The sequence below is a fragment of the Gymnoscopelus microlampas genome (genome assembly GCF_963454915.1).
Source record: "Gymnoscopelus microlampas genome assembly, chromosome: 6".
In the NCBI taxonomy this organism is placed as follows: Eukaryota; Metazoa; Chordata; class Actinopteri; order Myctophiformes; family Myctophidae; genus Gymnoscopelus; species Gymnoscopelus microlampas.
Genome location: NC_139943.1, coordinates 19057178 through 19128409, shown reverse-complemented (window position 1 = coordinate 19128409; position 71232 = coordinate 19057178). Strand labels below are relative to the sequence as shown.

Sequence of the window (71232 nt, the reverse complement as noted above, 5' to 3'; positions counted from 1 at the left end):
AACCATATAAAAAGAAAACACAATTCATACATGGTGGGATGATTGTACAATGAGCATAAACACTGAATTCATATCAGACATGTATTATTTAATGCTTGCTCATAGATCTTGCTCATAGATCTATGGTGGCCGTAGCGGAATGGGTAGAGAGGCCGTCTGGTAATCCGAAGTTCGCTGAGTCTAGTGTCGAGAAGTGTACCAGAGCAAGACACTTAACCCCTAACTGCTCCCCGGGCGCTGTATTAATGGCACTTTTCCACTGCTCGGTAAGATGGGTTAAAGGCAGAGGACAATTTTCACATACTGTGTGTGCAAATGTACAGTGACAAATACCCCAAAACAACCAAAGGTGACAAAATGATGTTTTATGTTTTTATTGATAGAAAATGCATACCGGTATACATGACCAGGGGTTTTTGCTGACATTCCCTTTTCTTTTCTTTTTTCCCCCGACTTAAGGTAGCCCATTCCCAAGAGAAAAGTCTCTTGTAAGAGTTCAAGTAAATTCTTGTTATTTTGAATAACACAGACTGTACAGTAAATGTAAAAAGGTAATGAATGAATGAGAGGGTGGAATCGAATATGACACAGAGGTTACGGACGTGGGTGGAGGTTGTCACAGTGGAGCCTGAAGTTTTGGGTGGAGCGGGTGAGGGAGTCTGGGCCAATGATTAAGATTTCCAATTTATTGAGTAATGAGTGGGTGACCAGAGAACAGAGTGGAGGGCAGGGTTGGGATCAGGGGAGGTGGTAGAAGAGTAGGTGGCCAGTTCAGAATGAATAGTATCGATTTTAGATTGAAAAAAATGATAAAAATCACATTAACTGGTGGTGAAAGAGGAGGTGGTGGTGTCCACGGGTTTGAGGAGGTTACTGACGGTGGAGAAGAGTGTCTATGATCGCAAATTGTGTGTTTATTAACATTCTCTCAAAAGTTATTAACCTGAATAATTGACTCATTGTTGGCTAAAACTCGCAAGTTGATTTTTATGCTACTGTATTCTGAAATTAATGGAATCCAATCCATTAAACCACTTGAGGCGCGCTTGAACTTGTGTACTTTATCCACACAACTAAGATAATAAGATAATTGACGGCGAGGTGGTCATTGTTTAGAAATAAACCCCTTTTAGATGATTAAAGCCCTCGGCTTTGCCTCTGGGTTTAATCATCCTGTCGGGGTTTATTTCTCAACAATGACCGCCTCGCCGTCAATTATCCCTTGCATAATGCACTTATAATGCTCCATAACACTTGTTATAAATGTTTATAATTATGCATAACAACTTATAACAAAGACACTTTATAACTAACTAAGTTACGGTAGTTATAATGTGTTGTTCCACTGAGCTTATATTATTATGACCAGCACTTATAATACGTTATAAAAATTGTTATAAGTTGTCATACATGATTATAAACATTGAAAACGCATTATAATTCATTATAAATGCGATTATAATGCATTATAGACCCGACCTTTATATAAAGTGTTACCGAATATTTTATTGGCAACAATTAAAAGCACAATATCAGCATTTAAAAGCGCCAAAATGGATTAATCACAAAAAAAGCAGAGGCTTGTTTCCATTTCGGTCCACATGACAAGATATGTTTGAAAGTTGAAATCTGCCTACAGCTTATAATTATTAAGAAGAAGAGATAAGAAGAGAATGTTTGACCATTTGCTGCTTATGAGATTCTAATAATAGTAGGACAGTCACAGTTGTAAAAGAAAAAACAACAGTATAAAAATGTTAACTTTACATTAGAAGCTAATTCCTCACTAACTAATCTTGGAGCAGGCACCACATGTCTTTACTTTTTACGTTTACTATTTAGACTTTGTCTGATGTATAGTGATAGATTGTAAGTAATACCTAAAGAATATAAGTTCTTGCCATGGTGCTTTTTAGTTTAGGTATATTACACATGACCTGATACTAACAAGCAAAAGGATTATACTGGATACGAATCATGTCTACATGGCCATTTAGATACCTGGGTCCATTTCCTCTATAATATCAAATGTGTCAGCTTCAGCTAACACAGCAGGCTATAGCTTTCCTGAAATTTCTGGAGCCCCTATGTGAGTTCTAGGTGGTAAGTTAAATACATATCTAACTATGTGGTCTTGCGTCACCTGCAATTAGTTCTTCAGATATTTAGGTACTGTAATCATTATACCACGCTGAGAGTCAAAATTACACTGTAATAACACAGAAACCATAGTATTTGAGTTCTGGTATTAAAATAGCTGGTGTAGCAACACTGGAACCTGAACTTAGCTGCAGTTTAATTTATTAGCAGTGGCAGAAATAGTAGTCGTAGGCCTAATAATTTCACTAATATTAATAGTAGGAATTGTAGCAGTACTACAATAGGTGTAGGCCTAGTAATAGTAGTAAGCTTGTAGGCTAGTAGTTGTAGCACTAGTTAGTAGTAGTAAAGTAGTAGTAGTAGTAGGCCTACTCGTAGTAGTAGTTACAGCCCATCTAAGTGTTAATAGGAGGTGTGTGTTTAAGTTTGGCTCAGAGAACCAAGGCTGGCATGACTCTACTGCTGACCAGCACAACTGCTGCCTCCATGCACATAATATTAACATCGGTCACACAGCTCAGCCAACACAGGCTGAGCAAGCACAATAGTAGCTCTGAAACTGATGGAGGGGTGGACACTTTTAATCATAGTGGGATAAGCTTCAACTCTCACATCATCAAATCATCATCAACATTACAAGAAACCAGGAGTAGGCTACAGGAGTACAAGAGATTCATTGGGCAAATGCCATTAATGTTTTCTAATTGCCAATGGGTTTCTGTGGCTTGTTGTTTTCAATCCAAGCAGGTCAAATCACACACAGCACACAAACAAACAAACACACGAGTGCATGCTTTGAAGAAACAAATGCAGACACGTGTAGCCTAGCTATAGGCCTATAGTCTAACTTCTCTATAATATAAAACCAAGTGTGTTGTGAACTCGATGACCTCGACCACCCTATACACGTCCAATGCGGCAAAACTCTCTCCTCAGATAACCCCGCGGTGTTTCAAATCCACGTTACTTTGGTAAGACTTCCTACTTCAATAGCGCTCAATACATCTTAAAACCATTGCGAAAAACGTTTTATCGTTAAAAAATAAAAAGTTATGCTGTTGTCTGTTAACCACTTAAACCCCAGCATCCATAATGTGGTGGGGAAACCTGCAGAAAATAGCAGATCGAAAAGCTCACAACTCATGAGCTTGTAGATCGGCTATTTTCAGCAAAAGCTTTCTCCACAATAGTAGAAAACAGAAAAGACACTATAGAGTTTACTAGTTTAGTGGTTAACTCGCCATAGTCGCCACACACAACACGCAGTTCTGTCCGGTGCCCTTCTCCAGCAGTCAGCTGTGTTCGGCAGTCAGTCACCAAAATCACCAATAAAAGAAGGGGAGTTTTGTTCGGTATAACGGTCAGTTTTGTTCGGTGAGTCCGGTGAAAGTCACTCACTCACTCACCCCTCTCTATGTGCTCTCTGGCGGCGTGCAGCTGGTGCTCTGTGGCGATCTCTCCGATCACTATGAGCATGTAGCAGCTCTGCTGGTTGAACGGCGGCGGCGGCCCGTGGCTTGTCCTGCAGGGCCGGCGGGGTGACGGGAGCTCTCCGCGGTTCTGAAGGAACGGGAGCTCTCCGCGGTGCTGAAGGAACTCTTCTTCCGACCCCTCGTCCTCCGCCACCACCGCCAGCGCACCGCGGACGGGCATCTCCATTTCCATGGCAACAGTCCCGGCACGGGCTCGAGCGAACGACGTCGGGGGTGATGATGATGATTTCAGCATCGCCATGACAACTCCAGGTGTGTGTGCGCGAGGTGGGGGTACGGTGTTGGGGAAGGGGGTGGTACCAGTATACCACTATGCCATGGAGGTATGGGGTGGCACGGTGGAGGGGGTGAGGGGGGCAGCACTGAGCGAGACTCTCGAGAATTCTTTCCGGCTTGTTTCTCTTGGATGTCATTGGTCCCGGACTGGAGCCCCCCTCCTGCTGCAGCAGAGGTGATGTCACGTCATGTATCGGTCGGTTGGAGGTCTGGCTCTGCATCTGAGGTTCTGGAAATTGTGCCCAATGAATCCAACTGTTCTAAAAAGTAACTACTTTAAGTGTTTGTACTCAATATATTAACCTTTAAGTATTTTTATCCACTTTATTTACATTGAAGTATTTTTTACTTATTTTAAAAACCTCTAAGTAGGCTACTTTTACTAATTGTCAGTACGTTTGAGTATTTTTACTCATTTTAAGTACTTTTAAGTATTTTTACTCACTTTATTTACTTCAAAGTAGTCACATTAGTTATTTTTAAGTACTTAAAGTACTTTTACTCGAAAATGTGTGTGTGGGTGCATGACAGTGGCATATGTGTTGCACTGTCTCCTGTTGGTATTTAATTAGTGTAACTGGTTGCATATTTGTGTTGCAATTAGCTGCAGCTGTTGATGCTGTACAGACATACTTATGGACAAACACGCTCATCACTTGTTGACATTTTTTTATATTGTATTTTGTCTACCACAGAGAAGCCAAACGCAATGTGTGTGCACTCACTGTGCACCAAAGTTTTATATAACTTAAATAACTTTTAACATTACTGTTATATAGCATTCAGACTATGTAGGCTATAGTATACTCTCTCTCAACCCTGTTGCTTATCTGTAATGTAATGTATTGTTATGCCTATAATTTTAAACAACAAGATTTGTGTCTTGGATATCATATCCAAGGATTCGTGTCAAATATGTTTTTTGAGTGGTGACAGGGTTGGTTTACTTAGCCTAATCTAATCTAATTCATGATTTATGGCCCCCATCAGCCAAGAGAACACATTTTAATTGCATTACAAACTAATGTTTTAATTCCAACATATGCTCCCTAAAATCCACACAAATGTGCCGTTTATTATCAAGCGTCCCCCTCAGCCCGACAGTGGACTATTCCATTTTACTGCGCAACAGCAAGTGAAGCAGTTTGATCCTGTGTGTAAACAACACTGTTGAAGAGGCACACTCGTGGACAGTCAAATATAATAAATGAAATGAAGCTATTCCAGTTGGGCAGAAAAAAAGCAAAAAAGGAGGGAGGAAAGTAATAATCTCACAAAAGCAATGTTGTGTGTGTGTGTGTGTGTGTGTGTGTGTGTGTGTGTGTGTGTGTGTGTGTGTGTGTGTGTGTGTGTGTGTGTGTGTGTGTGTGTGTGTTAGTAATAGTTTTGGCTTTAGACTTGGTTAAAATGGCACCAACAAAAATGTAAAAAGTGGCATTCATAGCCAGCCTGTACCTCTCTGCAATGTCACCAAGACAAATTACATTAGCTCTTCTGTTGCTGTTCCTTTATTATACTCAAACAGTGTGTGTGTGTGTGTGTGTGTGTGTGTGTGTGTGTGTGTGTGTGTGTGTGTGTGTGTGTGTGTGTGTGTGTGTGTGTGTGTGTGTGTGTGTGTGTGTCTGTGTGCATTTGATGTAATTCATTTCAAACCAACCCAGAACTATATATTGAAGTTCACATCATTATATGGAGGAGGTACCTATAAATTGAACCAGGGACCTCTTCATCTGCATTCAAATGTGCTGCCACTGAGATACACCCCTTCTTGTCAAAATTGACATTACAAAAGTGATCTTTACATAAGTAGGATTTGACTCTTATGGGGAATCCAGGTCAGGCAAACTAAATATTAAAGACAATGGACAGATCACACTAGTATTTTATTCATTGTGTTTACTGACAGTGGATGGTGCCCTTATGTTGTCTTTGTTAAACTGAGTACGAGTACCGAGTACTGTGAGATAAAAATAGAGGATCACTCAATTGTAAAAGGGAGGAAACAGCCTTTATTAAAAGAAGGCAGACGCCAATATGTTGCGACCTCAAGCGGTCTTCATCGGGGAGAAATGAATACAAACAGACATACTCTCATTATAGTGCTAGAACACGTAAGAACAGCTAAGTAATTAAACAAGGCTGTTTCCTCCCTTTTGCAGTTGAGTGCCTGGATCCTCCGTTTTTATCTCATGGTTTATCCCGTCTGATCCAAGAGCACCTTTGATACTTTTAACTATTTTGAACCACTTGTGTCTCCGGTGAGCACCTGGTTGTGTGCATACTATTCCTATTCTTACATAAAATACATCATTGTTCTATTCAGCAGTGTAGAGTACAATGAAATTATGATTTGCAAGTAGTTCTGATTGATTGGATACAAGGATAAAAAGGGTGAGAATTGGGGTGAGTATAGGCCCCATTCCTGTGTTTGCCTTAGGCCACCAAATAACCCCACCCCTGAGTAGACCGTATTTGTAGTTAAGCTAACTACAGGTAGATGTTGTAATTGGAAGTTATTGGAAGTGTGCTATTCTTGGCTGCCAAGAAAACCTTACATTGACTACCTAAATATGGAATTATCCATAGTGGCTGAAATTAATTCATGCTAATGTGACCCCCAAACATAGCCTGGCTCCAGACCATCAACTCTGCCCACTCCACTGAGTGGACAATTCTCTGGTCTGGCATTGTGTTTTGATGCAGTTTGTGCCAGTTGAAAAAGCGATTGTCCAATAAGGCGGGATTGGATTTAACGATTAGCCAATCAGCGCCAGAAAATGCATTCAGAGGATTTGCTTTTCAAAAACAAAACAGACTTAATGGAAAGGACCATTGTTTTCTTTTTTCAGATGTCAATGTGCGACCCACCCACCCGTCACCTTCCGGCGACCCCACTCGGGTTCCCAACCCATAGTATGAGAACCTCAGCTGCTTTAAAACGATATGAGTTTAGAAAAGAGGGATTTTTTCTGTAGAGAACAGTCTCAAATAGACTGGTGCATGGGACTCAGGCTAAGCACGCTTTTGCAGCTAAACAGCCCTGTTGTCTTACATTTACAAGTCAGCTGGTGTCGGAGGTGAGTCAGACCTATACAGTGACTCATTCACATTATCTCGGGGAAATTGAAGAGCAATTCTCCTTGGGGGAAAGAGAGAGGTACAGAGAAGGGAATGAGGGGGAACGAGGGGAACTACACAGGGAGAGAGAACACAGGGGTCGTTGACAGAAGAAAAGAGCAAGTCTGAGAGTCGTCCTTTGAGAACTCAGATTTCCTGCCGGTTAACCTTGAGGTTTGGCACATTTCACACTATAACAGAAAGTCTCTCAGCACCAGCCATCAGACTCACACAGGGAGGATAATGAGAGGTTCCATGCACAGAATAGTCCTCAGTGTCAATATATCTCAGATTGACGTAAATGGACCATAATGAGTCCATTTTTAAACTCAGAGTTAAATAGGTTCTATGCACCGCAGCCATATTGGAAAGAAATTGGGCCGCTTCCTTACTTCCTTCACAGGTGTTACCATTGATGCTTAATATTAAGGTCGCGTTCCATTCTTGTCAAACAAAGTCAGGGTGCTGATATTGTGCATGTTGGCTCACTGGAAACACTCCAGTTGGTGCACCAGTGGGTCTCAAATTAGGGTCCAGGGACCCTCATGGTTCCTTGAGGGGGTTCCAAATGGGCCCTTATGGGTGTGTAACTCTGAAAGTGTACAAATTGTTCCATTTGAGTTATGGAGGTCCTTGAAATTAAAAAGTTTGAGAACCACTTTGCTACACTAAATGGAACAGAGCCTTCATTAGAATCATAACACCTGTGAAGAAAGTAAGGAAGTGGTCCAATTTCTTTCCAACATGGCTGTTGCATAGAGCCATGTTGCTGTGGGCCCAGTTCAGATCAACTACATATAGCTTTGGAGTCAAAACTGCTTCTGACAAGATTTGGACATACAGTTGTAACTTATTATAGCCTATTTGTATACATCAGCATCAGCAAGATACAGGAGAGAAAGCCAAAAAGGCAGAGAGAAGCAGAAAATAGAGAGAGCAAGGGGAAGTAGAGAGAAAGTGATACAAAATTAAAGAGGACATTATTCAATACTAAATAACTGTCTCATTTAGTGGGTGGGGATATTGTATTTTGTGTGTGTGTGTGTGTGTGTGTGTGTGTGTGTGTGTGTGTGTGTGTGTGTGTGTGTGTGTGTGTGTGTGTGTGTGTGTGCTAGTCTAGCAGTGTTATTGTGCTGCAGGGCTCATTCAACACAGCAGTGAGTCAGCACTTCAACTGCTATTACTGCCATTATGCCCTCTAGTGGTGCTTATGTAACTCTGCAAAATAGAAGTCATAAGGGTGCCAATCTGGGAACCCACCGTCAAAAAAAGGGAAAAACAGTGCCCTCTGCTGTTTCTTTCATTTGAATTTGACTAGCGCGGCTCGGAATCTGTTCTTGTGAGATTACAAGGGTGCAACAGTTAATCAATCAAATTAATCGATTTAATCAAATGTAAAAAAAAAAATCTATAATTGATCATTTAATAAAATAATCGATGAATAATCTATCTCTATATTGGGCATATCATTATAGGATAAAATCTTCAAAATAAATTGCCAATTTACAAGCTCACAAGGCATGGCATCAGCCTTAAGTATAAGTATACAATTATGTTGTGTGGTTAATTGATTTGTTGACTTCATGATTACTTCATGATTATTCAATTAATCAAAAAAGGAATCGATAGAATAATCTCTAAGAAAATAATCGATAGTTGCAGCCCTACATTGTTTAGATGTTTTTTTTTCATACATAAGACTATAGAAAAATATCTGCAATATCTGTATGTATTCAGAATCGTCGTGACTGTCTAATTTGCACAGCATCAGCAGGGTCTCAGCCTTTGGCCTTCCTGTGGACATGTTTCTGTATATTTTTTTATTAGCATCTGATCAAGTTTGAGTGGAGGACGCTTGTCTAACAAAATGATTACTTTACATGCCTTTCACGGTGTTTATCATTGGACAAACCTTTTGTGTGCGTGTGCCTGTGTGAAAGTCGCTGTTCATTCTCTATGGTGCTGAATTGCATGCATTTGGCTACTTCCAACAAGTCATGTATAGGCTAATGGTTATTGCAGGTTTATGGTGGGGGAGTGGCACTCAACTGTTCTGAGCACCCACCAGCAGACCTGTTATGTATTATGAATGTCATACTGTCATTGAGGTGAGAGAAAAGTAAAGTAAAAGTAAAAATAGACCTTAGATTTTCAAATTGTGCGTTTTTCAATTTACTGTCTTTGCAGTAACTATAATCATCTTCAATTAAACATAAAAATATAGCTGCAAGCAGCGATAATACAGGGCCAGACATGGAAACTAGAGAGAGAGAGAGAGAGAGAGAGAGAGAGAGAGCCATGGAAACGGAATAGATTGAGATTGTAGATCGGCTATTTTCAGAATGAAGTATGTCATACGTTGAAAAACGTACTCTAAAATATGCATTTCAGGTTATCTTTACCATTTGCACATGTATTCATTGATACAGTCATGTTGTTTGCAATTCAACTTAAATGAAGTCTGCAAGTGAGGCTTGAACTGACGACCTTGAGATTGTGAGGCACTCATTTAAGGGAGACGCCATTGGACCAACAGACAAGGAACTGTGAAAAAGGAGATCACACAGATGATACAGTTTCACGCAAATAGCTGAAAAATCCTGGGTTTAAGTGTTTTTCAAACTGCTCAAAATTGCGGACAATCTAAGGGCGGAGCTTACTGGTCAAAGCGATAGATGTGTTCCTCATGAGTCAAGGCACAAGTGTAAGCAAGTTTCACGACTTTCGGCCAAACGAGGCATGACTTTTGCCTGTTTAAAGTTTGCATTTTCAAAAAATTGCTATAGCGCCCCCCTTTGGCCAATTGGAGTGAGATTGGTTTCAGTGATATTTGGAATGACTCGACATTTCTGCAACGTTTCAAAGAAATGTGAGTCTTGCATGTATGTGTTAGGGGCAGATGAATAATTTTCATAAAACTGCAATAGTTAAAATCTATGGAATCCTGGGATTTTGGAGCAATCTGCACGAAACGTTTAACACTTGAACTTTGGACCTCTGCCGACAACTTCTAGGCGGCGGAATTTCCATAAGTGAAAAAATGCAGAAGTTAGGAGCCAATGGCTGTTTTTCATGTAATTCAAAATGGTGGGCGATCTAAAGGTCAGAGGTCAAAAGTCAGACCACAAAAGTTGTCGGGCATGAAGAGACGCATGTGTGTATCGAAGTTTCATGGTTGTAGGTCAAACAGGGCATGAGTTGTACCTGTTCAAAGTTGGCACTTTCAATTGAGTGCTATAGCGCCACCCTTTGACGAATGAGTGTGAGAATTATTTCTTGGTAGTTTTTCATGAGCATCTACCATATGGCCGAGTTTCGTAAAAAGCGTATGCACGGTTAAGCCAGAACTGTCAAAAACAAGTATTTTTCAAACTGCTCAAAATTGCGGAAAATCTAAGGGCGGAGCTTAATGGTCAAATCGATACGCGTGTTCCTCATGAGTCAAGGCACATATATAAGCAAGTTTCACGACTTTCGGCCAAACGAGGCATGACTTATGCCTGTTTAAAGTCTGCATTTTCAAAAAATTGCTATAGCGCCCCCCTTTGGCCAATTGGAGTATGATTGGTTTCAGTGATATATGGAATGACCCTGTACATTTCTGCAAAGTTTCAAAGAAATGTGAGTCTGCATGTATGTTTTAGGCGCAGATGAATAATTTTCATAAAACTGCAATAGTTAAAATCTATGGAATCCTAGGATTTTGGAGCAATCTGCACGAAACGTTTAACACTTGAACTTTGGACCTCTGCCGACAACTTCTAGGCGGCGGAATTTGAAAAAATGCAGAAGTTAGGAGCCAATGACTGTTTTTCATATAATTCAAAATGGTGGGAGATCTAAAGGTCAGAGGGCAAAAGTCAGAGTGTGAAAGTTGTTCAGCATGAGGAGACGCATATGTGTATCCAAGTTTCATGGCTGTAGGTCAAACAGGGCATGAGTTGTACCTGTTCAAAGTTGCCATTTTCAATTGAGTGCTATAGCGCCACCTTTGGACGAAAGATTGTGAGAATTCTTTTTTGATCGTTTTTCATGACCATCTACCATATGGCCGAGTTTCGTAAAAAGCGACTGCACGGTTCAGCCAGAACTGCGAAAAGTGGCAGAAGAAGAAGAAGAAGAAGTGACAGAATACTGCCAATAACAAAACAGGTCCAGAGCTGAGCTCTGGCCCTGTAATAAAACTAAAGTTGTAGGCTACCATTAACTCTTTCATCCTATAGTAATCCCCACTGCTAGAAGTAGTAGCCTATTAAATATTTAATGTTATGCATCACACTAAGAGAGGACAAATATACCTAAAGAATGAGTTGTCTGTGAGGGCCAATTGGCTTACTATTTAACTGTCACTTATCTCTCAAGACAGATTCTGCAACTGTTCTTTTTAATAGAATGGGTTCTCAGATTGACTGTCGCTCAATAAAAATGCTATAGCTGTCTGAAGTTGCACCATAGACTGTAAAAAATGGTCTGAACTAAGTAAACCTCAGCTGGACAACAGTGCCACCTAGCTGCTCTGCAGTGGAAACACAAGACACTGTCTTGCAAAACACTGCTTTACACAAACAAAAAGAACTTCTTAAACTAAATATAATAATTAATAATTATTATTAAGCCAGTATAAAAGCACCGCGAGTGTTATTTAATGATTGTATTAGTCAATGAAAGCAAACCAGTTTTATTAGATGCTATATTAAATTTTGAAATATAAAAGGCACTAAATTATGTTCTCCAAATACAAAACATAAACAAATGCGTGAATTAAGACAAATCTTAAAAAATAAAAACATAAATATGATTTAACTGAATTTGACATTAAACCATCATTTGTAGTTATGTTACATGCATCATTACAGTACAGCAATTTTTTGTTACATTCTAACTAAACAGATGTTTTAGAAATCAACACATACTGTACATCTGCATGTCTGTCAATAGAAGAAAGCACAGGGCAAAAGCCAAAGCCAGGCTTTTGCCCTGATGAAGGTCGTTTGACCAAAAGCTTGGCATTTTTATTAAAGAAACTTGCATTGATCCAAGTGCGCAGAACTATCTCCTTTTATTTTATATATTGTTTAGTGTTCTAGCACCTTGGCCAATTTCTAAAGTCTTGAGTGCAGTGATTATTTTTGACTGCTAAAGAACAAAAATGTCATCATATGCAAACTGTTATTGTAGAAACCCCACATCAAAAACACAACTGGGAACCTTGGATTAGAGGTGCTTGTATATCCACAAGAACCTGTGATTTCTGAAAATGTTGTGTTGAAACTGTATTGATCTCCAGGGCAAAAGTACTATAGCCAATCAAAGTATGAACTCATTTATTTTCAGAATTCATAGATTCTAGTGAATAAACAAATAATTTTCATTCCAAAGCCTGTAACACAGCCTAAATTCACATATACACAATAATAAACACTTGTATTGATCTATTGTTACATCTATGGCAAATCAACAGAAAGCATTGACTGTACTGTCACCAAATTATTTATTTTTTCACAAGTTTAAATGGCATTTGCTAATCTCCTCTGAGTAATAGTTTTTTTCAATCTTCTATACCGTGTTGGTTACCTTAGGAACCAATGACCACGGTCGGATACATAAGAACAAACTCAAGGCACTTTTCAAAGTTTTGGTCAAAGCTGCATCATCAGCAACACTAGATTTACTGCTGATTCAATAAAACCTCCACCGTTGAGCTTTAGTCATAAACATAGATGTGAAGAGAATCTAAATCCATGTTCTACAAACTTCCTTCTGAATTGAGACCTTTACAGCATTTATATACAGTATATTATAGTTATTAGACCTTTCCAGAACACAAAGCGTGCTCAACTCAACTCACTAATAAATGTGTATTCTTTTAGTATATGGGAATATACAAAAAAAGAAAGCGCACTCGGCACACACCAGGACTCTTTAATATCTGTAATGCAGCGGCCCCTGATATAGTGGACACGTCGCTTTGTTTGTCTGAGTGCTACAGAAGGCCGTCTTGGCTGAAAGTGCATCCACTATATCAAGGACTCGTGGCAATCTATATCTAGCTTCAATCTATTGAAGCTTCCTTCCTGTGCGTGTTGGCCATTTGAAGTTGTATTTAGACCTTTACATACAGTACATGAGAATGACTGATCGTGATAATGATGATGATAATAATAAAAGGTTAACATTTGAGATTTTCTTTGCAAACAGAGATAGACCAATGTTTGAAAATTGGCTATTTGACAACTTTACACTAGGGGGTCATGTTTCTCTTGATTGAATAACACAAATTATGCAGGCTGGAGATTCACTTTATAACATTCTACTAAATCCATCAACACGTCTTTGTTTTGTTTTTCCAAACTAGAAATAAGAGCATACTGTAAAAAAAACAAAAAAAACAACAACTAAACAATACTTGCTTGTGACAGGAAAACAATACAAAATTCAATAAATGTGGCATCTTTGATTTTCCTTTGTGAATAAGCTGAAGCCTACATGACATCAAATCTTCTACTTAATAATCACAGTAACACTAGTATAGAGACTGTGATTAACTCTGAAGTCAGGGTCTTTCCATTCCATTCATGCAATTGCACACGCTGCTCTACTTATAAACTTTGAACTCCCTGAGCCAACAGATTGCTTCAGAGCACCACCATGGATGCTGAAGGAAACTTCAGGTGTTAAGCACAATATCTGATCTCCTTACTGAGAAGCTGAAAAGTCATGCTTAATTTAGACTTTGGCGCACGACACCGACATGCAACAGAGTATAAATGAGCCTTTACTCTGCTTGCCATGCAGTGGCGCAGGTTCATAAGTAGAGGAGCAACTTCTCCTCTTCTGCACATTGAAATTAAAGGAAGACAAAGGCTGTGAAACGGTTTAGAACAAGACAAACACCATAGAGGACTGAGAGGAAGAACAAACACTTCATCTTATTTATATTATACGATCGCACACACACAGGCACACTTAAAAAGACAGGAACGCCTTGGAGAAAGTCCCCAAAGGTGCATCATACTGTAGAGCTTAGCCAAAAGTGCACACAGAATACACCAAGCGAAGACACTTTAAAATGGCAATCAGTCAACTTTGTTCATGCTTTCCTTCCCAGAATGCATTTGATGGGAGAACTTCCCCTTAACTGCCTCATAAACTGATGTTAGAGCTGAATTCAGCAGAGCCAGGAGACCTTGCCGTCTCTGTGGGAGACAGACTAAAAGGAAACCACACTTAACATGGAGGTATTCCTGGAAGGGGAGATGCATTGACGTTGGGGGTGAAATGAGGGAGCATAGTTTAACAAGGTTGAGCTGAGCTTGGGTTAGCTGAACAAGATGTCTTTTAGCTTAGCCAAAAGTCTATAAATTAAAAGGTTGAGATATGTGTCTTTACTGAAATGTGTTGTAAAGTTAACATTCTCTTGCCCTCGTTATCTAGAGACGTTGACATAGTCAAGCATCACCAAGTTTAGTCTAGCCTCACTTTGACAAGACTAGGCTTATATACTAGCGAGCCCTGGATATGCCAAATCAGACTTGCCTTGATCTGTGAAACCAGACTAGCCAAGTTCAGCTGAGCTCAGCCTTGCCTAGCCTAGCATTAGTTGTTGTTGCCCTGGAAGGCTCCCTGGGCAGCAGTGGAGGCTGCGGTGGTAGCAGCAGTCTGGAAGGTCTTGTTAGTGAGAACGCCCTGGGAGAACTCCTGCTGAGCCTTTTGGAAACTGGCTCCAGTCCGCCGATAAAGACTGTGAACCTGTAGAGGGACAGACAGTGGTCAGCTAAAGATAAGCAGATGGCATCTCCAGCACGAAACACAAGAGGTGACGGAGTGAAGAGAGGTTGGGTATATTTCGGTTATAGTTCTCCGATTCAAATAGTGCATGTACTTTTCTGTAATTGTATTCTTGCTCTGTAAAGCACTTTGGGCTGCATTTCATGTCATGAAGGGTGCTATACAATTAAAGTTCATTATTATTATTATCAACAAATGTGTTTTCCACCCTCAGAAGTTAGTCTCGCGTTACCAGACTGTTGCCTCCCACAATTTACAAATGTTTCCGGCATACATTCTGGGACTCGGAAGCTCTGATAATGTGTAAGGGGAAAGCGGATGCCCCTCCCCTACCCACTTCCGTTTTAGCATTGTGCAGTGACGCAAAGGAGTCCGACTGGAATCAACGAATCTCATAAACATCGTTTATGTCTACTAGTGTCTTCTTTCACAGTTTTTTCTGCGTTAATTCCATGATACCTTTCTCAGTTGTCTGTGATAAACAATCCTCGCACAAATAACATGAATCTACCGCTCCTATGACTATGCTTCCGCCTCGGTTCCGTTTCCACTGGGACTACAGGTCCGCGGGCACCGCGTCGTGATTGGTCGAATGTCTTTCCGGTCTGAACAACTTCCGTTAAACAGCTTTCGGGAAGTGGAGTTCCAGACTCTATATAGCATTCAGAGATTGTGGAATAGTTGTCTGGTGACGCGAGACTACTCAGAAGTCAATACATTGGAGGGAAAGCGAGAGCTAGAGAGATAGGTATCAAGACAAGAGAGAGACAGGGACAGAAAGAGACAAATAGACAGAGACCAGACAATTCCTCACCATTTTCAGCAGGATGACAGAGAGCACAGCACAGATGGTGAAGAAACAGGCGACCAGCATCATGATGGCTCCCACCGCCGTGTTAGTGCTAATGGCAGTGAATGCGGAAATCCAGCCGCTGGATCAGAGCAGAGAGAATACAAAGCGGGACAGTGTTCATGTAACACTTGTCTTGAGGCCGAAATAAAACCCACAACATGTAGTTATTACGGTTGGGTATTGAAATTCAGTCCGAAGTAGGAGCCAAAACCAAATTGCCAGGTACCCCCCAAAAAATGGAGTTAGGGTTACGATGGACCTGTGGACCTCTTCCAGGCAAAAAACTCTGCACATGGGCAATAGATTACCGAGGCTATCTTTGTATGCAAGATTATTTCACAGATGTTTCATTGCACATTACACTATCGTCACCAAACTACATACAAGGCTTTGGTTTGAAATCGCTATGGCAACAACAAGGCTGACTAGTAGGTCCATTCTCACGGCCGTTTCAAAGTTAGTATTTCAACAGGGTAATGGAGGAGCTTTAACAAATGCAGATGCAATGCAATGCAGAATTCCCGCAACACTCCAGATTAAATACAGTCTTAAGGTGCACGTCTCAACAATATAATGAAACTGAGAAAACAGCCAGCAACGTTGCTCTGTCCGTGGAGAGGACAGGGCTATGGGAATAGGACATTTACTGTGTACTGGCTGTTTTCTCAGTTTCGTAATGGAGCAGCTTGAAATATTGAACTACACACTTAAAATTTCACTGAATGAAAAACATGGTCTATGGAGCTTCTGGAATCAACGTATAGAACTATAAGTTGGCATGGAAAAAGAGTCTTGAAGTTTCCAGTATTTTTTTGTGTTTTTCAGCTGACCTGGCAGAGCAAGGAGGTGACATGCAATACATGTTATGATCATTGCAGGCGAATCTGTTCTTAAGTGACATACAGAGTAACTGAGGTTGAGAACCAGTGGTAAGAGATCATTCTGATCAAGAAATCTTTTGATAAGCAGCCAGGGAAGATGTTCATGTCAACTATAAGACATGAGGAATAAAATCATATTTTTTATTACGTAAGACCTCTGTGGTGAACTTGGTTGGCAAAGACCAGATGTCTGTGATCTTGACAACATCCATAAATTATCATCATTGATGTAGCCTCAACAATTAAGACTGTTAGAAATGCACACAAGCAGGCCCCTTTGGCTGAACTTTGGTAAAATGGTCAATGATCTGCATTTCTATTGTGCCTTTATCCCATGTATGTTACATTCACCCATTCAGACACATTCACACACAGATGGTGGAAGCAGCCATGCAATGTACCACCCTCATTGGGAGCAATTAGGGATTCAGTGTCTCGCTCAAGAACCCTTTGGCATAAAGCCAGGAAGAGCTGGAGATCAAACCGGAAACTCCATGGTTCTCCCATGGCCACTCCATCTCCATCATACATGTAGCTTCCACATGATCTAAGACCATTCAGAGGTATGATTAAGACCCAAGGAGACTGCACCTTCAGGCTCAGCTGAGACTCCATTCAAATTTTAAATCTTTCATGTTTTCTTTTTTCAGACAGGTTATTATTATTTATTATCTTAATAGTTCTTCATTTACATTTTTGAGATGTCATTTCTTAATAAGGTTTGCAGTCAAAACAAGCAGAGGCTCTATGGCAGCCAGAGGATAGTTTTAAAAAAAACATTTAAAAACAACATCCTCAGTTTGCCACAGAGCCTACAGTTTTTAGACTGAGGATGTTTTCTTTTTTTACCAAAACATTTCCATTTTGTACCAGTACACTTTTTCATTCTTTTTTTCACACTATGGATCATTAAAAAGCAGTTTTTTTTTTGCATCTGATCTAACCTCTGGACATTTCCTTTTTTAATGTGTTGGTGTGCAAGCTTCCCTTTTGCTCTTCTTGTATCATGTTTAGCTTACTCTCCTGACTGCAAAACCTGTTGATTTGGACAACTTAACGAGAGTTTCAAACTTTCATGCTTGGATTTCCTTAATGTGCCTCATCCTCATTTTCTTATTTTATGGTCTATAATGCAAGTATGGTTTGAAAAGTGACATAGAATTAAAGGTTTAGTACTGCCATGCATAAAAGGCAAATAGAGAGTTAGTGTGGTCAGGGTAAGCAGAGACTTACAGAAGTCATCAGGAAGCAGAGACAGGCAGTGAAGCATTGAAGGATGGAAGATAATACAAATGGAGGCAAGACAAAGATGGAGGAGAGAGTAGTAGAGTAGTTTACAGGACGGAAACACAGGACATACAGCAGGATCATGCTACATTGTGTGCATGCAGATGCAATTTAAGTGAATCTGTCACCGGTATCATTATAGAGGCTCCCTGTCATCAGACCAGACTCTACATGTAGGTGTTTTGTTTGGCTAATTAAAACAATGTTTTTTAATTCATTTCTTTCTTTCTTTTTATTCACAGTATGTTATGCTTTATTTCAGATAGTAGACACAGGAAACCAAGGCCAGAGAGAGGAGAGACATGCAAGACAAGACGTAAGTCGGATTCAAACTCTGGTCCTCACGCTCAAAAGGAGGCTGAACCACCAGGCAACCCAAATTAAATCAATGTTAAAACCTACTTATATAACTTCTGCAGCTGACATAAACATCTTCCAATTCTTGTTATTATCACACCGTTTTTGTCGATTTTTAAGTATTTTTTGTATTAATCTGTTGGTTACCCCTTTGTCAGACTGGGTGTAACTCACCTGTTGCCCCACTTGGGGATTCCCACCGACTGGATGATCAAGAAGACCACTTGGCAGAAGAACACGAAGAAGAAAAAGAAGAAGCTGAATGAGCTGTCAGACCTGGAGATGAGACAGACAACTGCATCAGTCAACACCAATATCATCAATTCCACACAATACACTCTACAGAAGTTAGCCAATCACAACTCATGCCACCACATACTGTACATGTGTCAAGGCTGGTGTAACTCACTGTAGCAGATAACAGAAATAGACCCCACAAAACAGCACTGAAGCTGAGGATTTGTTGAATCGAAGGAACATAGAGACTCACTTGAAGGCCTTGTAGACCGGCCTGTACCAGCAGAGGAAGGAGCAGGGAGCAAACAGAATGAGCCACAGGATGGAGAGGCCAAAGTCGACGCCATATGACGAATCAGTTGTGAAGAAGGCCAGACACGCCAACAGGTTGAGGAACAGAGTCACACAATAAACTGGGGGGACACAAGGGACAGATACCATTATGAATCAACTCAGCAGGAATAGAGATGCAGAATGGATTGACACAGTTCAACAATGACCAGGAGAGACAAGGAGGACAGAATTACAGAGAGAAGTAAACAGAGACCGAAACAAACGATGGAGTGCTGAAAGAGCACCAATAACACTTAATGTCTGTATTGACTGTTATGATGTCTTCTTGGACATGAAATGAGTAGGAGTGACATGTTTTACCATACATGGTGGCATAATAATAAAATAACATGATTTAGCGTTTCTTTATTCTTTAAAGCTTATTCTTTGAAGGTAAATAAAGTATCAAAATTCTACACATCAAAAAGTACTGTAATGATACGAGTACTGATACTAATGAGTACAAGCAGTATTATGGTTTGTATTGTACTGTACTTACACATCCAGAGGTAGTATATCATCTTGCATACTCTCTGGTATTCCAGGGGAATCTCCTCAGAGAAGTCCTGGTAGAAGCAAGGCTTGATGGGAAAGCTCTTAGGGAGAGGAGGCCAGTTGTTCGCTTTACCTTCCAAAGTAAACAACAGAAACATCAAGTTGGTACATATACTTACAACATACAAAAGATTGAGAAGATAATACAGATCTGTGAAGTAACAGCAGTAGTAGAGGTCAGAATAGTAGTAGTCTAGTGGTAGATGTCAGTATAGTTGTACTGTTTGTACCTGTGGGTCCTCTGTTCTGTAACTCTTGTTCTCTGCGATCAAGCTCTGCTGCCTTCCGCTCCAGTTCTTCCTGCTGTCGCAGCAGGTTAGCCTGGGCTGCAACTGCTGTTGCCTACACAACACAACACAACACGACATGAGATCACACAGTGCAACATGACATGAAACAACAAGGAACATGGCATGACACACACACACACACACACACACACACACACACACACACACACACACACACACACACACACACACACACACACACACACACACACACACACACACACACACACACACACACACACACACACACACACACAGGTAGTCTCCCTGCTCGTCTACTGAGACATTTAGATCATGTGGTCAGGTAGGACAACTGGCTGATAAGACGCATTGTGTGAAATTCAAATGGGAAAAAATGTGCCTTTCCACATGTGCTTTCTGTTATAGCTCAACAGTACATTTTGGAGCTTGCACCGGGGAACCGGGTAGGACATGAAAGTTATGTCAAAGTCAGTGGTGTGCTCTAGTTTTTTTCGGAGGGTATACGATAATCGTTCCCTACACGACATGCGTGATACGCTATCGCGTTTTCAATGGATGAAATGGTTATTAGACTGTATACGCTTTTTCCCCAAAACATCTGCACTGTATACGGCGTATACAGCGTAACACGGTATAACACACCAGTGGTCAAAGTGACACTAAAACACGATTATAACATTACCTCAAAATAATATTATTGTACAAGAGGGAGTCCATGAATGCTGATATATTAATACAGCAGTCAGGGCTGACAGTCGATATGTTGCATTGCTGCATTTGCATTTGTTGGGAATACTAAAATAAAAAACTATATTTGTTAGTGATGCGCGGGTCGGGTTTTTTCATGACCCGCCCCGCCCCGCCCCGCCCCGCAACGGAACCCAACCCGCCTCAACCCGCCCCGCGAACCCATATATAAATCTATGGCTCAACCCGCCCCGCGACCCACGATTTTTTTTTATTCTGTAAAATCATGGTTAGAAAACAATCCCCAAGTGTATTCAAACGGTTTTATTGTTATTATTCTTATTCTTATTAGGAATAAAGACAAAACAAGAGCATGTGATTTTGTATTTATTTTTTGCGTGTGAGAGCGGCTGACCCGCTCACCCGCAGCCCGCATAATTGCCACTGAAATTCTGACTCGACCCACCCGCGTTACGGGTCAACCCGCGCATCACTAATATTTGTTGCAGAGCCGAATAAATGAAAAACTCAACTGTGGTCTCCCATAACTGTACTTGATAAACAGCAGGTAGTAGTTTAGTAGAGCTGTTCATTTGTCACAAACTACATGGAAACTAAATGAATGCAGTATTCATGGCATGCACCAACAATCTGTTCAGCATGTCTTGGATGCTTTGAATTAAGCAATATCATATAACAGGGAGTGCTGTTACTGACTGGAATTATATTCAGAAATGGGCCTGTAGCCTTGTAGCTAAGACCCCATTACAGCTGTGCTGATATACGTACATTATAACATTACAAACAGTGACAGCACTCCCTCTATTGTGATATTGTTTGTGACACATGTACAAGTCAAACTGTATTTATTTAGTAGGGAGGAGCTGCAGAGATATATGACTGTGTGAACGGAATACATGGGGAAAGCAGGTCCTAGGTCAGTTACAGTACTGTGTGGAGGTGACTGACCTGAGGGCTAGGTTCTATGGAGGGCTGCAGGACAGCTGGCTGGTAAGGAGTGGTGGAGGCAGGAGTGGTGTTGATGGTTACATCATCCTGAGGGAAGGAAGGAAGGAAGAAAACAGAATAAAAATAAGAGCATTCATAAAGTTCTTGACGTACTGTAAGAATATAACTGAATTCAGAAAGAGCAAAAACAATCACGGAAACAACACTGTTACTGCTACTATTACTCATATTACTCTTACAACCAGAGTATCAATGCTGATATTACTTATACTACTCTTATAACCACTAGAGTAACACAACTGATAGTTCTCTACTACTGCTATAACCAGAGTATCAACACTGACAGTACTTCTACTACTCCTATAACCAGAGTATCAATACTGGTGCTACTTCTATTATACCTATAACCAGAGTAACAACAGTGATACTACTTCTATGACTCCTGTTACTCATATAACAAGAGCAGCAATTCTTGTGTCTTACAGTGGGATGTGAAGGAAAAGGGTTGAACTGGTCGACAGGTTCTACAGTGGAGTTGGTCACCTGTGTGACTGATGGGTCCTGAAACACAAATAAAGCATCACAGTCAACATTTCAATACTTAACTGAAAATGTATCGAACTTTATAAGAACCAATAACAGACTTAATCTGCTCATGTAGGTTAATCGATTAATCAAGACGCATTTTAAAAAATATATATCAATGAACCGTCTTGAAAGAATTCTAATAGATTTTTTTATAATTGATAATTGATGATTAATTGATTTATAATCTCCCTCTCTCTCTCTCAACTAGGAGGCAGCCAGAGTTCATTTCACAGCTGTGTAACAAGCAGCACAGAGTGACCTTCAGACATTGTTTTGATAACCTCTTTCAATCATTACCTATACAGACATCACTACTACACAGGACAGGGTGAAGAAAGCAACATCTGATAGCTTTTATTTAGTTATTTTGATTGCAAACTTAGAATTTTGTTAACCGTACAAGAGGATGTACTCTTAAAGGGGAATTTTGGACCACATTTTTCTTACCTTTTCAATGATGTTATGATATCTTAGGATGAATGGTACAGCAGTAGAACAATTTCAACTCCATCCCGGGTCCGCCACAGCGTAAAACGTGCGCCAATAGGCCTTGCGTCAGATCGCGTATTTTAATAGCTTTTTTTTGATGAGATCTGACGTTCATAGTGACAGAACACTATGCAAAAAAAAGGGAAGTCTCGCTAGACGAGATTGAAATCTCGAGATTTCAATCTCATCTAGCGAGACTTCCGTTTTTTTGTTCTCGTTTTTTTTTAAGCTATTAAAATATGCAATCTAGCGCAAGGCCTATTGGCGCACGTTTTAAGCTGTGGCGGACCCGGGATGGAGTTGAAATTGTTCTACTGTACCATTCAACCTAAGATATCATAACATCATAGAAAAGGTAAGAAGACTGTGGTCCAAAATTCCCCTTTAACCCTGATTTAAACGTCAGCCTGTGTCTCTGTCATAGAACGTATAAATTAAGCAGTAGTATTTATTTTCTCTTGAATTATGCCTCTTTTCAATATTGCTTTATAATTTCTACATCCTTTGTGTGTTTGAGTGTTCATCTACTTTACTGTGTTCTGTTTTTGTTTGTAAACTATTAATCGTTTTGCATGGTATTATAGTTCATACATGACATCATTCAAAAAGAATCATGTGAACAGATCTCAGCTTGTCTCTCCAGACTAACTGTAGAATCCAGGCAAAGTCAACTCAGCTGATCTTAGAACAGTGTATAGCCGATAGAGGAGGCCAGTGTCTGTGCTACATGTATAGTCAGAAAAACAATCACAGTTTGGTATTAACTGGCCTACAAACCCAGTCCCCCCAGATGACTAGGGAGCAGGTCAAAACTCAACACAAAATCAAATTTGGACCGTTTTATTTCCTTTCTAAACTCAATTTATCCACAATAAAAATGTTACTCTGTTGTGTAAAGATCATTATTATTGTGCACATTCACTGTAGCATCAGCCACATATCTTTATTGTGGAGACATCCACAGTTTAAGTCTATATGTTGGCTTTTTTGTTCCATGTCTCTGCCATGGTGCATTTATATAGGCCTAATTTGTGTTTATGCAAGGCAAGTTTCACTCCAGTGAAAAAAAGTGACAAAATCTATTGATATAAAAGAAAGTATTTCGCGTTGGTGTCTCTACTCGAGACACATCAACGCGTTGTGAGCTTATAGATGCTATCTTCAAAAACATAATAATTTCTAAGATTTGCCCAAAATAGAGACATGGTGATATTGGTGATATTGCGCAACTGAATTCTAAGGACCCACTCTATTTTCTTGAAGGACCTGGTACCTGGTCTCCACTTTGAGACACTTAATACTGTATATCTACAGTGAGTTCCACTGAGCAAGCAGGTAGAGTGTTAGCATAATGTCGCTTAAGGAAACATTGATGAAGTAGGGATTGAACTTGTGACCTTAAGTTGGACCTCAAGGAAACCTCAAGTAGGGATTGAACTTGTGACCTTAAGTTGGACGGACCTCAAGGAAACCTCAAGTAGGGATTGAACTTGTGACCTGGACCTCACATGAACAAACCCACCATATGATGTCACTCACTTAACCCAGATATGTGATTCACTGCAACTGTAAATCAGTCAGCTGTGCTGAACACACCTGCAGGCTTTCACACAAAAGTTAAAGATATGGCCTCCACTCACACAGACGAATAGGAAAGATAGAATGCTGAAGCCACTGTGAAAAGGTGTAACATTAATAAAAGTTGTAAAGGTGAAATTAATAACAGAAGTATCAGATAAATTATTTGATTACACAGCAGAATTAAAACATTCTTCTTACATACTGGTACGTAAAGAAAAACATTTTTTATCTCAATACTGAATCATGTCTCTAATTTATGAGACATGATTCAGTATTGAGATTAATGGTCATAACTCATGACACAACCTTTGATTGTATCAGGAAACTACTCACTTTGATGATCAGTAATCAGGTCTTGTGCCACTTCCTTAACATTAGCTGTATTCTGACTGAATAGACTAATGAGCCCATATACCCTTCTAGACTTCTGTTAGTCTGTGTTATTAAATGAGAAACTGTGTTAAATGAGAAACTTGAATTTGTATTTATATTTTAGGCAACTGATACCCTCATTCTGTCTTACACTGAATGACAGGGGGAAATTAGACATACCACTTTAGTTAACATTTAGGGGGGAACATTAGCCACAAATAGCAGATCTACAAGCTGAAAACGCATCCTGACGCATTGTGAGCTTGTTTTTGGTGAAGAGATTTGGTGTAGATGAAAAAAGCAGTCCAAGTACAGAGCTTTTTATCGCGATAATGATTATCGTCCCATCCCTAACCATCAATGCTGGGCCTGGTAGGGCAGAAAACCAACAGTACTAGAGAGGTCCCGTTAGAATAGAAAACCAACAGTACTAGAGGTCCTGGCTGGTAGGATATAGAAAACTAGCAGTACTAGAGGTTCTGGTAGGATAGAAAACCAACAACCGACATGATCAGTGAGTGAATTCACATAGAATGGGGACAGTCAGGTGGACTCTCATTCTAACACTGTTTCCTGGCTCTTAGAGTATTAAGATGGCTGTACATTAGCCAGAATTTCCACACCTAGTAAGACATTAAACATAACCAGTGTGTTTACTTAATCTATTGCCTAGATTGCAGTAGAGTCTGAAGGGCCCTTCCCAAGGATCACAGAGAGTCCTCCGGCTCATATGGGATTGCTTTAAAACAGGACCAGGTTCAGTAAAACCTTTGCCAAATCACCCTTAGTCAAGAGCCTCACTCTATAGGGCAGTTAGAAAGAAAGGGCTGGTCAGGCCCCATGTTCCAGCTGCTAGCTGAAGGCTATTTAATGTATTCAGCCACACCCAGGAGACAAACAGTGGTCAATGATGTCAGCTTATTGTGCACCTGACAGGTCTAGTGACTGTAACACTGTAAACAAATGACTGACGCATTGTAAAAGTGGCCATACAAGGACATAATGGCAAGTTGGATAACTTGCAATATGATACATATTGAAAATTGACTAGGGGCGCTACGATTTAAATCAGCCTATTTTCACTCCAAATGACTCAAAATACTGCTTTAAAAAAAGGTGTTATTTTCAAAACATCCTTGAATGTAGTTTAAGTTGTTTTTCAACACAACTTTATGAACATTAAAAACAACACATTTTAATGAATGTAGGTCCTGTGATGCAGTAACACACGTAGTCTCAATATACACACAGACACAGATGTATTCAAAATCACTGTTTAAAAAAACATACAGTATTACGGTTTAGAAGTACTATTCTTCTTTGGTTGAGTAAAAAAATCTAAACCTTCAACATGATAGATACTAGGACTGGGCGATATGACTTCAAATCACAATTATTACAAACGTTTGCCTCGATTACGATTAATAAACGATTAACAAAAATTGTGAGTTAAGTGGTTAATCAGACTAATTGATTTAGTCGATTTCATGTCGATTCACTGATATATTACAAAAACATATATATTTAAAAAAGGGCTTCTTGGTTATTCGGTTATAAGTTGGTTATTGGTTCTAAATATTGGTTTTGATATATTTCGGTTAATTGCCCAGCACTAATAGATACAACATCTTGATGAACGATTCATAAAAGGTCAGTATAAAAAGTTATTCTCATTGTCGTCTTTGTTGCTTCTCCTGTGTATCCTGTGTTATTCACAAGTCTGATTTCAGGAAATAGAGAATAAAACATGGAGCTACATTGTTAAATTGTGTCATTAAGGAAGTTTTGAAAAAAGCTGTCCTCCCAGATCTTAATCTGCACTTGTGCACTTTAATACATGCTGGGATCCTGTTATATTTGCACTGTTTTGTATATTGTAACATTTGCATTATGTGTATTTACTTGTTGTCTTAAAAGAGTCAGCCAAGACACATTCCTATATCAACTCTGCTGAAATGACAGTTAACTACTGAACTTGAACAGCACTGAGCCACACTTCTAAAAGAATGATACACATTTGTGTGTCTACTTTCAGTAACTTTCACATACAGCAACACAGCACATTGCCACAACCTATATGTTGTCCTATAAGATGGTAATACAAATTAAAATACATGTGCCATCTCTAATAGAGTCACCGATGTGTTCATATTAATGACATCTGTATTAAAGGCTAATTTATACTACATTGCAATTAGCTTTCGACATGTATCGTCATGTGAGAAAGTATTAGCCGTTATCACAGCTTGGATTTGGATGAGCCAATGCTTATTATAATCCATCATGCATGTTGCACAATGCATTTAGCCTGGCTGTCTGCTTCCTTTCCAACTTCCCCCCTGACACATGCTACAAGATATCTCACATAGGTCATTATTTGAACAGTAGACCACAGTAGAGTCTAACTGTCTAATGTGGCTACTATGTAGACAGCAGAGAAATGGGGTTAGATAGCCTGCTTCTGAACATTTCACCACTAACCATGTGTTTAATGTGTAGGGGATATTTGATGTCTCTGGGGTCAGTGAGTTGTGAGGTCCACAGCTACGAAGTTAAGCCTACAGTACCTCTTTCCATGATATTATAGGGAATAGGGATGTGTTATTTAAACCTGGTGGTTTCATAATGACACCAGAGGTTGTTTTTTTGTTTTTGTTTAGTTCTTTTGTTACAATTAACTCAGGGCCTAATACATTGAATGAGATATCTTTTGTCCACAACACTATTGAAATACCATCTGGTTAATGGTTTACACAGGGCTGAAAAGCTAACCACTAGCAGCAACAAAAAATATGAGTTACAATGAGCAGTGGTGTAAAGTATAATGAGTACTTTATACTTTTTGTATTTTTAATCTTTAATTTATCTTTAAGGACATTTTGATACCAATACTTTTGTACTTTTACTCAAGTCAATTTTGAATTCCAGACTTCTACTTGTAACAGAGTATTTCTACATTGCAGTATTGATACTTTTACTTAAATCAAAAATGTGAGTACTTTTCCCACCACACCTCTTTTCAAACCGTCAACGTCAAGTGTGACCCTGCGGTAGTTTGATTCTAAAAGTTTGATACATTGTAACTTCCTGTGAAATCAAAGACCTGGGTAACCCCTCCCGTAACCAGTGTTGCCAGGTTTTGAGAGAGAAACAAGCAACCAGGTCTATGAAAACAATCCCAAAAGAAGAGAACCCTTCGCCCTTTAAAACATATACATTCATTGGCTATTTGATCTTGGCTATCTTGAAAATTTGAAAAATGTAGAATATTTTAGAAACATTTTAACACAAATCTTGTATGGGGGTCCCTGGCATAAAACATTTTCAGCTGGGGGTTATAGGGACAAATACATATTAATGTGGGGTCCATGATATGAAGATGTTTGAGAACCACTGGTTTAAATAAATAAATTGTAAACAAGCCCAAATAAGCAACTACACTTTCGAAACAAGCCCAAAAAAACGCAACCTCCACTATTTACAAGCAACTTTACAGGAAAAAGAAGCCCAAAATCGCTTATAATAAGCCCACATGGCAACACTGCCCGTAACACAGATAGGGCTCGTCGACTGGCTTACGGTCATGTCAATCACTTCGGATTAGCCAATGACAGTCAAGAGACCACGCTGGTCCCGCCCAGCACATTTCCTGGCATGCAACATCATTATTACGAATGATAAGCCAGTCATCAACATTTTGAGAGGGACCTTCAACTTGCTAGTTAATACTAGTAATGTAATAAAAAGTGATTCTTTACGACACGCTTACTTGAAAAGGGTTGTCATTCGCCGGGTCTGCGAACGGGTTGTTGTCAAATCCAGACATTTTGGACGCTGTTTTTGTCTTCGCCAACTTGGAGGAAATCAACAATACTTTGATGTGCCTCTCTCTCTCTCCTCCTCCTCCTCCTCTCAGTCTACCACTTCCTTGAATCGTTTAAAGCGCATGCGCAGACACATCCTACCAAATGGACTACAACAAGTGTAGTCCAAAAAGCTGATTGGCTGGTAAGTTATAACATTAGTTTCTCAATAAACGAATTATATTGGAATTGTATCGTTTTCTTCCCGTATTGTTCACTGTTCACTTTTTTTTCAAACTATTCTCAGTGGAGAAGTAACTAAGTACATTTACTCAAGTACTGTACTTAAGTACAATTTTGAGGTATTCTTTATTTACTGGAGTATTTCCAATTTTCTGTACTAATACTAAAAATATTGTACTTTTTACTCCAATACAATTATATTAAAACTTGAGTTACTAGTTACTTTGTAGATTTTGATTATTATTATATTTCGGCCATTTGACAATAGCCAATCTACAAGCTCACATCTGTTTTTTTCAAAAGATTTGAAAACTTGTGAAATGGGACATTCTGCATAATGAGAACTTTCAACTTTTAGTACATTTTGATGCCAATACTTTTGTACTTTTACTCAAGTCAATGTTGTTTTCTGGACGTTTACTTGTAACAGAGTATTTCTACATTGCAGTATTGATACTTTTAATTAAGTAAAAATGCGAGCAGTTTTTCCATCACTGAAAATAATATAGAATGTTTTGTCCAATCTCCATTTTATTCTTTGCTAAACATGTTTACAAACATGTACATTTCAGAGTCGTTTAAGACATTTGGGTGAATAATAGTGACTCAACTACTTTATGGCCTCACTTTAGCCTACTAAAGAGATTTATCATCGTACGTCACGTACGCTGTGACCATACACAGTGTTGCCATGTCCGCTTATTATAAGCGACCTTGGGCTTGTTTTTCTGTGAAATCGCTTGTAAATATTGGTAGTTGAGGGTGCGGGTTTTTGGACTTGTTTCCAAAGTGTAGTTGCTTATTTTGGGCTTGTTTCCTAATGTTGTTTAAACCATTGGTTCTCAAATATTTTCATGTCAAGGACCCCCAAATGTAATTGTCCATGGAACTGCCCCCCCCCCCCCCCCCAATCTAAAAGTATTATGTGACCCTTGTACCAGATTTGTGTTTGAAATATTTTTCAATATAAAAAATATTCAAAACACTTAACTTAACAAAAATCCGATAGTAGGTTAAGGTTTATTTAATTAAAGTGATTTTCTTCTGGGCTTGTTTTCACAAACGTAGTTGCTTATTTCTCTCGCAAAACCTGGCAACGCTGCCAATGACCATACACAGAAAGACAGAACAGCCATGGAGGAAGTAAGAGGTGGGTGAGAGAATCCTGTATCCTTTTATTTTATTTCATCTATCTTATTGGTGCATTACTTGCCAAAAAAGAGTACATTATGGTTAGAATTCTGTCTAGGATTGCAATAATGTCCATCTCTTTATATACATGACTTAAGAGTCATTGATCATTTTAATTGCGATTGTAACGTCACTTGGAAAGGATAAATGCATATATTCAGTCATCACTGTTCCTTGATTAATTGTCATAACGTCGTTATCTAGACTAGATAAATTAAAGCACGTTCAGTGGTTGTAATTAAAGTAGCTGATGTTTTGCTTTCAATGAACGACGCAGAATCAGCTGGCGAGAGTTAAGGGACCGTCGCAAAAGTGTGTTTTATTCAGTGGTGTGAAAAGTACTCAAATGTTTTACTTCAGTAAAAGCAGCAATACTGCAATGTAGAAATACAATACTGTTAAGTAAAAGTCCGGAATTCAAAATGTACTAAAAGTACAAAAGTATTGGCATCAAAATGTACCTAAGGTACCAAAAGTAAAGGTACTCATTGTGCAGAATGTCCCATTTCGCAAGTTTTCAAATGTATAAAGATCTTCTGAGAATAGCAGATCTACAAGCTCACAATGCATTGCGCTCATAGATCCGTTATTTTCAAATGGCCAAAATGTATATATAGAGCTGAAGTGGTTACTGTATGTTGTTTTTATATAATAAAAAAAAATCTACAAAGTAACTAACTAGTAACTAACATTTTCAAATAATTGTAGTGGAATAAAAGAGTATGGAGTAAAAGAGTTTAATATTTGCCTCTAGTGGAGTAGAAGTCAAAGTACTGAAAATTGGAAACACTCCAGTAAAGTAAAAAAAAATACCTCAAAATTGTACTTACTCATTGTACTTAGTACAGTACTTGAGTTAAATGTACTTAGTTACTTTAAACACCACAGGTTTTATTGCTGTGTACTGTAAAGATGCTGGGACCGTCGTCACCTTAATATAAAGTTTGATCTTGTCTTCTGTAAATAATACTGTAAGTATGTCTGGTGTGTGATGAGGTATCTATTTCTGAACTGAAAATAGATCTGTGTATTTTGTGATTTTTTTCCTGCACAGTATTTCCACTGACCTGTGCTGTGCAGAACTATGCATGGGGGAAGGTGGGTCTCAGCAGTGAAGTAGCCAAACTGGTTGTTGGTGGAGACCCTCTGGCTGTAATCGAAGATGGCAAACCATATGCAGAGGTACCCTTGATTGTCACCATAAATGCCCTTGAGCAAGACGTCTAACCCTAGTTGTAACTACTTATTGGAGCTGTGTTATGGCCAGTTCTTAGCTGTGAATAATAATAATAATAATAATAATAATATCTTGATTTTATATAACACTTTTCTGAGTACCCAAAGACGCTTTACATGGGGGCATGAGAAAACAACAAATAAAAACAATGAATGCAGTGTAGGAATGTGAAAGATGGTACTGAAAAAGGTAACCGGAACGGTGGGTCTGAAAAACGGTGTACATACCCAGTGAAATCATCCCTGGATAGAGAAAGCTTAAATGCAGGCTTGATGCCTGAATTTATACTCTATGGTGTATTTACAGTATATAGCGCCTTTTATCCAAAGCGCTTTACAATGTGCCCATTCACACAACGACAACAGCAGCACCAACCTGCTCATCGGGAGCATTTAGGGTTTCAGTGCTTTGCTCTCGGACACTCCGACACTAACACAAGTAGAGATCGAACCGGGAATATTCAGTTTCCCAAGTGGCCGCACACCTCCTGAGCCACTGCTGCCGACTAGATATTCGACCACTGAATTGCCGCAACAACAGAGATTCCCAAAGCTCAAACTTGTAGGACTATTTGAAAAGCCCATTACATGTATAGATTAGCTATCTTCACGCAAACGTTACGTCAAGATCTTGACAGCTATGCTCTTGACCCGTCATGCCAGTCATGCATCCATCTATTCTTAGCCTCAAGGCAGCCTCTGGAGGCTTTGTCATAAAGGTCAACAGCCCTAGTTTTGGCAGTGTGACCTTATCACGTACATTAACAGCGGAATCACAGTTGAGTAACGTGCTGTGGTTGGTGCTATTGATTTGCATTATTTCTTATCTGCTGGGGTTGTGTTGGCACAATGGCAGAGCGAGTTATCTGGATATGGCAGCATAAGCATTTATTGTTAGAATGCCTTCTCTGTGTCAACTGACCAAAATATATTTTTTGTAACCTTTATTAAACAGTTACTAAACATTATTTACTCACATTCACACTTGGGAGCTGTCCTCTAATCGGGCCATTGGTTTCTTACCAGCTACACCGAAGCAAATTACACAGTGCCTTGCTCAAGGATACTTTTTCAAGTGGAGTGGAGAGCATTACTCATTAACTTTACCGACCCAGATTTTCCCAGCAGGTCTCACTCTTCGGCCTCAAAATGTGCATCCTTATAGTCACGCTTCAATGTTAGACCCAAATTTGGCAGCTATATTGTAAACCTGCAGTACTCTGGGTTCCCAGGACCCCTGGATTAGGATCTATACCAAAGTATCCCCTGATCGCTTTCCGTCTCTCACATAGCCTGGCCCACGAGTTAAAAACTTTTAATCCCTGTCTGATTTGACAAGATTTTGAAATCCTATATTTTGGGATCCAGGATCAGATAATCCAGCCAACTTTTGTCTCTGTATTTCAAAGTATTTCAGGATAGTGTTGGGGGGGTTGTCAAATCATTATTTGAATACACTGTTCTGAGAGGTACAGTAGGAAAGTGTACACTGCAAATGTGACAAAATAAATATAAATTGTAATTGTAATCAACCATAAAGGCTATTTCAATTTACAAACTTTAACATCTTATTTATAATGAAACATATGTTTAAATTAATTGTATAGTGCATTTTGCTCTGGTAAAATACACTCTAAATGTACCCTTCCAGTGCGATCAAGGTAATCCAGATGTTTTGGATCAAACTGATTATCCCAATCCTGTGTTTTTGTTTTGAACTACCCATTTTGAAAATGTTATCCCGATTAAAGCTTGTATTTGATTTCCTGATCTGATCGGATATCCATATCTTTGGTTTTGATTTGAACTACCCAAAATCCAAATTATCTCATTAAAAGTTTTGAACTCTATGGATGGGTGGCGTGCTCACCCTAAAGGTGACCTCTCTCTGTCTCTCACATAGCTTTGGATGGGTGCTCACCCTAAAGGTGATGCCCAAATCAAAGACAACAGAATATCCCAGAGGACCCTGGGAGAGTGGATTAACCATAACCCTGCCTGTCTGGGGTCAAAGGTCAAAGACACCTTCCAGGGCCAGCTTCCCTTCCTCTTCAAGGTGCTTTCCGTCAACACAGCCCTGTCTATACAGGCACATCCCAATAGGGTGAGTACACTATGTGTGCACACACAAACAAATACTGTACATGCAAAAGACCACATACTGTACATGCGCTGTCTAATATTCACAGGTATCCACATGCACTGATGTACATGCAAAAGAACACGCATGCACTCTATACAAACGATATGTGCACATACTGTTCATGCAAAAGAACACACATGCACCCTATACAAACGATATGTGCACATACTGTTCATGCAAAAGAACACACATGCACCCTATACAAACGATATGTGCACATACTGTACACAATGTTTGGTCATTCAGAACTCACCTTATATTGCCATTTGGAATTGGTTCTGGACAAGGTGTAACAGGAAATGTACAATAATAATAATAAAAAGAATAACAGTTAACAGGTAAAACAACAATGTGAAAATGACAAAGCATTGTTGAGATTAAGGCCTGAATTATACTTAACATACAGTAAGTGTGCAAACGTGAATGACAGTGCTCGGCCCACGTGTTGCAAAAGCACGGCCCGGTTATACATACCCTACATGTCACTGTGGAGGTACTAAACAGAGTTACATTTGAAACTATGGCCTAAGCCTACTACATTGTTAAAGATAAAGCAGAAGTAAACGCATGTAAAAGAAGAAGCTTCATCCTGTTGTTGACTGCGAAACCCATGCTACAACACAGGTCATTCTGTTGTTTCCTGCTACAGAATCCCACACTACAACACAGGTCATTCTGTTGTTTCCTGCTATAGAATCCCACAGTACAACACAGGTAATTCTGTAGTTTCCTGCTATAGAAAACCTCGCTACACTGCAGGCCGTGCTTGTTTTGTGTAAGAATTTGAGGTGACATAATTTAGAAGAACCACAGGGTCAGTTCTGCTTGGCACTCGGCATCAAGGGTTGGATATGGGGTCCCTGCGACATGCTAGCGTCATGTCCAAGGGGTGTACTTGTAGATCATGGCGGGGGGATGTACTTGTACATCAAGCCGCCTCACGCTACAGAAACAGGAGATAGGCTCCGCCTATCGGCCACATGGCTCAGGAACCGTTGGTTGCCAAGGCTACTTACTTTTTTTTAAATGAAATCGACTTACACCGTTGTGTATTATGTACTGTATATGTTAAGTATGTTTTTCGGGACTAATGCTTACTATTCCCTTTAAAATCTGAATGTTTAGCATTACTGTCAGGATTTCTGTCAGACAGTGTATATGTTGTACGTAAAAGAGAACTGTACTTATACACAAACAATGAATGACATACTACCAGGAGCAGATCATACATATAACCCATACAGTATGTGTAATAAACATTGTACATTCCAGCAGCATTGAATACAGTACAGCTGCATTAGACCAAATGTATCAATGTCATATTCAGACAGCAACTGTCACCTTATTTCATATCATTGGGAATTATTAGAGGTAGCACTATCTCTGTTCAATCACTCTCTTGTCAGTGTTGTTTGTGGGCTGGCATAAAGGAATTGAAAACACAATTATTTATATACTGTTCTACTGATGGTATTTGTTTGAATAAATTATTTGTTACCCATTAATTATTAATTGAGTGCTTGAACAAGCTACTGAGATGTGGGCATTAAGCATCACTAATCATCCTGTCTTGTCTCGTCTTCATCATCATGGTGTTTGGTCAGGAGCTGGCTGCCAGGCTTCATGCTCAGTTTCCGGAACATTACCCCGACAACAACCACAAACCAGAGATGGCCATCGCTCTCACCCGCTTCCAAGGGCTCTGTGGCTTCAGGCCTTTAGAGGAGATCCTGGGCTTCCTGACATGTGAGTACCCGCAATCCCTTGAGCTTCCTGCGATCATAAAGATGTTTTGGGGGTTGTTGAGATTATTATCATTGTTGTTGTCGTTATTACTGTATATATTTAAGAGAAGTAAGATGAACGCTTTATATTCGGTGAACGACTGAACGTGCATACTTTTAAAGTGAAACAAACTTAACACTAAAACCACATTTTAAAGTAAGAAAATTACATATAGGGCCAACTGATAATGCTAGCTATTGATTGAATATTGCAATGAAATTTGTTTTTTGTGAAGGCGCAGGTATCCTGCTTCCAACACAACTCACAGAAACTTAGACAAAGTCTGTCTGTTTTAAATTGAGTTTGATCTCAATTTAAAACGAGCCTTCCCTGCAGCAGTCCCTCTGAATCAGTGGCGACACATGCTCTTTTCAATCACATCAAGGATCAGTCAAATTGATAAACGGAGACGGGTCTGTTTTGCCACCACTTATGGACTCGTTACAAAAGATAGGAACTCACTAAGTCCGGAACTTCTGTAATTCATTTCTTGAAGGCGTATTCAAGCAAAAACAGGGTATTAAGTTGCTCATTAATAAATAACAAAGTAAATGTCAAAACATTAAATTGTATGAAATAAATAATCACGTGGAATATCAGTACATCCCACGTTTATTTAATTAATGTATGTATGTATGCTTGATACTTGAGAAAGTCATATTTCACTGTGTGGGTGTCTGTCTGTCTGCCAGCTGTCCCAGAGTTCCGTGCACTGGTGGGGAACGCAGCGGCAGAGGAGCTGCAGTGCAGCGTGGGAGATGCGGTTTGTGTGAGCGAAGCCCTTAAGAAGTGCTTCACTAGGATGATGAACTGTGAGAAGAAGGTGTTTGTCGACAAACTCAACACGCTGGTGAAGAGAGTCACTGAGGAAGGTGAGGAAGACATCGGTAGAATGATAAAGCAGCTACAGAGAGAATATTTCATTGTTGTAAAAGGGTGTCTGAACGATTTGTTGAAGCCCTATAATTAGACTGAATAGAATACAGAAATGGAAAAAACTCAGTAGTGGACTGTTGGCTAATTAGTCGACTTGTGTTCTGACCTGATCTTCTGTGTCTAGAAGATATGCCCCTCTCTGATAAGATGTGTTTTATTTATTGTAATGTGGAAAGACAAAGCAACCACGTAAAATGTTCTAACATTTTCAAACTAGTGATTTTAGATCAAACTGAAGGGGAATTCCCTGAAGGGGAATCATTGACATGCCCATTTTAAGTATTAGTGTGATTGGTGTAATTGTTTGAATGGAGTGTGTTGGACTGACCTACCTATCATTGATTGACGGATGAATGTCACTCACCTTCCAGGCGCGGCGGGACACGATACATCCAGCAGCAATGGAGATCTGTTGCTCCGCCTCCATTCCCAGTATCCTGGTGACATCGGATGTTTCTCCATCTACTTTCTGAATCACATGGTGCTGGAACCCGGCCAGGCAATGTTCCTCGGAGCCAACGAACCCCATGCCTACCTGTCTGGTGGTTAGTTTGATTAATTGCACTATCCATGTTGATTAATGGCACTTTTTCACTGCATGGTGGGAGCTGCATTGTGCCTTTGTAGATCTAGAGAAAGCATATGATAGGGTGCAGAGAGAGGAACTTTGGTTTTGTATGAGGAAGTCTGGAGTGACAGAAGTATGTTAGAGTGGTGCAGGACATGTATGGAAGTTGTAAGATAGTGGTGAGGTGTGACAGAGGAGTTCAAGGTGGAAGTGGGTCTGCATCAAGAATCAGCACTGAGCCCCTTCTTGTTCGTTATGGTGGACAGGCTGACCGATGAGGTTAGACAGGAATCCCCATGGACCATGATGTTTGCAGATGACATTGTGATCTGTGGTGAGAGCAGTGAGCAGGTAGAGGAAACTCTAGAGAGGTGGAGATATGCCCTGGAAAGGAGAGGAATGAAGGCAAGACAGAATACATGTGTGTGAATGAGAGGAACCCAAGTGGAACAGTGAGGTTACAGGACGTAGAGGTAAAGAAGGTGGAGGATTTTAAGTACTTAGGGTCCACATTCCAGAGCAATGGAGAGTGTGGAAAAGAGGTGAAGAAACGAGTGCAAGCAGGTTGGAACGGGTGGAGAAAAGTGTCACGTGTGATGTGCGATAGGAAAGTATCAGCAAAAATGAAAGGGAAGGTGTACAAGACGGTGGTGAGACCAGCTATGTTGTATGGTTTAGAGACAGTCGCAATTAGGAAACGACAGGAAGCAGAGCTGGAGGTAGCAGCAACTAAAATGTTGAGGTTCTCTCTGGGAGTAACAAGGATGGATAGGACCAGGAAAGAGTACATCAGAGGGACAGCGCATGTTAGATGTTTTGGAGATAAAGCCAGAGAGGTCAGACTGAGTTGGTTTGGACATGTACAGAGGAGAGATAGTGAGTATATTGGTAGAAAGATGCTGAGGTTGGAACTTATGGATGTAGTGAAAGGGGACATGAAGTTAGTTGGTGTGAAAGAAAAGGAGGCAGAGGACAGGGTGAGATGGAGGCAGATGATTCGCTGTGGCGACCCCTGAAGGGAACAGCCGAAAGGAAAAGAAGAGTACTACTGGGCTTTTCCATTGGGCAAAAGTAGTACATACTACCTGGTGCTTGGTTTTGTGGTTCCAAGCAAGCTGATGCATGCAGGACTCCCCTACTGCATGGAAGCTCCTGTAGTGAACTAGCGTAAACATAAGTATTGTGTCAGTATTGACTCACTCGGATATGGATTAAAAGTAAAAAAAAAAAAATCAAATCTTTGGCCATACCATACTTAATTCTTTCTGCCTCCCTCTAAATTTCAATGCCTCCCCCACCCCAACCTGTCTTGCTCAGACTGTATGGAGTGCATGGCGTGTTCAGACAACACAGTCCGAGCTGGCCTGACGCCCAAATACATCGACGTCAACACGCTATGCGAGATGTTGAACTACAGTCCTGCTCCAGCCAGTGCCAAGATCTTCCCCTCCGCCCAGGACCCCTCTGACCCCTGTGTGACCCTCTACGACCCCCCCATACCAGACTTCACTGTCATGAAGATACAGGTAAAACAATTGATGAGTACAAATTGGGCATTTCTTAGTGGTCAGGCAGGGTGAGTACCAGCTGCCCTAATCTCACCTTGTCCCTCAGGTCCCAGCGGGGGTCAAGGAGTACACAGTGGCCCCACTGGACTGCGCCGGGATTCTCCTGGTCATCGAGGGTGATGCCACTGCAACGTCTGCCGCTGCCCACTCTGACATCAATCTCTGTCGGGGCACCGTCCTCTTTGTGTCAGCCAATGAGAGTGTCTGCCTGCATGTTGCGTCCCAGTCGGGGATGACCATGTTCCGAGCCTGCTGCCTATTGTAGGGAATAGGATTCTAGTCTGTGAGTCTGTCGTCCTGCAGTGTGAGAGTGGAGAAGTCACACCGTTCCCTGGGGTTTTGGAAGAACTTTTTTTTTTGTAGCACAGAGTTGACATAAAGTTTGGGTTCTGCCTCGTTCTACACACATTATTTATACAGTCCTGAATTTTACAGAGAGATGCTGTTGCAAAAAAACAAATTTAGAACCTTGTTGAAATTTTAAGAATAAACTATCACTTGGTGGAATCCAGCACAAAGCCACGATGAATCCAGACTCCTCTAATTGATTGGTCCAAACACTTCCTTAACCAGAGAAACCAGATGACTTCTCTGCTGTCTCCCCAACCAATCACAGTCTAGAGCACCCTGTGACCTCCATGCCAACAGGCATGCTCCCTGAGTCAAGTAGTTGACAAATCGAATGCAACTGGATTGGTTTAACTGGATGTAGTGGTTTTCTGTAAGGTACGACTACAACCCCAGGTCAACATGATTACATTAACACACACAACACACAGCCTAGGTCTGCACAATATTGCATAATAGGTGAAGGTGGAAAACTGATGTTTATTTTTTGTTTCGTTTGAATATGATCGTATTCCGTTCTGTGACATCTACTTTGAATTGACAGGCCAGACATTCTGTTCAAGAACAGAACATCCTGTTTAAGTCGGTCTCCAGCACTTTTGTTTGAAATACATGTATGTTGCAATTTGGAAGGTTTAGAGTCATCATAAGTATTAACCATTTTCCAATTAACTGTGTAGCCCTAAAATAAACAGTATGGTGAACCCTCCGGTATGGTGAACTGGTGAGATGTCTACTCTGTCCATGTGCAGAGTCATCACATCGTAGATGGCTTATTTATTGTCTATGAGTACACAGACCATAAACATTCAAATAAGCCGTAATACCAACAAAAGACTTCTTTCATATAAGTGATATCAATGCATGCGTACCATCTAAAAAGTTGTATTCTTTGTCATGTACTAAGATGTATTTAAGAACTGAAGAATGATCACTATATAGATCCGCATCATGGTTACTATTAGCATAGCGAATACATTATTCCATACAGCACGGCTATAGGACTCATCAGTATGGTTGGAATGCGGCTTTGACAAATCAGATTGCTTGTCCGAACATATCTATTATACAAGAATTAAATCACGATACCGCTCACATATAATACAGTACATATATTGTAATGTACTGTACACCGGTGTAGAGTAGTGCAGCATATTGCTGTACCAAGCCCATCACAGTATTACAAAAACAGCTTCCAGAGAGACTATGTTATTTTGTTTTATGCTTTAACACTTTAGCGAATTGCTTTGAGAAAATGGAATGGGTTTACTGTGACCTCAACTACTGTACTCAAGGCCAGATTAAGAATTGGTTTCTTTGTTCATCCTATCCAGGGTTGGTGCAACAGTAATGGCTGGGAAGTTTGTGTACAGTACCAACCTTTCTTGCAGAAAACCACTTGTCAATTTCTGAATTTCAAGTAAAAATGTGAAGTTTGTCTTTTGAAATGGCAAAAAGTGTCTTGTAAAGGGTGGGCCACAGTGGATGATGACTGAAAACGTTTCCAGCCCTGATCTATGTTGAAAAAGTTTAAATTCATCCCATCCCATCCGAAGGCCCTGGGCTGAAAGGGGGGCTCACACAGACCACAGATAATACATTCTACTGTTGAAGAAATATTCGGGGTCCATTGTGTAATGTTATAAAGGCCATATGTCTATGCTACTTTCCTGTGTACTTACTGTAACACAACTTCCTGTATGGGGTGCTTTGATGTTTTACTGTGTGTATCTGATCCTGCTGTCTTCTTCCTGATGAAGTAACTGTTCACTGCTGGTTTGTTGGTGCTAATATGAAGGTCTAACAATAGTAGATATTTAAGAATTTAACCAATCAGGCACTTTGTTACTGAACTTGTTTGCACTAAAGTGTTTTACTTTTAGAATTTTAAAATATATTTGTGCATCTTGATAGCACACAGATCTGAAGGCTGTGATGGTATAACAAGGGTTCTTTTTTAATCTAAGCAACTGTATGAGAATGTTTTCCAATATTAAAGTCTGCAATGAGGGCATGTTTTGGAATGAGATGGTGTTTCCCACTGCATGGAGCTGTGGGGAGAAAGTATAGTACAGAATATAGTACAGTATCTCAAGATGGATGAATAAAGACCTGTTCCGTTAAGTGTTTCTCTTTGCTTCCGTGTCTATATCCTTTATTAACTAGCGCTTCATTACACTTAATAGAATGCAAGAGAAATGCAGAGAAACTGAAAATATTGGCATAATTATGGATTCAATTCAAGATCAACATTTTAGTAGCCACCTGAACACAATTAGATCTATTACTATTATCTATATGAAGATACGGAAATAATTAGAGGATCCAAACAAGACTCCCCAAAAAGGGTGGATAATGCTTTATAAAATGTCAAAGTACAAACTTATTTTCTAATAACTATTTTTTGCCAACTAGTTACATAATGTACTATGCATTTCCTATGGATACTTTCCTTGTAACTATATTTGATTACCATCTGCTTTCCTTGTAAATAACTGGAGATTAGGGGTCTGTAAAACAAAGGGTTACCAAAAGTTCACTTTACACACGTTTCATTATTATGTATAATGCACTGTGTTGTAGGCATAAAGGACACCCATAAATGTTACGTTCGAGGTTGGTACCTACAGTATACTGAAAGACGAAGAGTCAGGTTGTAGTACGCTTGACCAGGGCCGGGTCTCCTTTGGAATGTGGGTTCAAGTCCTAAGTGTTGTCTGAGTATAAGATGTTTTTACAATATGATACTCCTGATGAATCTGTATGAGGAAAAATACAAATACACCCTGGCCTAATTTTGCCAATCTTATTTCTTCTCTAAATTCCTTGTATGACATTAAATGCCATTTTATGCCTTATGTAAAGCACTTTGAATTTGCCTTTGTGTATATGAAATCTGCTATAAAAAAATAAAAATAAACTTGGCTTGGTGTCCCAAGTCTACATGAATCCCCAATTAGACAACTAAAATGAAAACCAGCAGTACTCTGGACCCCAGGACCTGAGTTGAGAACACACGCAGATCACACAAGGTGGTTAAGAACTCCCTTGGCCTTTTTTCTGTTCCAGTGTGTGATCAACTCACACATCCTTTTTTAACAAGCAAATATACTCAACATACATGCATACAAATACAGCACCCAAAAGGTCAAATTCAAGACATTTATTAGCAACTCCATCACACCTTAAAATCATGTATAGGAAATAGAATTAAGTGCATTAAATACATTTATCTTAGATCATTATTATAGGTCATCATTTAGAGACAAAGTATTTTGGATGATCAGAAATGGATATCAGCCAATCGGAAGCAGCCTAGCAGGCTCTATTCCTGAGACTCAGTTGACATCACTGTCCAATGTCTTTCCACTGGTATAAAGGATTGATGAACAAGGTTTTATCGACTGGAAAAATCTGGACTGCGAAAGTAATGAGGATTGACTCCCCTTCAGCAACAGCAACCATGAAAATGGCCTTAAGCAATCCATGTAATAATCAGCGTCAGTGTTCATTGGCCACCAAATGTTCATTGGCCATCAAACTGTTTAGCAGACCCTTTTCACAGCAGTTATTTTGGCATAAATACGTGCTGTAGATAACCCCAGCAGAAGGTAATAACATTAATTGGGGCCAGGGTGTGTTAGGTGTTACTGTGTGCCAGCATGGATGCACAGCTCCTTATGCCGGCACACAGACACATGAAGCACACCCACAATTAACATTACTTATTGTTCAGGTAATGACCGAGAAGCCACAGATTGACCAGATGTGGACTTCGATCCCGTCCGTTTCACAGATTCCATAGCAAAAGCATGTCTGTGCATAAGCGTCAAGTCGGGCTGAAGTGCACGTCCGTAGAGCGTCTGAAGGGCACGCACATCCTCCAAAGCATCATGGGCCTTGTAGTCCATCCCCAACACCTCCCGGACCAGGTTCTCCTGTCGGAAACTGCGGAGGCCACGGTCTCTGAGCACGTCGCGAGCCAGAGGCAGGGTGTCCAGGCAGCCCGAGACTGAAGACTCAAACTCGGCTCCAAGCATCAGTTCATCAAGCGCTCTGGCCAGGACCGGGCAGTCAAAACGTCTGATGTTGTGGCCAACGAGGAGCGGTTGACCCAGCATGCGGAGGAAGGCGATGAAGGCCACCAGCACCTCCCGGAGGGAGTTCGTGCGGACGGGCTGGCGGTGGAGGTAGAGCCTGTGTCTGCGGACCCTGAAGCCGGTGACTCTGGCAGCACCGTGCTGCATGCGACAGCGGGGTACGGTGTAAAGGTTGAGAGAGTGATCTCCGCTCACTGCGGCCAGCTGGATGATTTCACAGCTCTCTCCTGAACGGTATGACGAATACATATGGGTGAAGCGATTAATCCACAAAATCAATCGAATCAACAGTCATGGAAACTTTATCTAATTACGTCTTAGTAATCAGTTTAGTAGTGATGCATCTTGTAAAATATTTCTCGTAAGTGATTGTAACCTATATATTAACATTTGTCTTTGTTTCATATTACATTACGGTCATTTAGCAGACGCTTTTATCCAAAGCGACTTACAATTAGTGCATTCAACATAGGTAGGCTGCAGGCAAGAAAAATACTAATCACTGGAAGTCTTAAGTGCATTCTCTTCTAAAACAAGCAACTAAGAGTATACCTAGCGCTAATGTAAAATTGCAATATATCAGCTACCTACTTTCTTAAACAGATGAGACAAAATCAAATGAGCAAGAGCTAAAACCAATAAGTGTATCAAAATAAACAAGATCCAATAAAACAAGAGCTCGTACAAATAATTGACAACAGAAAATCAGAAAAGTAGTTACATTTGTAAACTACAACTGCATACGTCTGTGTCCCTGGCCTAGACCTCTTCACTCTTCAGCCCCCCCCCCCCCCCTGCTGCTGCTCATCATGACCATCTGAGCAGGCATCAACTGGGTGGAGCTGAAACTGAATGTCTCCTGCAGGATTAATAAAGCTCTACTATGTATGTTAATCAGTTGCTAGGACACTTGTGCCAAAAGCCTTTCTCATTTATTTCATATTTTATTATTCATAGCTCTTAAGACTTTGTAAAGACTTTGTAAAACAATTACAAAGGTAAGACGTCACACTGATAAGAACCAGTATGGGTGCAACCAGTATGCGCGCAATGAAACCCATTCTGTCAGGTCTCGCTAGGACGCGCCTCACTAGCCAACACACAAGAGGGGGTTGGGGGGGGTGTGCTGAAATCAGCGCACCCCAAAACAACAGGTTGACAATTGATTGCGTGAAACAATCACCTGTGCATCCAGTCTCAATGTTAGTAAACACATAATTGGTCAATTAAACTATTTGTTTGAAAACGTTGAATTTACTGTGAGAAGTCAAACACAACGGCCAGGAGGGGGCGCCATTTCTAGTTTGTTCCATGTTACACTGACGCTACCTCAGCAACACAAATAAATAACACACATGTATTATGCTAGTAGTCCTCCTATTTATGGTAGAGTGACAAGAGTCTACCTCTCTATAAAACAGGGACACCCGAAAACATGAGACACTCCACTCCACTGCACTCACCGAGTCCAGTTGTCTCCAAGTCAAAGAAAACCAGCGGTTGACAAGGATCTAAATGAACCGATACGTCTGTCTTCATCACGCTTTAGGACGACAGTGTTATACCTAAACTAACCGACGGCTGACCGGTGAATCGGTGGCTTTCATAGATAGTAGAAGTAGAGTTATTATTATGGATAATACTCATCAGTTTCTCCTACTATGTGTCAACGTTTCAAGTTCCAGACATGGGTTGTTGTTGTTCCCACTCCGTATTCATTCAAAACACTGACGCATGCGCATTGCACAAACTTAATCTAGAACACTGTTTCCAAAACAGTGGGTCAGGACCCATTTTTGGGTCACGGACACATTTTATGGGTCGCGAGTAAAATATTCCTTTATTTTTTGTTTCCTACAATTTGTTTTTAAATATTATTTCATAACATTTTGTTCAAAATGATTTTTCAAAATAATTCATGAATAAATAAAAAAATAAATCAAAGAAATTCTATATATTAGAAAACAAGAAGAAGTGAAAATAATCATTGTGAGCTTGTAGATCTGCTATTTTCACTAGTTTGGGTACCGGGCAAACGTTTTATTTTCTCTTTTGGGTCTTGAGCTAAAAAGTTTGGGAACCACTGATCTAGAATGCTGTTCTTAACATCAGGTCCCCAGAGTTACAGACCCCTAAGGATGCATTTGGACCCCTGGTGGTCCCCGGGGACCACCAGGGGTCCAAATGTACCCTTAGGGGTCTGTAACTCTGAGTGTACAAAATGGAACCAAACTCGAGTTTGTTGTTTGTTGTCTTACACTCTAGTTAAGATCCACTTATATTGGTACTGCATAGTTAATATTGTTTTTTGATTCCTCAAAACATTGAGTGCGGCTCATCTTTTTTACCAGTAACTAAAACATAAAAGCCTGGAGATCGAGGCTAAATTACCAGTGACCAGGGGTCATCACCATGCTGGCTTGTGGACATTTTTGTCAAATTTCTAATTTTGCAATGGACATACAAATGCGTGGACAATACATTCCCAGTGCCTCAACTTACCCTCATTCTTTGTGTGAACTCTGGATAAGTTTTACTACCCAACTGTTTTTTTTGTGAAGCCAACTTTGGTGAAAGATGGAAAGGCAGCATGGTCTCAACCACTCTTTAAAAAAACTTTATTCATCAGGAAGGTATACATGATCACACATGTACTATTACAGCAACACAGGGCACACACTACACAGCTTCACACTTTTACACAGTTCCACACTCACATCCCAGAGCTACAGCGACAGTCTTCTACTGTAGGCCACAGGGTTGCTCCACTAGAGGAATTTGGTTTTGAGTCATTCGCTCAAAGGCACATTGACAGGAAACAGAGAGCATTGCTCATTTACATTCTAAAACTAATCATGTGTGGAACAAAACTAAGAAAAAAAATACTGGCTTTAAAACACAACAGAAATATTGTTGATAGAAAGGCAAAATTGTATTTGTTATTTTTCCTTTAATTTCTTCTTTTTAGCACACTTAACTCCTGTGCTGCAATGCCCAATAGATGGCAATGTTCTGATGATTTATGATTACAGTAAGTGGCAAAAGATGATGTTCCTTTGGGGCATGATTTTGCAAATATTGATTGTAAAAAAATATTATTTTCCCCCTTTTGCAATCGTTAATTTTCCACTATAGGGGTGTGCGTGTGTGTGTGTGTTTATTTATATATTTATTTTTTGTCAATAACATGCTGAGACTTTAACACAAAAATCACAAACTAATAACACTAACACTAAATAGAAATGGGTATCCAAAAACAAAAATTGGCCAGCTACAAACTGAAATATTAAAGAAAACGAAATACTAATAGACCAGAAATAAAGACTGATTAAAAATGTGTTAACACCCTGGTCTAGAAGTGCAACTCAGTACAGTGTTGTCGTCTGGCTTCCACTTCATGTACAGCTCCTGCAGAACCCTGACATCTTCCACAGCGTTATGTGCATTGTAGGACGTGGGAAGGAAGTGGCTCACCAGATCCTTCAGCTTGTGGCTGCTTAAATAAGGGAACAGCGCCCTGCTGAGCGGGAGAGTGTCCAGAAACCCACCGTTGGCCACTTCCAGGAATTTCTGGATGAGGGAGCACCTTTGCAGGCTCCTGGTCAACACCACATTGTCGAAATGCTTGCCGTTGTGGGCTGCCAGGAGCAGAGGAGCCTGTAAGGAGCTCAGGAAGCTGATGAAGTCGGCGAGGGCATGGTCGAGGGGGACGGTGTCTATGGGCTGTCCATGGAGCAGGAGTGAACGCCGGTCAAAGCCATGCCCTTCATGGACAGTGAGGCCGTTGATACGGGAGGCACCAGCATCAATGTCACGGCGCGGGGAGATGTACCTGTTAAACATTCTGCCACCACTGATGGCAGCCAGCTGCAAAATGTGACAGTGTGCCGTGTCTGATTGGGTAGGACAGAGAAACAAGAGAGACAAAGAGAGAGAGAGAGAGAGAGAGAGAGAGAGAGAGAGCGAGCAAGTTAGGAAGGAACATGGGGTGAGAGTGAGGTGAAGAGCAATTGAACCAATTATCACAGTTTGATCGTTAAAACAATTGGCTTGGCAAACATTGAACAGAGATGAAAGATTTTATGGACTTCATTTGATACAGACAATACAGAACTGCATACACCACTGAAACGGAGCAGTTAATGCATTGCACTACTATACATACAATAGTTTCAAATCCATAAGGAGTGCAAACAAACAGGATCAACTGGGTTATAATCAACATCATAATACAATATACATCATTTTATAAAGAAATTCCTCTGCTGAAAATAATTTAGACTTTGCCACAATACAAGTGAGAGATTCATTCATACACACGTTACCTAAGCCTGTTGTCTCCAAGTCAAAGAACACAACACCAGCCATCTGCAGTGAAAGAGGACAAAGATGAATAATGTGGCGTGTGTGTGTGTGTGTGTGTGTGTGTGTGTGTGTGTGTGTGTGTGTGTGTGTGTGTGTGTGTGTGTGTGTGTGTGTGTGTCTGTGTGTGTGTGTGTGTGTGTGTGTGTGTGTGTGTGTGTGTGTGTGTGTGTGTGTGTGTGTGTGTGTGTGTGTGTGTGTGTGTGTGTGTTTTCTTGCTCAAGGTCTATTTTTACATGAGTTAGCGCTTCGGCTGCTTGCTTTCTTGTCACTCTAGTTCTTTATCTGCCTACCTGGTTGACTAGAATTCAGGAAGTTTAGGCCTACTCATATGCTGCAAATGTATTTTCTTTTTATTAGGCTGAGCTGGATAGACTGAATGGGAGGGCTATCCCTACTGAACAAACTGCAAAGACATACCTCCATTGTATTCTTATCACACATTTTGTTTCACAAAAGGGTCATTTGCTGGTGCCACAATCATGTAGGCTAATCTGTAGAACAACTGTTTAAGAGAGCCATTAAAGTGACTCAATACCATCACTGTACCAGTCTGGAAAAACATAATATTATAAGAATAGAACATTTTAGAGCTTTTAAAAGTGCCTGTTTTATTTACAAATGCCCTCTAAGGGAATGTATTCATTGGAAGAGGGACACTGGATATGACACCATAGGCCAGATTCCAGACAAAATGTCATCTCCATCAAAGGTTGTTTGGACTGGAACTATCTCCAGTTGCACTAAGCCTTAGTGCAACCCTTAGTGACTAAGGGTTGCCCCATGCTGCATTTAAAGGACAATTGAAACAGTGGTTGAAAAATAACCAGACTGGCAATCACTGATTTTAGGCGTAGGCTACTAAATTAGGTTTTCTTAAAGATATAGGGTAAGTGATTTACTCTGGTTTGAATACATGTTAAATAGCTCTATATTCTGATAGTACTCATTGCTGTTCTTCTTAAGAGCGGTTTGTTTACTTAAGAGCTGGAGAGACCCATGTGACTGAACAGCTGGAGAGACCCCTGTGACCGAACAAACGCGGTGTAGTAATGATTACTATCAGAATATAGTATTTAACCTTTTTAACCAAAACATATCACTTACCCTATACCTTTAACAGTTTAAAAAAAGAGTATGTATATATAAATGCCTATTGTTAATGTAATTGAGTGTTGTTATAACACTAACACAATAAAACAAGGTTATAACCTATGTTGTTAGGCTATATTGAGACAAATATGTTTTGATGTTGTTGGGGTCGGGGTCTACAGAGATGGAAAGCATTCACTAAATCCGGCATGTTTACACTTAATCATGATTCATGTAGGTAGGCACTAGGCCTACACCATGCAGTGAGTGTTCAATGTGCATTAATGTCCTTGGTCCCGACCAAATAAACTAATAAAGTAACGCAAAGTAAACACTCTCTCTAGCAATGATAATGATCACAACGTTTAATTTTCTAACAAAAATCGTTTTGTTTTTACCAAAATCGCATTTACTGTAGGCTACATAGGCAGCCGAATAGGCCTTTAATTTATCTTCCCTTTTATAGCCTTTATAGCCCTGTTGCAAAAACTTGAGTCTACATGGAACAAAGGTGTAAATTCGTATTATTAATCGAAGCAAAGTTTGGAATAGTAGTAGTTTACCATTATGCGCAATTGACTTACCATGGCCATTACGACGGTCAGCGAATCCCTGAGAAGGTTTAGAGTAGCTGTGAACGTGTTATTCAAAGCTCATCTGCGGATGATGCATCCATACCATCTCTATAAGTTAAGAGCCACTCAGAACGAAACTTAGTCCCTATTACAATATTCAACAGAATAGAAACTAATAACCGAACAAGGAGTGGCTGCTGTTATGAGTCACCAAAGCTCTGGGGTTAAAGAAGGTCTACCGTCTCTCTCTGTCACCATGTCAGTCTGAATACAAAAGATTTTCATGTCAAAGGCTCACGCTTCGGTCAGGTTCTCTTTTGTCAGATAGAAACAGCACCTTTCTATGTTCTGTAAACGTCATCAATGTGTTTTCACCAGTAGTGGAAAAAGTAGGCTACTGATTTTTTTTTTTAAAGTATTTTAACTAAATTAAAGTATCAATACTGCAATGTAGAAATAATCTGTTACAAGTAAACGTTTTTTTACTTGAGTAATAAAGTACAAAAGTTTTGGTATCAAAATGTACTTAAAGTACCAAAAGTAGAAAGTATCCATTATGCATAATGTCCCATTTCAAAAGTTTTCAAATGTATAAAAAGTATAAACATCTTTTGAAAATAGCAGATCTATACATAGCATTGTGAGCTTGTAGATCGGCTATTTTCAAATGGCCGAGATATAGGCCTATTGGTTGTATGTTTTGTAATAATAATCAAAATCTACTAAGTAACTAGTAACTCAAGTTTTCAGATAATTATAGTGGAGTAAAAGCACAATATTTTCCTCTGAGATGGAATGGAGTAGAAGTACTGAAAATTGGAAATACTCCAGTAAAGTAGAAAATACCTTAAAAAACATGAGTAAATATACTAAACTGTATTCTTCTGAGGCAGGACTGCTGTTTCTCAAGGGGTTTTTATTTACCCAGTGCAAGACACCGTGAAACACTGTAAATGAAATTACATGTATGTTGCAGCCATTTGCTGTCATCTTTTTAAATGTCCATGAATTGTCCATATGAATTAAATGTCCATGATCAAGTTGCATAACCACACACAACTTGTACTGTTGTACAGACAAACAAATTAACAGATGACATATGTACCATGGCATGTAATATCCAGGAGTTGTTTTCTTTTTATCTGGTATTCATCGTATTTTATAGTAACTCTTTTTTAATGTTGAAAAGAGCTAAATATATTTTGTCAGTTTATTCATCATTTAATACTTTAAGTAACATGTAAAAATGCAAACCTAAAATCAAAACTGGGGTTCACTCTCCAACTTTATATTGCAATCCATCCTTCCCCTAGAAAGGATTGTAACAAGCTCCTTTCACCTATGTATCTCTGTTTGTTCTAACCTGCTCAAACCCAAGTGATTTCAAAATGACAGCAACACTTGCTATGCCATGCCTATAATGCAATATAGACATATTTTATTATAATCTTCTGCTTAACACGGTATCATTATAGTTATAAGAACTCACAAATACTTATAATAATTTATAACAATTAAGTATTAAGTATTAAGTATTAATGAGTTGCGGACCAATTTAATGGGCCACTAGTAAATGTCAAAACATATATATATATATATATATATATATATATATATATATATATATATATATATATATATATATATATAATTTTTCAAAATAATTTCATGAATAAATACAAATAATTTAAACAATCTAAGAAATTCCATAAATTAGTAAACAAATGTTTAAGAAGTAGTGAAATAGCTGATCTACAAGCTCACAACGCGGTGCAAAGCGTGGCGTTGTGAGCTTGTAGATCTGATATTTTCACTAGTTTGGGTACCAGGCAAACGTCTAATTTCTCTTTTGGGTCTTGAGCTAAAAAAGTTTGGGATCCACTGATCTAGAATACTGTTCTAAACGTCACGTCCGGGGACCACCAGGGGTCCAAAAAATGCACCCGGGTCTGTAACTCTGAGTTTACAAAATGGAACCAAAACTCGAGTTTGTCATTTGTTGTCTTGTACACTCTAGTTAAGATCTACTGAGTTCATATTGTGTTTTGATCTTAATTACCAGTGACTCAACTTACCCTCATTCTTTTATTTGTGTAAAATCTGGATCAGACTTGGACATCTGTTTTCCTACTACTTTTTTATTAGTATTTATAGCATACTGTATAGGCTGCTACATACTAATACTGCATGCACTTGTTTGATGTCATGCCAGCTGGCTTGCTGTTATTTTCTAACCTATTACACATAACACCTTAGGTTATTATTATTATTATTATTATTATTATTATTATTATTATTATTATTATTATTATTATTATTATTATTATTATTATTATTATTATTATTATTATTATCATCATCAAAGTTACAGTATAAAATCATTGGCCAGCCTAGATTTCACTCCATTGATTAAAAAAACAAAAACATTCAACATTAAATAATGTGAAAAAAAAAGAAGCTTCAAAAGCAAAGACAACTTTGGTGAAAGATGGAAAGGCAGCATGGTCTCAACCACTCTTTAAAACAAACTTTATTAATCAGGAAGGTATAAATGATCACACATGTACTATTACAGCAACACAGCATACACACTACACAGCTTTACACAGTTCCACATGCTCACATCCCAGAGCTAAAGTCTTCTAGGCCACTGGGTTGCTTGGGTTGTCATTTGCTCAAAGGCACATTGACAGGAAACAGAGAACATTGCTCAGTTACATTCTCTTCTCTCTTAAAACTAATCATGTGTGGAACAAAACTGAAATAAAAATACTGGCTTTAAAACACAACAGAAATATTGTTAATACGAAGGTAAAATTGTATTTGTATTAAAAAAATCTTTCATTTCGTCTTTTTAGAACACTTAACGCCTGTGCTGCGATGGTCCAATGATTGTCCATCCACCCTACATAAACAACCTGTGTGTGTGTGTGTGTGTGTGTGTGTGTGTGTGTGTGTGTGTGTGTGTGTGTGTGTGTGTGTGTGTGTGTGTGTGTGTGTGTGTGTGTGTGTGTGTGTGTGTGTGTGTGTGTGTGTGTGTGTGTGTGTGTGTGTGTGTGTGTGTGTGTGTGTGCGTGCGTGTGAGATATCCAAAAACAAGAATTGGCCAGCTACAAACTGGAATTAGAAAGAAAACTGTAAATAGACCAGAAATAAAAACTGATTCAAAATGTGAAGGTGCAACTCTGTACAGCTTGCGGGCTTGGATTCCAATTCATGTACAGTTCCTGCAGAACCCTGGCATCTTCCTCAGCGTTGTGAGCATTGTAGGACATGTTAAGGAAGTGGCTCACCAGATTTGGCAAGCTTTGCCTGCTTAAGTTAGGGAACAGCTCCCTGCTGAGCTGGAGAGTGTCCAGAAACCCAAGATTGGCCACTGCCAGGAATTGCTGCATGAGGAAGTACCTTCGCAGGCTCCTGGTCAACAACACAGTGTCGAAACGCTTGGCGTTGTGGGCTGCCAGGAGCAGAGGAGCCTGTAAGGAGCTCAGGAAGCTGATGAAATCAATGAGGGCACGATTGAGGGGGACGGCGTCTACGGGCTGTTCATGGAGCAGGAGTGAGCGCCGGTCATAGCCATGCCCTCCGTAGGTAGTGAAGCCGTTGAGGCGAGAGGCACCAGCATCAATGTCACGGCGCGGGAAGATGAACCTGTTAAACTTTCTGTCACCACTGATGGCAGCCAGCTGCAAAATGTGACATTTCTTGCCTGATTATGTAGGACAGAGAAAAAAGAGAGAAAGAGACAGAGAGAAAGAGCAAGTTAGGAACATGGGGTGAGATTGAGGTGAATTATCTGAGTTTGATCCTTAAAACAATTGGCTTGGCAAACAATGAACAGAGATGAAAATGTGTATGGACTTCATTTGATACAGACAATACAGAACTGCATACACCACTCACTGAAACTGAGCAGTCTTTATTTATTGCTTATACAAGTTTAAGATATAACCTTGAGGCCTTCTATCCTCATTCCTCACACACTGGACTATGAGGAAATACAGATTCCCAGTCTCTACTACTTTTCCACTGCCTGTGGTCAGTCAAATGTAGGCCTATGTGAACAGGATCAACTGTGTTATTATCAACAGCATAATAAAATATCACAGCTAATATACTTGTATAAAGAAATTCCTCTGCTGAAAATAATTTGGACTTTGTCACAATACAAGTGAGAGATTCAAACACAAGTTACCTAAGCCTGTTGTCTCCAAGTCAAAGAACACAACATCACCGGCCACCTGCAGTGAAAGAGGACAACGATGACTGAATAATGTGTGTGTGTGTGTGTGTGTGTGTGTGTGTGTGTGTGTGTGTGTGTGTGTGTGTGTGTGTGTGTGTGTGTGTGTGTGTGTGTGTGTGTGTGTGTGTGTACATGCGTGCGTGCGTGCCTTCTTTCTCAAGGTATATTTTTTACATGAATAAGCACTTTGGCTGCTTGTTTTCTTATCATTCTAATTAGGCTAATTATTTATCCCTATACCTGCAGTTGACTAGAATTCATGAAGTTTAGGCCTACTCATAGTACTTTTCTTTTTATTAGGTTATAGAGCTGGATAGACTGAATGGGACGGCTATCCATACTGAACAAACTGCAAAGACATACCTCCATTGTATAATCTTATCACATATAGAATACTGGTTCACAAACTGGTCATTTGCTGGTACCACAACTGATTATGAAAAAAAAAACAGTCTGGCAAATACTTTTATAAAGTAGGCGTACTCTAAATTAGGTTTTCTGAACATTTTTTTTTAATCATATATATATATATATATATATATATATATATATATATATATATATGCCTCTTGTTGATGTAGCCTAATAACACGTGTTGTTATAACGCAATGTAACAAGGTTATAACCTTTGTTGTTAGGCTATATTGTGACGCTATATATGTTTTGATGTTTTTGGGGACAACAGATGGAAAGTTGCATTTGCAAAATCCGGCAATCCGGAAGACTGTTTTGTCGAGTCTGACTTTTACTTTCGTATCTATGATAGTCTTGGGCTTTACCCCCAATTGTCACTGGACATCCGCGTGGAAAGCCCGTACTTCTCCGTACATGTACAAAAAAAAACATAAAAAGTGCTGATCCTGTAGCCCCGGATGTTAACTCAACATTAGGAACCTATGTGCATTGTATTAGCCGTATTTTTCAATAAATATGTGTTTTAATCCCGTCTGTGTCGGACTCTGTCGGAAGTTCCCTCAATGGGCAGTAGTGAAGGCGCGCACCTGGTGAAAGTCGGTATAACATTCAATGTAAAATGGAAGTAGGCTAAACGAGGGTAAAAAAAAAATGGCGTTCAGGCACATACGGGATTAAATTGATTAAAACACATATCTATTGAAAAAAACACACCCTGTGTGAAGAGAGTGGTGCCTTTGATGAGCCCCATATTATCATCACCCGTGTTGTCATCAATGTTTGTTTATTGGACAGACAGACATACATACGGACACACGGACAAAGTCACGTATAGGAGTGGTTGGCACCACTCAAAAATATGGACTAATACAGTACAGATTCCGAATGACGAGTTAACATCCGGGGCTACCGGCTAAGCACCGTATATTTTGCATTTGTATACCATGTTCGGAGAAATATGGACTTTACGGGCGGATGTTCAGTGACAATTGGGGGGTAAAGCCCAAGACATCAAAGATATGCAAATGTAAAATCGATCAAATACATCTATCTTGATCCAAGGCTAGATATAGGCTTATTACCATAATTATGTTCATTAATGTCATTGTCTAAACTAATGAAGTAGCCTAAAGTAAAGTAAAGTAAAGTAGCCTAAATGCTCTCTCTAGCAATGATAATTATCAAAAAAATATAACTTTAACTTTCAACAAAAATAGTTTTGTTTTAACAAAAACGATATATTTGGCTAGAGTAGGTTAGGCCTTTAATCTGTCTTCCTTTTATAGTCTACATTATAGCCCTGTTGCAAATAACTTGAGGCTACATTCAATTATTATTATTAATCAAAGCAAAGTTTAGAATAGTAGGCTTATATTTTTACCATTATGAGCAATTGTGATGAATTGAATACACAGGACCCCAATGGGAACAAGCCATATAGTGCTTTCTTGGGTTTAATCCTTTTTAGCATACCTTTGCATAGAACGCCTACTTTCTGTGCTTTGTTTTTTGCAAACTGCTAAATAAAGTATTCAACCAATCAATCAACCAATCAATCAATCAATCAATCAATCAATCATGTCTTACCATGGCCCTCACGGGTGGTATTCCCATCACGGTCAGCGAACCCTGAAAAGGTTAGAGTAGCGGTGAGCATGTATAGTCTATTCAAAGCGCATCTGCGGATGGACATGCCTGGATATGCATCCATCTCTGTTACTTAAAAAGCCTCTCAAAACGAAACTTAGCCCCTGTAACGACATTTCGCAGAATAGAAACTAAGTAACCGAACAAGGAATGGCTGCTATTAGTCACCACAAAGCTAAAGAGTTCTCTAAAGTCAGGTTCTCTTTTGTCAGATAGAAACAGCACCTTTCTATGTTCTGTAAACGTTACTTTAGAAGCAGCATCAATGTGTTTTCACATTTAAAAGTGTTGCGCTTGCTATATGCCATGTCTATGCACAGCAATATTATAATCTGCTTATAACACTGTATAATTACAGTTATAAGAACTCATACATTATCATAATGATTTCAATCAATAGCCAAATCATAACACATTTTAAAGCATCGTAATGACTTATAATAAGGTTATGTATATTAATGCATTGTAATATCACTATTTCATTACAGTTAAGGCAGTTCACGACCAGACCAACGTTGGGGGCGGAAGGCGTTGGAAATCATCTTTTGCCGAAAACCTGTTGTAGATAGTGCCCTGCTGTCGGGTCGGGGGAGTTCTAACTTAGATCGCTGACCGAACTTGCTAAATCGGGCAATCGGGTCTCAAGTAGGCTAACTGGCTAGAGCCCGTCGATAGCCGCGGGGTGGTGAAGAGTGGGGAGTTTTTTGTTTTGGTCCAAACTGAGGGCAGTGTTGTCAGATTCTGTGAGCGAAACAAGCGACCAGGCCAATCATCCCCAATCACCCAATCATCACCACCACTGTCCTTAACCTCAGGCTGCAACAGCCAGTCACTCTACTCCTCCCTCAGGAGACCTTTCCTCTCTTTCCAAATCAATTGAATGGGTTGTATGGGAAAATATGTATATAACTTGTATAACCCTTACATATAATAACTCCTATACAAACGCTAAATGTTCCAGACGTGACTATGCCCATGTTTACCATGTGAGAGACCCAAATGGAAACAGAAGGGATGAGATGTACATTATAAGAACAACAGTGAATCTTCCTTCACAGACCAGGAACATGGGGGAAAGTGGCCTCAGGAATGTCTCAAGGTTATAATAATAATAATAAACTTTATTTGTATAGCACCTTTCATGACATGAAATGCAGCGCAAAGTGCTTTACAGAGCAAGAATACAGTTACAGTTACAAGTTTCGCCTTATCTGCAAGAACTGCTTGTATCCCACACTGGGGCAGGTATTTCCAACCGTTTAACTCTTTCCATGTGCATGTAACAGAAAATAATAAGTGTTGGTTTAATAATTGTCTCGAGACAAAAGATGATTTTCTTTTTCTTTTTTTTTTTTACTTCTTGTGTGTGTTGTATGTTCTTAGTTGATTGTTAACCATCAGTCTAATCCCTCCACTTAACCTGAATGTATATTCAGGTTAATATTTCACTCTGGATGGGAGCATAATAAATGTTTCATGCCTAAATGGAATTGTAATTCTACAATAATCACAACTCAACCTGATCTGGCTCCAGTTTCACTTTTTTTTAATAAGCAGATGATTTTTTTTTCACTCACTTTTATTTGTGTAAAATCTGGATCAAGCTTGGATATCTGTTTACTATCCAACTGTTTTTTTTGGGGGGTGTTTTTTATTAGCATTTATAGCATTCTGTAGGCTGCTACATACTAATACCGCATGCACTTGTTTGATGTCATGCCGGCTTGCTGTTATTTTCTAACCTATTAAACACAATACCCTAGGTTATTATTATTATTATTATCAAAGTTACAGTATAAAATCATTGGCCAGCCTAGATTTCACTCCAATGTTTACAAAAACATTCAACATTAAATAATGAAAAGAAAGAATCTTCAAAAGCAAAGACAACATTGGTAAAAGATGGAAAGGCAGCATGGTCTCAACCACTCTGTAAAACAAACTTTATTAATCAAGAAGGTATAAATGATCACACATGTACTATTACAGCAACACAGCGTACACACTACACAGCTTCACACTTTTACACAGTTCCACACGCTCACATCCCAGAGCTACAGTCTTCTACTGTAGGCCACTGGGTTCCTCCACTAGAGGAATTTGGTTTTGAGTCATTTGCTCAAAGGCACATTGACAGGAAACAGAGAGCATTGCTCAGTTAACATTCTCTTCTCTCTTAAAACTAATCATGTGTGGAACAAAACTGAAATAAAAAAAGTGTCTTTAAAACACAAAATAAATATTGTTAATACGAAGGCAAAATTGTATTTGTTTAACATTTTCCTTTAATTTCTTCTTTTTAGAACACATAACGCCTGTGCTGCGATGGTCCAATGCCCAAAAGATGACAATGTTCTGATGATTTCTGATTAGAGTAAGTGGCTAAAGAAGATGCTCCTTTGGGTTGATGATTTTGCTAATATTGATTGTAAAACATTATATACATACTGTATATATCTTTCCCTTTTCCCCTTCTTGCAATCAATTTGATCCACCGTAGCTGCACCTGATTGTCCATCCTACATAAACAACCTGACGGTGTAGTGCGTGTGTGTGTGTGTGTGCGTGTGTGTGATCCAAAAACAAAAAATTGGCCAGCTACAAACTGGGATATGAAAGAAAACTGTAAATAGACCAGAAATAAAAACTCAATCAAAATGTGTTAGAATAGAAGGTGCATCTCTGTACAGCTTGCGGGCTTGGATTCCAATTCATGTACAGCTCCTGCAGAACCCTGACATCTTCCACAGCGTCGTGTGCATTGTAGGACATGTAAGGGAAGCGGCTCACCAGATCCTTCAGCTTGTGGCTGGTTAAATAAGGGAACAGCACCCTGCTGAGTGGGAGAGTGTCCAGAAACCCACCGTTGGCCACTGCCAGGAATTTCTGCGTGAGGACGCACCTTCGCAGGCTCCTGGTCAACACCACAGTGTCAAAACGCTTGGCGTTGTGGGCTGCCAGGAGCAGAGGAGCCTGGAAGGAGCTCAGGAAGCTGATGAAATCAATGAGGGCACGCTTGAGGGGGACGGCGTCTACGCGCTTTCCATGGAGCAGGAGTGAGCGCCGGTCATAGCCATGCCCTCCGTAGGTAGTGAAGCCGTTGAGGTGAGAGGCATCTCGATCAATGTCACGGCGCGGGAAGATGAACCTGTTAAACTTTTTGTCACCACTGATGGCAGCCAGCTGCAAAATGTGACACGGACACCATTTCTTGTCTGATTATGTAGGACAGAGAAAAGAGAGAGAAAGAGACAGAGAGAGAGAGCAAGTTAGGAACATGGGGTGAGAGTGAGGTGAAGAACAATTCAACGAATTATCCCAGTTTGATCCGTAAAACAATTGGCTTGGCAAACAATGAAAAGGAGATGAAAGATTTGATGGACTTCATTTGATACAGACAATACAGAACTACATACACCACTGAAACTGAGCAGTCTTTTTTTTTTATTGCTTATACGAGTTTAAGATATAACCTTGAGGCCTTCTATCCTCACACACTGGACTATGAGGAAATACAGATTCACAGTCTCTACTACTTTTCAACTGCCTGTGGTCAGTCAAAATGGCTAATATGGTCATGTATGTGTGCTTTATTTGTACAACCTACTATACATACAATAGTTTCAAATAGTTTCAAAAAGGAGTGCAAACAAACAGGATCAACTGGTTATTATCAACAGCATAATAAAATATTACAGCTAATATAATTTTATAAAGAAATTCCTCTGCTGAAAATAATTTAGACTTCGCCACAATGTGAGAGATTCAAAAACACTTTACCTAAGCCTGTTGTCTCCAAGTCAAAGAACACAACAACACCAGACACCTGCAGTGAAAAAGGACAAAGATGAGTGAATAAGTGCGTGCGTGCGTGTGTGCATGTGTGCGTGCATGTGTCGAGCGGGTAATTTACGTCGTAGATGCGTAAAAATGAAAATACATTCATCCCGTATAGGCTCTCTGTCTAACAGGTCATATAACTAGTATGGGGAATTAATACAAATCCACACGTAGAAATGCACTTAAGCCTATGTCATAAGATACTCGCTCCAGCTCGCCGACAGACACTTCCACCATGAGGCCACACCCATTTTCTATTATAAGCATTAACTATGAACAACCCAATAATATAAATTTTAGGGGAGGGGAGGGGCGGACAGGAGAGGGGGGTGGGATTAATGGACTGTGACATCAAAGTCCAGGGGCCAATCACAGATTACTTTTCAGCCTAATTATTCAGAAAATCCCCTGAATGTTAAAAGTTCATTTTTTGGGGTCTAATTGAGGTCATAAAACCCCCCACAAAGCATTAAAAAAAAAAGTGAAAATTAATAACCTCTAACATCTGCTATCTTATTTACCTTGTGCAAGCTGATGTGGTACTGGTTTTATTATTTCCAAGGTGTTGTTTTTTGAATATTAACTAAACCCTTTTCAATCATTTGCCATAAGGAGTCCAAGCCAAGGTACCCAAGGTTAAAGGAAGCTGGGTTGAAAGGCTGATCTGAAAGCCATGACTTTCCGACAGGCGCACGCGGTGAAAGCCGGTATTACACTCAATGTAAAATGGAAGTAAACGAGGGGGGAAAATGGCGTTCAGGCACAAAACTATATCTTAGGCTACAGTAGGTAGGCCTTTAATCTGTCTTCCTTTTATAGCCTACATTTTATAGCCCTAGAATGTCAGTGATCTTACATACATTTCATGTATTCCAAATACACAGCCATAGATCGGTCCCATCCGCACGGTTAGCAAAATCATCTCCGCGGCATAAAAGTGCTCAGTGCTGCGTGTGTACTCACCCAATAACTAATCCCTAAGACTTGGAGTCAGATATTGACCTCTAGTTTCATATCCATTTGAAATGCAATCCATTTGAAATGCCAGAAAACGTGTGTTTAGTAGAATATCTCCACTATTCCACGAGATTCACACGGACAACATTGTCTGCCAGCGACGAGGCCGGACCTGACATGACTGCTGGACTGAACATATGAAAACTTCCTTTGGGAACAGTCGATGTTTGGGAAGCACAAACGTATGGGGCACACAATTGACGTGTGTTGCGATTGGTGTGGGGTAATGAATTTTACCACCTACCAATTGTGTGCCCCATACATTTGTGCTTCCCAAAGGAAGTTTTGATATGTTCTGTCCTGAACTCCGGGCCCCTCGCTCGTGGAAAAGTGGAGATATTTTACTAAACACACGTTTTCTGGCATAACTTCCGAATGGATATGAAACTAAAGGACAATATCTGACTCCAAGCCTTAGGAATTAATTATTGAGTGAGTACACACGCAGCGTGGAGCACTTTTATGCCGCAGAGATCAGCTTGCTAACCGTGCGCGGATGGGACCGATCTATTAGCCTGGTAAACCCATCCCTCCGGAAATCTCATTTGTATTTGATTTCAGTAGTGAGTCTGGCCTACAGGCCTGTCTTTTTTGAGGCACGGAATTTACTTTTAAGATATCTTTCGGATAGAGTTTAGTTGTTTAACTTCATATATGTGGTCAATTAATCATGACAGAGCTTATTTAAAAATAAAAATTCAGAGAACCGGCAGGGGCGGGCAGTGACATGCATGTATCAGAATAAAGCAACCTATTATCGGCATGGCCCCTTCAAAAGTCCCCTTGCGTCACTTTGGCTGGTGGTGGGGAAAACGAACTGCTGATTGGCTGAAGGGGAACAAACTGCTGATTGGCTGAAGGGGTTGTCAGTCAACGGTACTAATCCAGCCCAGCTCCCTAATTGCCCATACAGGCCTGTAGGCCAGTCTCCTTCCTTAAATCAAATGCAAAATATAGCTGCAAGCAGCGATAATACGGGGCCAGGAGAGAGAAAGAGAAATGATAATTCCTTTAACAGGTCAGTTCATGAAAGTCCTTGCGGTCTTGTTTCCAATGAGGGCCTGTGAGCAATTAGGGGTTAAGAGTCTTACTCAGGGACACATTTCATCGACACATTTGCTGACCTGGCCTGGAATCGTACCTGGGTCAACCAGATAGAAACGGAATAGATTGAAGAGAGAGAGAGAGCCATGGAAACGGAATAGATTGAGTCATGTTTTTTTGCAATTAAACTTAAATGAGTCTGCATCATGTGAGGCTTGAACCGGCAACCTTGCGATCGTGAGGCACTCTTAGGTAGCTGCAACACTACCTATAGTGCTATAGCTTTGTCCAGGCTGATATTGTCTGTTGAGGATCACAAACTCTTGCCTTCTGTCATGACCCAAGCCCCTGTTTCACTAACACAAAGATCACTCGTTCACAAACCATTTACCAATGAGGAAATTGTACATCTCCTCAGAACCAAAACTAGTGAAAGTAGCCGATCTACAAGCTCACAAACCATTAAAAGTTGTCAGATTGTACATCGGCTATTTTCACAATGAAGTATGTTATACATTGAAAAAACATACTCTCATTGCTATCTGAAAAGTTGTGAGATTGTAGATCAGCTATTTTCACAATGAAGTATGTAAAAAACACTCAATTAAGTATTTCATGTTATCTTTAACAATTGCAAATGTATTCATTGATAGTCATGTTGTGTGAAATGCAACTTAGATGAAGTCTGCACCAAGTGAGGCTTGAACCTGTGACCTTGAGGTTGTGAGACATACACTTAAGCTGGACGCTATTGGACCAACAGACAAACCTCTGAAAAAAGAGATCAAACTGATCATACAGTTTCACGCAAATAGCTGAAAAATCCTGGGTTTAAGTGTTTTTCAAACTGCCTAGGCGGGCTCACTAACCACTCAGCTATGGCCGACCCCCAGAGAGAGAGAGAGAGAGAGAGAGAGAGAGAGAGAGAGAGAGAGAGAGAGAGAGAGAGAGAGAGAGAGAGAGAGAGAGAGAGAGAGAGAGAGAGAGAGAGACGGAATAGATTGAAGAGACAGAGAGAGAGACATGGAAACGGAATAGATTGAAGATAGAAACGGAATAGATTGAAGAGAGAGAGAGAGCCATGGAAACGGAATAGATTGAGTCATGTTTTTTTGCAATTCAACTTAAATGAGTCTGCATCATGTGAGGCTTGAACCGGCAACCTTGCGATCGTGAGGCACTCTTAGGTAGCTGCAACACTACCTATAGTGCTATAGCTTTGTCCAGGCTGATATTGTCTGTTGAGGATCACAAACTCTTGCCTTCTGTCATGACCCAAGCCCCTGTTTCACTAACACAAAGATCACTCGTTCACAAACCATTTACCAATGAAGAAATTGTACATCTCCTCAGAACCAAAACTAGTGAAAGTAGCCGATCTACAAGCTCACAAACCATTAAAAGTTGTCAGATTGTACATCGGCTATTTTCACAATGAAGTATGTTATACATTGAAAAAACATACTCTCATTGCTATCTGAAAAGTTGTGAGATTGTAGATCAGCTATTTTCACAATGAAGTATGTAAAAAACACTCAATTAAGTCTTTCATGTTATCTTTAACAATTGCAAATGTATTCATTGATAGTCATGTTGTGTGAAATGCAACTTAGATGAAGTCTGCACCAAGTGAGGCTTGAACCTGTGACCTTGAGGTTGTGAGACATACACTTAAGCTGGACGCTATTGGACCAACAGACAAACCTCTGAAAAAAGAGATCACACTGATCATACAGTTTCACGCAAATAGCTGAAAAATCCTGGGTTTAAGTGTTTTTCAAACTGCTCAAGATTGCGGACAATCTAAGGGCGGTGCTTACTGGTCAACGTGATAGATTTGTTCCTCATTAGTCAAGGCACATGTGTAAGCAGGTCTAATGGCTGTCGGCCAAACGAGGCATGACTTTTGCCTGTTTAAAGTTTCAATTTTCAAAAAATTGCTATAGCGCCCCCGTTTGACCAATTGGAGTAAGATTGGTTTCAGTGATATTTGGAATGGCCCTTTACATTTCTGCAAAGTTTCAAAGAATGGTAAGTCTGCATGTATGTGTTAGGGGCAGATGAATAATTGTCATAAAACTGCAATATTCATTGGCTCATTAAAGCTTCATTTTTTCACTTATGGAAAATATTTTGCAAACGTTTTTTGGCATAGGTCCAAAGTTCATGTGTAAAAAGTTTCGTGCAGATTGCTCAAAAATCCCAGGAGGAGATAGGTTTTAACTGTTTTTCATATAATTCAAAATGGTGGGAGATCTAAAGGTCAGAGGTCAAAAGTCAGAGTGTGAAAGTTGTTCAGCATGAGGAGACGCATGTGTGCATCGAAGTTTCATGGCTGTAGGTGAAACAGGGCATGAGTTGTACCTGTTCAAAGTTGGCATTTTTCAATTGAGTGCTATAGCGCCACCTTTTGACGAAAGATTGTGAGAATTATTTCTTGATAGTTTTTCATGACCATCTATCATATGGCAGAGTTTCATAAAAAGCGACTGCACGGTTCAGCCAGAACTGCCAAAAGTGGCAGAAGAAACGGAATAATCAGAATAACAATACGGGTCCATGCTGGAAGCCTGGCCCCGTAATGAGATTTCCGGCGGGAGGGGGGTTTACCAGGCTACCGATCTATGGCTGCGTATTAGGAATACATGAAATGTGTGTAAGATCACAGACAGTCTAGGGCTACCTACTATATAGCCCTGTTGCAAAAAACTTGAGACTACATTAAGTTATTATTATTAATCAAAGCAAAGTATAGAATAGTAGGCTAATATTTAACTACCATTATGAGCAATTGTGTTGAATTGAATACACAGGACCCCAATGGAGGCCATAGTGCTTTCTTGGGTTTAATCCTTTTTAGCATCCCTTTGTATAGAACTGTTCTTTCTGTACTATCCTATCCTGCCTCCCCCTGGTCAGCCAGGGTGCCTGATGGATGGGAAAGGAACTGGTTGGAATAACGTGTTCCTTCCACGTTATTCCAAACAGGGAAACTCCCCCCTGAAGGCTTGTTAGCTGTCATGCATTGAAGGAGGCATGAGCTCGGCTCTGAGTTCTCCCTAGTCTGGCAGAGGGAGTGTAGTGCCCAGGATTACTTTGCACTGGGTGAAAAAACTGTACTTTCTGTACTTTTTTTACAAACTGCTAAATAAAGTACTGCCCTTACCATGGCCCTCACTGGTGGTATTTCCATCACGACGTGCCGTGGTCAGCGAATCCCTGAGAAAGTTAGGAGTTATCTGAGTTCCCAGAAGTTTTCGCCAGCTCTCGCATACAGACGGGAGCAAGTTAGGAGTCCGAGTAACTGGCACCTTGGCAGCTCTCCACGGCACCGACGTCGGGGGCGGAAGGCGTTGGAAATCGTCTCTTGCCGGCGACAACCTGTTGTAGATAGTGCCGTGCCGAAACCGAACTTGCTCGGTCCGTCGGTCGGGTCCCGACTGGAGTGGCTGTGTAGTGTATGTACTACTGTGTAGGAGCCGTGGAGTGGTGAGAAGGGGGTGTGGTGTGTGTTTTTTGTTTTGGACCAAACTGAGGGCTTTGGTGTTGCCAGCTTCAGTGAGTGAAACAAGTGACCAGATCTATGAAAACAAACCCAAAAGAAGCGACCAGTTTAACAAGCCCAAAGTCGCTTATAATAAGAAGACCTGGCAATGCACAATGTGCCGTGGCCGACAGTTGCAGAACTTTTTTAAATTTCCGGTTACATAGTCTGTTGTAGTAGCCTACTCTACTCCAGGGGTCTTCAACCTTTTCAGGCCAGGGACCCCCAAACTGATGGGGAGATGGAGCAGGGACCCCCTACCTCGTAGGGTAGGGGGGCTACCACATACATTGTATATTTATGTATACAATTGTGTTTTATATTGCCTGCTCCTACGCACCTGCCCCAGTAGGTGTGCAAAATAAAAATCCTCTACAAAATATGTATAATCATACCATGTTATTGTGCATTGTGCCTCCATGTATATGTTTGCTATGGATTTATGTTTTGTTTAAAGACAATTGGACATTTTGGGGTAAAAAAAAGAAAAGAAAGAAAAAGAAAAAACGTTTTGTTTTTTTTCAAACAAAAATATTGTTTAATCAAACAACAATTTCGCGGCCCCCCTGCAGTACCTCCGCGGACCCCCTGTTGAAGACCTCTGCTCTACTCTATGGTTGTAGTCTGAAGCAGTCTGTTTGGTAGAGCCATTGGAGAGCCATCTTTAATTTCAAAGAGCACCTGCTGCGGATGGACATGATTGATACATCCAAGTCCAACTAACCGAACAAGGAGTGGCTGCTATTATCAGTCACCACAAAGATCTGGGGTTAAAGAGTTCTCTAAAGTCAGGTTCTCTTTTGTCAGATAGAAACAGCACCTTTCTATGTTCTGTAAACGTTCCTTTAGAAGCGTAATCAATGTGTTTTCACGTTTAAAAGTTGCACTTGCTATGTGTATATGCACAGCATATACTTTATTATAATCTGCTTATAATACTGTATCATTAGTTATAAGAACTCACTCATAATTATTTATAATAATAGCATAACACATTATGAAGCATTTTAATGACTTAAGGTTAAGTAATAATTATATTAATGCATTGTAATATGGATATAACACCATTTCATTACTGTTATAAGCACTCATACTGCAATCATACATTATAAACCATTTTATAATGCACTTCCTATGCATCTCATGTTAATTATCATAGTTGTAGACATTACAAATAATTGTATAATGCTTTATAATCACTCTTATAGCCTAATCCTAATGTATTAAAATCATCACTGTTAAACTGTTTATAGCCTACTTTAATTATTAGTCACTGGTCGTTTGTTGCTTTAAGAAAGATATATATGCAATATGTTAGAGATTATAATTGAGCTTATTATAAGTCATTATGAAATGCTTCGAGCCTTTACAGAAATACATAATAATTCCCACAAACAATACATAATTCCTGGAGGCTGTTAAAATGCTGTTGAGTCTAATCAATGAAAGACAGAAAAACAAAGGAAAGGCCAAGTTTCTTGACCCATGGAAGGACACACACACAGTCCTCAGTTACCATCCGTTCTCCTGACCCCACCACCCCTCCTCTGTTTCCCTCTTCTACACCACCATTGTCCAGAACCTCAGGCTGCATCAGCCAGTCACTCTACTACTCAGGAGACATTTCCTCTTTCCCAATACACAGAATGGGTTGTATGGGAAAATATTTGTATAATTTGTATCTAATACCCTGTACCCTTACATCTAATAACTCCTGTACAAATGCTTAATGTTCCATACGTGACTACAGAATGCCCATGCCGTATTTACCATGTGAGAGACCCAATGGAAACAGTAGGGATGAGATGTACATTATAAGAACAGCAGTGAATCTTCCTTCACAGACCAGGAACATGGGGGGGGGGGGGGGGCTCAAGAATGTCTCGCCTTGTATCTGCAAGAACTGCTTGTGTTGGTTTAATAATTGTCTAGAGACAAAATATGCTTTTTTTACTTCTTGTGTGTGTTGTACAGTATGTACTTAACCCACTCCACTTAACCTGGATGATGTTTCACACAACTCCATGTAATTCTGGATGGGAGCATAATAAATGTTACATGCCTAAATGGAATTGTAATTCTACAATAATCACACAATTCAACCTGATCTGGCTCCAGTTTTGCTTTTTTTTAATAAGCAGATGATTTCCCCCATAAATTCTATTTTTTTCATACAACCATAGGCATGTTTGTATCAAAAGAAAGAAAACAAATATTACACAAATTGCACCTTTACATACATAGCTGTGTCCAGAGGCACAGACAAAACAAGACAACGCTCAAATTGAGTTTTCGACTTAGCACAGATACGACAGACCAGTTCTGACCTGTCAAAACACATTTTCATGATTAATAGGAGATAATTGCGTCGTACACAGGATAATATATCCTTTTATAACAGGCTTGTTTCCCCTCCTCTGTACGCCCTAAAGCGTGGTCATAAATAGTACATAATACACTGTAGAAAATATCAACAGAACGAAAGCACAGCATGCTTTCCAGTGATCGGTACATTCACTCTTTCTTTTGCAGAATGTCATCATATGGTTGATCTAGAAACAAGTAGCACTGTAATACCATCATCTTTAATAACAGCTTGCACGTATTTGGACATGAATATCTGCCTCCTATTGTTGATAGGAATTGGCTGTCAAACATGATCTGCAAAATGTCTATTTCCAGTGTCCAATTTCTTTCCTTTTGAAATATATTTCTTGGTCAGTTTTTGAATATTTTAAAACATTGCTTCTCTTAAGTAAATGTGAAATGTATTTTTGTCCGTTATGTTTGCCTGACCAGCTGAACACTAATCTAACTGGGTGGATAACACTGGTACAGTAGCTGTTGGTGAAGCATGGGTAGTTCTTTGTTTTCCTATTATTTTATTTTCAAGGCTTACAACAAGCTTATAAGCTAAAGCAATCTGATCACCACATTATAATATCATAGTGATAGTAAGCAGTGTTTCTAAACCTCTGGGTTGGGATCCAAAAGCGGGCTGCAAGATATTATGACAGGGTCATGGGGTTGAAGCAGCTTAGATAGAGGAACATGGTGTTACAGTAGCACTGTTCTGTGACCTTACGTAGAGGTTAAAATGTGGATGCGAACTCAAGCTAGCTGAGAACCACCAGACTAAGTAAGTACTGAGATGCAGTCAAATTAAGAAGTCTGAATATTGTAGAGATATTAGAGACCGCTGATACAATGTGGAAACTTAAACTTGATTGCTTATTACTGTATGTGACATGCCAGGGTACTACAGGTAGGTAGGTAGAGTAAATGCTACTTTTCACAGCCGGGTCTGAGAAGAAAAGAGAGTGGAAGGAATACTGCACTGTTCAACACAGTAAGTAAGAGCTGCAGAAGAAACCAGCAAATCTGGACGGCTCAGTGGACAGTATGGATGGAGTTGGAGTGTCTGTATTCTCTATACATTGGACTTGACTTCACATGCACTAAATGGGTGCAGAGACAAGAATCAAGGCTCACACACAGGCTTGTCACTGTCACTTTCTTTCTCTCTCATACACTCACACACTCACACTCGCACACACACGCATAGACAGAAGGGGGGAAATGGCTTTCATTACAACAAAAATAAACCATTACCATTAGCGGTAATGAAAATATCAATACAATGGTAAAACAAATCAGCAACAACTATAATACACCAATAAAAAACAAACAAATATATATAATATAATAAATTCAAGTCCTGACTTTGTAACACTGGTGTGTGAATAAGAGTATGTTGCTGGAAGGAGCGATGCATGCAGGAAAATATGTTTAAAGACATTTTTATGGCTGACAGATATTGTTGCGCTACAAAGACAAACAGCAGGAAACACTTTTTCTGTCTATATAAATTAAAAGGTAGATCTTTGATTTTATATCATCAAATACTAAATGTTAACATTAAATATTATTAAATAATATTAATATTATATCAACCACCTCAAAAAATAAACTTTAGTTGTTGTGTTGTTCCACTATATTACTGCTGTTTGGCTTTATGGGGCAGATTTTAACACCTTGTGTCAAGTAGACCTATTCAAGGCGATAGACTCCATGTATCGACAGTAGGCTGTCTGTGATGACAGACAGGTGATCATAATGACATCTCTTCACTGTAATATATTTCCCCCCTTATAAATAACATGGCACACATAGAAATAAAATAACAAAACAAAAATAGAAGCTGAATTCCACACACTTCACTTTGCAAAATACTTCTGACAAAAAGTGAGAGAAACTGAGAAAGACTAACATGAACATTGAACGACCCATCAGCACTGGAGCTCATTTCTATGTACACTGGTGTTCAATTATAATAGTCATATTACATGTATTTATAACATATTACAGTACAGTCTTTTTAAACGGACGTAAGAAAAATGTATCATGGAGAAGCATGCTGCCTCTTTGCCGGTCTGTCCTCTGTAAACATGAAAAGAAGCGGGGAGTTGCTTTGAGTTAGCTTGGCGCTGGTTGCAAAAACAAAAATGTCAGCCAGACCAGCCAGTATGGCTACATGTCTTTTTGGGATCCACATGCAAAATAGAAGAAGAAAAAAAGACATAAAAAAAAGAAAAAGTGGGGTCTTAGTAAAGTTGTCTTGGCAAGGTCTAGATGTTGCCATCTGTGTTCCACACAGCTTTGCTAGCTGCTACTGTCCTCTGGCAGATTCAAACTAGCAGACTTTTAACTGTAGCATGAATCGTGCATGTTACAGTGGCGACGTACGATTAACAACCATGCTAGTAAGTGACTGAATGCTGATGGGTGAAGTTTAATTCATTCATACTCTATGGCATGATGGCGGTGTCTATTTTTCATACTACAGAGTATAAATTGTGCTTAATTTATACTTAGTTGCACGACACCGGCATGCAACTAAGTATGAATCAACCTTTAGGCTTGACCACACCACGCCCTTACGTCCGGCTGCAGCCAGGCAATGAGGCAGCAGTTGTCACCATTCCAGCATGTCACTCATGAAGTCAATGACCGATCCCCGATGGTGTTGCAGACATCAAAAAGCCAGTTCAAAGTGGCCACACTTGTTTCTGACCCCCCTCACAGTATCCATGCCAGTTTACTTTTATCTACTGTAAGCTCTTCAGGCCTCCTCTATTCCTCATTGCTTCTCGTTCTTATCTCTCCCTCTCGCTTTTCACCGCCTGCTTCCCTCTGACAACCACTCTGTAACATGTGTGTCTCTCACGCATGCACGCCATCTTCACACCATGAACTCTTTGTTTCCATAGAGAACCATCGGCTGTGGTGCTGAGCTGAACTCTGGCTCCCTCCGGTGGCCATTGGTGGGATCGCGTGGCGAGCTACGGCTCAGCCGGAGCCGCTGGCGACCTTTGACCCCGACCCCCTGACTCCCAGCAAGTGCCCCTTCTGCTCCCCCCGACCCCCCTAACACACAGGAGGAGGAGGTGAGCAGGGGCCCAGAGGACGCGGAGCGAAATCGATAGTGAGGGGAGGGAGAGGCGGGGTGATAGGAGCTGGACAGAGAGGAGGAGAGCGAGGCGGAGGAGTCAGCCGAGTCCTGTGAGTCGTTCTGTCGGGCGAGCAGACGGCGGGTCTGATTGCTGAACTTCCTGGATCGATATGCTCCTTGTTCTGCTGAGACACAGAGACAAACGTTTAGCTCTCATACCAAGACTGTCCTACATCAGCAACAACAAAAAGAAACTGGGTCTGGTTGACCAACAGGGCTTACTGGTCTTTATGTTAGTTGATCTTAACTTGCAATTCTAAGTCCGACCTACAACAATAGTTAGTAATAAAGCTGCTAATAGTACTTTGCTTTACAGGGTTACAGTGTCCTAACATGCTGTGGGATTTGTGGGCAGCTCAATTAAGAACACTAGTGTTCTACTTCACAGCAGAGAACTCTCCGGCAATGTCAAGCTCCTTACAGTTATCATTTCCTTCTTATATTTATTCAGAATCTCATAAAAACCTAAAAAGAAATACAGATGGTCCTATAGTTAAAACTATGATTGGTGTCTGGCATGAGGTCAATAAATATCTGAGCGAACTCTCCCGCCTCTCCTGTTTTAGCCCAGTTTGGGGTAATAACCAATTTGTGCCAGGAAGAGCTGATGGGGGTTTAAAATTGTGGGCTGAAAAGGGGGTGGGTCAACTGAGGGATGGTTTTGGAAGTCATAATGGGAATATGCTTTCGTTTGAGGAGCTTGTCATTAAATATGATATCCCTCGTAAACATTCTTTTTTTAAATACCTGCAACTGAGGAGTTTTATTGGAGCTAATCAGGATCATTCCATGCAGGCCCCTCCCCTGTCTGTGTTGGAGAAAGTTTTGGTTAAAAACCCCTTTGGAGGGGGGAATAATATCAGAATTGTATGATCTTTTGTTGTAATTTTCTATGGAGTCCTCTGAATATAAGCTTAATGCCTGGAGAGCAGATGTACAGGAGGATCTAACAGTGGAACAAAAGTGTACAGCTTGTAAAAAAAAATACACGTCTAAAACTTCTACATTACAATTGGCTCACGAGAGTGACAAAATACTGCTACTTTAACATGGAAGGTTTTACAATCCAAAACCCCATCATTTCGGTAGTCAGCTGAAACACAATTTAGAGTCATATACATATGCCACCAGACAGGCAACACAAGGCCGGTTTTTACTTCCCAAGGCAAACACAAATTATTTGAAGCGCACAGTAGAATACAGAGAAATGGAAATATGGAACTCTTTACCACTGTTAATGACCAAACTGACACAGAAATCACAGACAACTGGGAAAATATTTGTTGTAGGATGTTCTAGATTGTTTTTAATGCATTTTCATTAGTCTTATATGTGTTCTTTAAATTATTTTGTATATGGGCTATAAAGTTTAATGTAATTTTTCTTTTTTCTTTATGTTTTTTCTTTGTAAATGTATATTTTAAATGTATTTATTGTTTTTATATGTGTACCCCAGGAAGACTAGCGGTGCTTTAGGGCACAGCTAATGGAATAAACAAAAAAACAAAAGTGTACATCACACAAGTAAAACTCAATAAATGTAATAACAATATTCCGGATTTATGCACCAGATGTGGTGAATATAGAGTTACATTCCACTGTCTATGGTCATGTCCAAGATTGGAGGAGTTTTGGAGGGAGTTTGGGCAGGAAATACAGAGGATCTTGTTAATTGATGAAAATTAGCTTCTGGCTAACTCTGGCCCATTTATGTGAAAAATTACGTTGATTAATGTGCACTGTCCCTGGTAAATAAATAAATAAATAGAAAATAATATTGAACTTG

At 39.9% G+C, this 71232-nt stretch overlaps 7 protein-coding genes across 16 annotated transcripts in view; 1 reads left to right on the top strand and 6 right to left on the bottom strand.

Moving 5' to 3' along the window:
* Window positions 1–12880: 12880 nt before the first annotated feature.
* Window positions 12881–28157, bottom strand: LOC311046563 (secretory carrier-associated membrane protein 2-like). The gene is made up of 9 exons (XM_084058953.1): window positions 28005–28157; window positions 21689–21766; window positions 21206–21292; window positions 19508–19619; window positions 19222–19350; window positions 18643–18802; window positions 18327–18428; window positions 15589–15706; window positions 12881–14735 (listed from the first exon to the last, which is right to left on the bottom strand). The coding sequence occupies exons 1-9, from the start codon at window positions 28059–28061 to the stop codon at window positions 14583–14585; spliced, it is 996 nt and encodes a 331-aa protein (XP_083915079.1). The 5' UTR covers window positions 28062–28157; the 3' UTR covers window positions 12881–14582.
* A 1252-nt stretch (window positions 28158–29409) lies between these two features.
* On the top strand, window positions 29410–40180 carry LOC311047485 (mannose-6-phosphate isomerase-like). The gene is made up of 8 exons (XM_084060216.1): window positions 29410–29431; window positions 30527–30654; window positions 32612–32812; window positions 34456–34597; window positions 35329–35508; window positions 35944–36117; window positions 37458–37666; window positions 37755–40180. The coding sequence occupies exons 1-8, from the start codon at window positions 29416–29418 to the stop codon at window positions 37971–37973; spliced, it is 1269 nt and encodes a 422-aa protein (XP_083916342.1). The 5' UTR covers window positions 29410–29415; the 3' UTR covers window positions 37974–40180.
* Window positions 40181–41204: 1024 nt separating this feature from the next.
* LOC311046828 (protein PML-like) lies at window positions 41205–43859 on the bottom strand. The gene is made up of 2 exons (XM_084059401.1): window positions 43620–43859; window positions 41205–42383 (listed from the first exon to the last, which is right to left on the bottom strand). Exons 1-2 carry the CDS (start codon window positions 43693–43695, stop codon window positions 41782–41784), a joined length of 678 nt encoding a protein of 225 aa, XP_083915527.1. The 5' UTR covers window positions 43696–43859; the 3' UTR covers window positions 41205–41781.
* An 898-nt stretch (window positions 43860–44757) lies between these two features.
* On the bottom strand, window positions 44758–48421 carry LOC311048101 (uncharacterized protein). The gene is made up of 3 exons (XM_084061137.1): window positions 48195–48421; window positions 46482–46524; window positions 44758–46049 (listed from the first exon to the last, which is right to left on the bottom strand). Exons 1-3 carry the CDS (start codon window positions 48201–48203, stop codon window positions 45496–45498), a joined length of 606 nt encoding a protein of 201 aa, XP_083917263.1. The 5' UTR covers window positions 48204–48421; the 3' UTR covers window positions 44758–45495.
* A 2928-nt stretch (window positions 48422–51349) lies between these two features.
* On the bottom strand, window positions 51350–54537 carry LOC311046887 (DNA polymerase III subunit epsilon-like; the record flags this gene model as incomplete). Its single annotated transcript, XM_084059467.1, has 3 exons — window positions 54430–54537; window positions 52372–52426; window positions 51350–51894 (listed from the first exon to the last, which is right to left on the bottom strand). The coding sequence occupies exons 1-3, from the start codon at window positions 54454–54456 to the stop codon at window positions 51350–51352; spliced, it is 627 nt and encodes a 208-aa protein (XP_083915593.1). The 5' UTR covers window positions 54457–54537.
* A 1928-nt stretch (window positions 54538–56465) lies between these two features.
* LOC311047591 (DNA polymerase III PolC-type-like) lies at window positions 56466–63831 on the bottom strand. Its single transcript, XM_084060349.1, has 3 exons — window positions 63557–63831; window positions 58270–58315; window positions 56466–57704 (listed from the first exon to the last, which is right to left on the bottom strand). Exons 1-3 carry the CDS (start codon window positions 63581–63583, stop codon window positions 57142–57144), a joined length of 636 nt encoding a protein of 211 aa, XP_083916475.1. The 5' UTR covers window positions 63584–63831; the 3' UTR covers window positions 56466–57141.
* Window positions 63832–66041: 2210 nt separating this feature from the next.
* The window catches only part of LOC311047589 (unconventional myosin-IXAa-like), a 70100-nt gene continuing 64909 nt past the window's right edge, over window positions 66042–71232 (bottom strand). For 6 of the 10 annotated variants that reach the window (XM_084060342.1, XM_084060346.1, XM_084060339.1 and 3 more), the window contains one exon: window positions 66042–69571. In XM_084060342.1, coding sequence (XP_083916468.1) covers window positions 69177–69571 — 395 coding nt within the window. In that variant the 3' untranslated portion in view covers window positions 66042–69176. Of the gene's footprint in view, window positions 69572–70193; window positions 70255–71232 lie in introns of all 10 variants that reach the window. The other 4 variants (XM_084060347.1, XM_084060338.1, XM_084060343.1 and 1 more) reach the window with 3 other exon arrangements.

Excerpts from the sequence above, each read along its gene's own strand:
- LOC311046563 (XM_084058953.1), bottom strand. The coding sequence starts at position 28,061 with ATGTCTGGATTTGACAACAACCCGTTCGCAGACCCGGCGAATGACAAC. Across the intron at positions 21,767-28,004 it reads CGAATGACAACCCTTTTCAA|GACCCATCAGTCACACAGGT; the intron begins GTAAGCGTGTCG and ends TTTGTGTTTCAG. Across the intron at positions 14,736-15,588 it reads CTGTCATCCTGCTGAAAATG|GTTCACAGTCTTTATCGGCG; the intron begins GTGAGGAATTGT and ends GTCCCTCTACAG.
- LOC311047485 (XM_084060216.1), top strand. Across the intron at positions 34,598-35,328 it reads GATCCTGGGCTTCCTGACAT|CTGTCCCAGAGTTCCGTGCA; the intron begins GTGAGTACCCGC and ends TCTGTCTGCCAG. Across the intron at positions 37,667-37,754 it reads TCACTGTCATGAAGATACAG|GTCCCAGCGGGGGTCAAGGA; the intron begins GTAAAACAATTG and ends CTTGTCCCTCAG.
- LOC311046828 (XM_084059401.1), bottom strand. The coding sequence starts at position 43,695 with ATGAAGACAGACGTATCGGTTCATTTAGATCCTTGTCAACCGCTGGTT. Across the intron at positions 42,384-43,619 it reads CTTGGAGACAACTGGACTCG|GAGAGAGCTGTGAAATCATC; the intron begins GTGAGTGCAGTG and ends CATACCGTTCAG.
- LOC311048101 (XM_084061137.1), bottom strand. Across the intron at positions 46,050-46,481 it reads CTTGGAGACAACAGGCTTAG|ACACGGCACACTGTCACATT; the intron begins GTAACGTGTGTA and ends CTACCCAATCAG.
- LOC311047591 (XM_084060349.1), bottom strand. The coding sequence starts at position 63,583 with ATGGAAATACCACCAGTGAGGGCCATG. Across the intron at positions 58,316-63,556 it reads TACCACCAGTGAGGGCCATG|GTGTCTGGTGTTGTTGTGTT; the intron begins GTAAGGGCAGTA and ends TTTTCACTGCAG. Across the intron at positions 57,705-58,269 it reads CTTGGAGACAACAGGCTTAG|ACAAGAAATGGTGTCCGTGT; the intron begins GTAAAGTGTTTT and ends CTACATAATCAG.